Source organism: Larus michahellis, chromosome 1 (genome assembly GCF_964199755.1).
Source record: "Larus michahellis chromosome 1, bLarMic1.1, whole genome shotgun sequence".
NCBI lineage: Eukaryota > Metazoa > Chordata > Aves > Charadriiformes > Laridae > Larus > Larus michahellis.
In genome coordinates this window covers 187,030,206-187,102,294 of record NC_133896.1, presented here as the reverse complement: position 1 = coordinate 187,102,294, position 72,089 = coordinate 187,030,206, and positions in this window count along the sequence as shown.

Here is a 72,089-nt window from a genome sequence, read left to right as displayed (position 1 = left end):
CTTTAACATCCTAAATGGCTCATCTCTCCAGCATAATCTCATTCATACATTGAGACCCTTGATTCCTGGCTGTGTCCCAGGTCTCACATGTGAGACTAGAAATACTTCACAGAACCCTATGGTGGAGCTCTAGGATGTTAATCTCCTGGATTGCAGCCTGAATTTAGCCTCTAGAATGTTTTTACTACACTCCTTTATGTCATTCATGGTATGGACTGTAGATGATGACCACCGGCTGCTTTTCTGAACATATTGTGGAGTTCACTGTGTTTGCACTCAGCAGGCAAATTACCATCCGGTTTTCTCAGATATTACAAACCCATCTGGCTATATCTAATAGTAAAATCTCCCACTACCATCACCCAGTTGAAGTACTCTTCTGATGTGAGAGCACCCCCTGTGTGAAAAAAAAACAAACAAACAAACTAGTCCTAAGAGCAGAGACTGGAATATTTATGCTGTAATCAATTACAATAAACTTAGGGAATTTCTCACCATTAGTTTTCTGATCAGTGACATTTTCATGCCAAATGGCATGGCATTTAGAGTGTACACATAAGGGCGGGTAGTGTAGTAAGCCAGCACATTCTGAACACATACATTTATTAGGAAGAAACAGTAGGTCAAATACCCTAAGTCTTAAAGATATCTAAACCCCAGGCCTCTTCCTTGGTTTAACCACAACTACTAAGAATTTGTGCAAAAGGTGATCTCCGTTTTGGAGTTTCGGTGGAGGTTTGTTTTGTGGTTTTCTTAGGTAGCCGTCCACATAATGTGGAACAGAAAAAGGGTCTAGGTGCATAAAATACATAAATCCCCATGAGTTACGTACTCCTTTTGAGGCTGAGGTTAAGGGTGCTAAAGCACCTTTGGGGGATTTTAGAATCCTAAAACCAAGATTTTGACAATTACTGCTATGATTTATTATTTGTTTACAGAGATTAAAAAAAATAAAAATAAAATATCTGCCTAGCATTTCTTTGGTCTAAAGTCTTCTTATTAGTCACATAGCTGAATATAAATATTGAAAAATTGATAATTGCAGTCAAGAAATAAGTACAAATTATTTATTCAGAAAAATATTTCTTAAAAAAAAAAAAAATCCATGCTAGTTACTGCATTTTCCCCCTTGTAAAATACTGGCGCTCTTGTAGAGTTATCTCATCTATAGATGGCCATACTGGTACAAGTCAGGTAAGTAGCAGAACTTTTGGAACCCATAGGGCTATAGGAAGTCTGTGGAAGATAACACTAGATGATTGCAAGATTCAGATACAAGATTCTTTTAGTGTTCAAGCACAGTAAATCATTTGTTCTCCCTCTACAAAAGTCACACAGACTTTTGCAAATATTAGTTAAAAGGCAACTTTTAAGGCATTATTTGAAAATGTTGAATAGTCAGGTATGGCAAAAATTGCAGAAGAATCTGTACCAAAAATAAGTAACTCATGTTAATCATATGGATTTGGGGCTAATGTATTGTTGTGGGTTAACTCCAGTAGGCAGCTAAAACAGTAGCGTGTTATCAGCATTGTTTTGCTCACAAATCTAATATGCAGCACCATATGAGCTGCTATGAAGAAAATTAACTCCATCCCAGCCAAACCAGTACAGATACATACACATGTACATATGTATATCCAGAACCATATACATTAAAAATTGATCAAATTCAGAGAAATGAACAAATATTGTGATAGATGTGGGAACCCACAGAGGTTTGTTTGGACTGGAATTAAGAATTGTTTATGAACATTATATAAAAAATATCTTATGCTTATAAGAATGTTTATTAGAAGTGAAATTTTCAGAATAATGCATCTGTGCAAGGGTAAGAACTTGCCTCAATGAATTAAATTTCTTTTCCTTCTTCTATCCCAATGGACATGAAAGTTGTATTCATCAAGTCTAGAGTATATACTACATTGTCATGGATGTAGCTGAATTAAATTGTTCGAGATTACTCTCACACTAAAATATGTGCACATTATATTTTTATAACAGTATAAATTGTTCATATATTTTAAAATGAGAGCTATACGCAGGTAATTCTTTAGTAAAATGAAAGCTAAATTCATCAAATATGTTCCTGTCTCTGTGAACAATCCCCTGAGTTTTACAAAGATACAGCCACCGTTTCTTTGTACCAGATTTCTCTCTTGTTGTACCTAACTCTAAAAGGAAAGTTACAATAATGCTTATGACCTGCTTTTTAAGTCGCTTAATATAAAAGTACAGTGGCTAAGTCTCATTGCTTTGTCTGGGCCATTTACAGATGCTAATGAATTTTCATCTAGCACAAACGTGATTAGAAATGCACTAGGTAAAGGAGATTGATCTCTGCAATAGTTAATGAAACTGAGCCGAACAATACAAAAAAACCTGCTGCAGATCCAGTTTTTGCTGCCCAGAGTGTTGTTCACCCTTGGCCAGACCACTTCATTTACCACATGTATGACTGATGTAGTATCATGAACCACCTTTATCTGGGAATAAAGGTTATGAAGATCAGGATGCAATGAGACTTTGGGACGTTTTCACAACTCTTCAACATGTTTTTATTACTAACTGTAATGCAGCAATCTACCTTTTATGAATATTAACACAACAATTATATTTCCAAAATTTACCTGTAGTTTTCCTGTCAAAGCAAATTATATTCCGTCGAGCTTGGCTAATAACACAACTAAAAGCAGTATTAAAAATCAAATTGCAATACATGGAAAAACCAACAGAAAAAAAAAAGCCCCCCACTCCAAAAAAAGCAAAATCGTATGTAGCAATAATATTAATCATCTCTAATAGTGCAAACCTCTTGTACATATTCCAGAGGCAGAGGCAGAAAACAAGCAAACAAGAAAAAGTGATGTACTAGAGGGGAAAAATAATGTCTCACAAGAGTTTATTTGGCAATCAATAGAGATCATAGACCTTACCCTGTTTTAACAACTAATGAAACATTAAAGTGCCCAGAGACACAGAAATTTCAAATGCCACCACAGGTTGCCAAGAAGTAAAGGTTTCTGCATTTGTAAGGTTGTTCCTTCAAACAGAGAAGTGGTTTTAAGGCAGTAATTCATTCAAGAGGTTCAGTGGACACCATAACTCATGAAAATTTAGAAATGTCAGGTGTTTGTGAGATGAATTGCTGCCTTACAGCAATCTCTAATTATATGTTATAGATAACCTAAATGACAGAAAACCACAATTAAGAGTAAAAAAAAAGTGATTAGTGTGGATCCTGTTCTATTTATAATCCTGAATACCGTACCAATTTCATATGCACACATATCAAACAGTACAGGGAAAAGTATTTCTTTTAAACAGTCTAAAACCACTTGCTCAGAAATGTCTTTTTTAAGACTGGATTTCATTATACTTCCTCTGTGTACAGATTTGATGAAATATTTCAGTTATGGATTTAATTTTCATGTATATTTTGCAACTCCTTGGCAGCATAGAAGGCCACCCAGGTGGGGGTTAAATATATTAATTTCCCTTAAAGATTTTTTAAACTAGCAAGGCTGCTGTAAAGCAGCCTCTATGTTAATGTGAATCTGACCTAATGCACTGACCTTTGTAACTATAAGGGACCACTCGTAACTTCTCCTAAACAAAGCAGCATGAAGAGATTTTTAGTCTCAAACACTCACACTACCAGGCCCTCTGCTCAAGGAACTGATAAGGCTAACACCTGTTTATCTCCTGTGAGAAAGAAAAGTGGCACCTGAACCACGAGTTTTAAAGAAACAGAACACCCCTTTTTTTAATCCTGTGAAGGATGAGCTATTTCTCCAAAAAAGATGCTATGCCCAGTGTTGACCCTTGCTTCGTTATCCCTGAAATGCATATTAAGTTCACATCCCTGCACATGGTAATGAAGATTATTGAGATCATGATAAACATATAGGACTACAGCTCTTGTCTCCCCACCCAAATCATGCTGCATGTCACCTAGGAGGGGGGGGAAAACTTGAGATGAAACTACCCCTAGGAGTGGGTGAACATAAAAGGGGGAAGATTTTCCCTGAAGAAAAGAAGAAGAGGAATTATGACCTGGGAAGATTTTTCCCTGAAGAGACCCTGAAGAACACTTCTACAACCCATGCTGACCGGAGTAATGCTGGAACCAGGAACGGTGATCTCTCCTTCTCTCTTTCTGCTTCTCCCTTTCGATCTCTCTTTTGATCTCTCCTTCTCTGTCCTTTTGCTTCTTTCCTTTCTTTTCTTCTTTCTTTTTTCTTTCCTTTTAAAGCAGTAACGCAAGGCGTACCATACTGCTTGCTGTAATTCATTGTATATCTCTTATTAGAGTAATTAAGTACTGCTTGTCATAGTTTGCAGTATACCTGTTGCTAATTGATGCAGTGCATATCTTACCACTTGCCATAATTTGTTATATACCTAACTAATTATCATGGACCTAATTGAGACCTGGTTACTAACCTAATAAATGTTTGTATATGGACCTTGAGATTTGTCTTACCTTAGTCCGCGCTGCTGGGGATTTATGAATCTGAATCACTTAACCCCCACTCCTTTCTGAGTGGGAGGTGACAGTAACTTACCGAAAGCTTTCCACACTGAGACCAACAGATCCTTCTGGGACTCCATAACACTAAGAACATAAGGGACACAAACAATAACATGCAGAAAGAGTTTGGTTTTCAGAAGAGGGTATGAAATTAGGTGAAAAAAAAATCACAGATTTTGAAATAACTAATTTGTCTATTTGCTTTTAGCTGTTCATCACCAGAGTTTAGGGGTATAAAACTGATGTTATGTGCTTACATACCTCTGATGCACTCTGTGGGGTTGTTTCTGACTGTACCATATAAATTTCTCACTGAGTATTTATTAGGTTTTTGACTGAAAGACTTTTCAAGGAGCCTACGCATCCCCTGACACCCAAGAGGATATCTGGGAATCAGATGAAAGCCTGGCCTATCCATCTGGAGGTGTTGTTTCTCTCTGCTGGCCCTCATCCAGCAACACTGTCTTTCCTGGCAGTTTAGCTCCCAAAACTACGCTACCATAACAAGTGATTATGTTTATATTGTGTAGAACAGGGGCTGCTGACAGAGTAATACAGTTTGAATCTTTTCTTTTTTATTACTTTAAAATTTGGGCACAAGGTGGATTGTGAACAATGTATGTTCTCTATTAAAAATATCACTTTGCCTCTTTCAACATTAGCTATGCAGCGCCAAGAAACAAAGGAAATAATGTTAGAGGTCAGCATATATCCCTCACTCTTAAAAGATTATCCCCTCCTCTATTATCTATTCATGTGGATGAAATTATATTTTCCTAAATCAGGAGGATTATTTCATATCATTTATAGAACACAATAGGCGAGGAATTCCATATGTGGTCTGAAAACTATATAAAATCTTTCTTATATATATTTTTTTTTATGACTGAAGCGTACTCTTAAATGATTCTTGGTTAGTTATTTAGTCTCATTAGTTTGATAGAATCATAGAATCATAGAATCGCTGAGGTTTCGCTTTAAGATCGCTTTCGCGATGATCGCTTTAAGATCATCAAGTCCAACCATTAACCTACCCTGACAAAAAACACTTCTAAACCATGTCCCTAAGTACCACATCTACTCTTTTTTTAAACACCTCCAGGGATGGTGAATCCACCACCTCCCTGAGCAGCCTATTCCAATGTTTAATAACCCTTTCAGTGAAAAAATGTTTCCTAATATCCAGTCTAAACCTCCCCTGACATAACTTGAACCCGTTTCCTCTTGTCCTATCATTTGTCACCAGGGAGAAGAGGTCAGCCCCCACCTCTCTCCAACCTCCTTTCAAGTAGTTGTAGAGGGTGATAAGGTCTCCCCTCAGCCTCCTCTTCTCCAGGCTAAACAACCCCAGCTCCCTCAGTCGTTCTTCATAAGGTTTGACCTCCAGACCCCTCACCAGCTTTGTAGCCCTTCTCTGGACACTCTCCAACACCTCAATGTCCCTCTTGTAGCGAGGGGCCCAAAACTGAACGCAGTACTCGAGGTGGGGCCTCACCAGTGCCGAGTACAGGGGGATGATCACTTCTCTAGTCCAGCTCACCACACTATTCCTGATACAGGTTAGGATGCTGTTGGCCTTCTTGGCCACCTGGGCACACTGCTGGCTCATATTCAGCCAGCTGTCAACCAACACCCCCAGGTCCTTTTCTGCCGGGCTGCTTTCGAGCCACTCTGCCCCAAGCCTGTAGCGCTGCATGGGGTTGTTGTGACCCAAGTGCAGGACCCGGCACTTGGCCTTGTTGAACCTCATACCATTGGTCTCAGCCCATCGGTCCAGCCTGTCCAGATCCCTCTGCAGAGCCAACCTACCCTCAAGCAGATCAACACGCCCGCCCAGTTTAGCGTCATCTGCGAACTTACTGAGGGTGCATTCGATCCCTTCATCCAGATCATTGATAAAGATATTAAAGAGAACCGGCCCCAGCACCGAGCCCCGGGGGACACCACTTGTGACCGGACACCAACTGGATTTAACTCCATTTACCACCACTCTCTGGGCACGGCCATCCAGCCAGTTTTTTACCCAGTGAAGAGTACACCTGTCCAGGCCATGAGCAGCCAGTTTCTCCAGGAGAATGTTGTGGGAAACGGTGTCAAAAGCTTTGCAAAAATCCAGGTAGACAACATCCACAGCTTTTCCCTCATCCACTAAGTTGGTCACCTTATCATAGAAGGATATTAGGTTTGATAGGCATGACCTGCCCTTCACAAACCCATGCTGACTGGGCCTGATCACCCTGTTCTCCTGCATGTGCCGTGTAATGGCACTGAGGAGGATCTGTTCCATGACCTTCCCAGGCACCGAGGTCAGACTGACTGGCCTGTAGTTCCCCAGATCCTCCTTCTGGCCCTTCTTGTGGATGGGTGTCACATTTGCTAACCTCCAGTCAGCTGGGACCTCCCCGGTTGTCCAGGACTGCTCATAAATGATGCAAAGTGGCCCGGCGAGCACTTCCGCCAGCTCCTTCAGTACCCTTGGGTGGATCCCATACGGCCCCATAGATTTGTGCACCTCCAGGTGCTGAAGCAGGTCCCTCACCGTTTCCCTTTGGATTACAGGGGCTTCATTCTGCTCCCCATCCCTGTCTTCTAGCTCAGGGGGCTGGGTACTCAGAGAACAGCTGGTCCTACTGCTGAAGACTGAGGCAAAGACGGCATTAAGTACCTCAGCCTTTTTCTCATCCTTGGTCACTATGTTGCCGGCCCCATCTACCAGAGGACAGAGATTATCCTTAGTCCTCTTTTTATTGCTAATATATTTGTAGAAACTTTTTCTGTTGTCCTTGACAACAGAAGCCAGGTTTAGTTCTAGCTGGGCTTTGGCACTCCTGATTTTTTCCCTACATAGCTTCACTACCTCTTTGTAGTCCTCTTGAGTGGCCTGCCCTTCCTTCCAGAGGCCATAAATCCTCTTTTTTTCCCTAAGTGATCCACGCTATCTTTTCATTATAGGCATATTAATTAAATGTTGTTTATCCATCTCCTTTTTAAACAAACAAACAAAAAACTCTCTTGAAAATTAGTTCTGTTGGCATGGTTTGGGCTAAACAAGAAAGATACTTTCTAATCAGGAAATTCTGCATTTTCCTGTGAAAATCCTTAGTCCTCTTTTTATTGCTAATATATTTATAGGCATATTAATTAAATGATGTTTATCCATCTCGTTTTCAAACAAACAAACAAAAAATTCTCTTGAAAATTAGTTCTGTTGGCATAGCTTGGGGTAAACAAGAAAGATCCTTTCTAATCAGGAAATTCTGCATTTTCCTGTGAAAATCTGGTCATCACAGCAGATTTTTTTGTAATGTCAAAAAGAGGAAAGGAGTTAGGGATGCTTTACAGTTTGCTCATGTTGCAAGTGATTGAATGAAACATACAGGCCATTTCAATCAAAATAAATCTTGATTTCTGCGTGTGTTTTACAATGACGTCAGAAATCGCCATAGTAACTTGCATAAATAATTTAAATTTCAGTGTGATGAGGTACTTTCTCTATTTATAAAAAATAATTATTATAATGAACTGAACAGTATCAATGAACTGTTTATATCCATGCCCACAGAAATAAGATGTAGAGAAACTTTTGTAGTAACAGGTAATAACATTAGTCAGAGTGGTTACCCTAAGTGTTCTAGAAAGCCAATCAGTTGTATCCATATGCATTTATTCAATTCAAAAGTTCATCAAACACATCACAGAAACAAATAAAATTACAGTTGCTCCCCTTTGGAAAGAAGTTTACAAAGCATAGCCTGAATTTATTTCATTTAAATGTATGCTTTTGATTTAGGATCTGTGAGGCTGTTGTCTCTCCCCATCATAAGTGGGGACCTCAGGTCTCAGTTCTTCTCTGGAGGGTCATTGTAGCCTAAAGGCACTTTACTCCAAAATTTAATGCCTCGGATCTCTAAAATTTGGCTGGAGGAATCAGGACCTCGGATTTTGCAGTTGGGATTGTCAGCACCGTGACAGCACTGCACAGGATCGGGCTCTCAGCTTTACCCTGTGTGAAGTCAATGGAGCTCCATATGGTTATAACAGTTTGCCCACAGGCTGCCTATTTAAAACTGGGGCCTGAATGTTATCCTATCTCAAATCAGTGGGGCTCTGCGTTGGTTCATTAGCTCACAACGTGCTGCCAATTTGAGGATTGGGGTTTTAATTGGAACTTATTTACAAGCTAAATTGCTGCTGGAACTATATTATTATTGTTATTTTTTGTACTGGTCGGGGGACTTTAGGGAGAATTATGAGAAAGACCATAGGAGATCTGAAGAGAAGGCTGTGATGAAAAAGGGCGACTGGAGAGAAGTCAATCTTTTCTTCTCTTGTAACAGTCCTTCCCATATATCCACCTTGTCTTCTTTATCTACCTCCTTATTTGTGTTATGGAAGAAGGTGAGGCTAAAAAATTACCAGAAGAGCTACAGACAATAAAAGCAGATGTTGCAATTCAAGCTATAGCAGCTGTTTTTCCTTATACTACCTCAGCCACTAAGTCAGTTTAATTTTTCTTGATTCAAGAGTTTCAGTATCCCACATCTAAGTAGTCTACTAGCATCAGGCATATTCAGATCACTCATTAAAGTAATTTCCGTCAAGGAGCTTCTGTGTACTTAGCCATGTATCATCAATCAAATGCTGTCAGTCTGAGTCAGCCTCAGCTCCTGTGCTGAGTCACGCTACCGATACTAGATGGAGTGAAGATGCCACAAGCACGCATTGGGCACGTCAAGGAAGAGAGTTGGAGAATGAAAATATTTCCACCTTGACATTGAAAATAAAGGCAGTTGAATGGATTTGATAATATGGTAACAACCCTTTGCGTGAAGAAGACGACTATTCAGGATTATGACTTAAGCAGAAACTGTGGGAACTGTAATGAAATAAAAAGCAACTGGGAATGCAATAGTTATGGAGATGAAAGGGATATGAATAGAGGAACATGTTTCTGGCATACCTAGAAGAAAAAACTAAACTGAAACATGTTGATTTCCCTCTTTTTCATTTTATGTATAATTTAAATTTAATTACAAAAAAAGTAAAAAAAAAAAAAAAGTAAAAATGAAATCATATTCTCACCAGATTGCTACAGAGCTCAGGCGTGAATGAGAAAAAACACGGTAACTACAGAGTTAGTGTGTTATATGTCCAAATGCTTATTTGGCTTCTCATTACATGACTCACATTTTTTAACTTCAGTGGTACAGCGGGGAGAAAGATGAAGAGCTTTTTTCTCCCCTCCTCCCCAGGCCATGGATAACCTAATGGACAAAGATCTTACTAGAAAGAAAAGAGAAAGGCAATTTGGGGTTGGATGTCCTTGGGATGAGAAGACAACTGAAGTTTGGCATTTATATTGTTTACAAGAGCTTCATACCCTGTGTGGTTATAAAAGAGACAAGTTTCACGAAAAGATTGTATGGTTCAGATTTCTTGTGTTCCAGAGAAGGACTGGGTATAATTTATCCAGGAGGAGACACATTCTAACTGGCTCCTGGTTATAAATGTAACAACAATATTATTTTAACGTTCAAAATATTTTATTTTATAGTTAATATTTATAATAAACTAATTTGAAAATAAATTTGTTTAATATAATAACACTCGTTAATTATTTCAACAACAACAAAAAATAAGAACCAAAAAACGTAAGAGCATTGGCATGAGGAATTTGTAGACGTACACCAAAAGACATTCAAAAGTCATGTTCTGTTCATTCCTTCATCTCTGTCGCTTTTAGTTGCACACACTTTTTTTAGTTAGGCCTGGATTGCCTCTTGTGCTCAGGTTCTGTTCTGGCTTTGTGATTTTCTAACCAGATTAGTTTAGCCTACGATGCGCTCTAATCAATACCAAATAGCTGCACCCCCCAAAGAATTGTTTATCAAGTAGGAATAAGAGGATTGAAAAAAAATAATAATTGGGAAAATCAATTGTTATGCTTCCTATTATGATATCTTTCTGGATAAATCATCATAAAAGAGGAAAGGGCCTCTTTTCATCTCTTTTACATTGTCACAATAGTGCCTGGGAGAAAATTCAAGAATCTGTCCCCATATTTAGGTACTGTATTTATGATTTTGTAGAGCTAGTTAATAAGCTAGGCATCTTTCCCTTGAAAATCATAAATAGGGGCCAAGTTAATTAAGTGTTATGAGGCAACAAGCCAAGGGTGGCAAGTTCTGCTGAACTTAATAAGATGAATTGGATTAGGAATGCTGGCAAATCTGCTGACATGATTCTCTCATATCTACCTACTCAAATATAGAACATTTGAGGACCCATTTCCAAACAATTCCAGTGACTGAAGTTGGGCACACAAGTGTATTTTTAGGAACTTCATCCAATATGTGTATGCTTCTATATGGATCTCTGGATATTCATGTTAGGTTCCTCTGCTTTGAAATTGAGCTGTATGTGGTGTTTGGCAGTGTTTGACAGATGTATCACATTCTGTTAACTTAGTTGATTACTTTGATTATTTTATTGGACCCAATATATAGCTGTTATTTTACAACTGTCACAATTCTTTCCAAGATTGTTGCTTACAAACTTTCCTTTTGAAGTATGAAGCTGAAATTCTAATTATTATTTAGAGTTTTTTTCTTAAGGCTTTTTTTATTTGAATTATTTATAATTTACATGTTGAATGTTTTTCCAATTAAGAACAAAGCAGCAATTATTAGTTTCCATAGTTAACCACTTTGCAGTTATTTCTGACAGCATGGATACTGTATACACGCAGCAGCCAATTAAGACGACACTTAAAATACTTGCCAAGTGAAGATATTTTGCAGCAGATATTGCAGGTTAACATACTTACATGAAATATGTCTTCTGATTATGTAGCAGCTGAGAAATAAACAAGCCCATGGAACTAATCAAGGGTGGGAGACCCTGCTGGAATTTGGAAACTGAAGCTGTGCTACACCACTGCCCCTTTCTATCAAGTGACACAGACCTTTGACTAGGCTACGTGGTGACAAAAATTTACTGTTTGATATACAACAGAGGTATAAAAACTTTATTACTAAAAGTAGGTTAATTTGAATCCTATGTATTTGCTGAAGGCTGGTCACTGCAACTCCCCTTTCAGTGAGTGAAAATTAGACTCCTTCCTCCCCCTGACTAATCCATTTATGTTATGAAATTCCACGTGAAAAGTATGTCAATGAGGTAATGAGGTTTGAGGCTTTTTTTTTTTTTTTAATTTCTAATACAAACTTAGAGCTTCCATTTTAGGGTTGCATTGCTGCAGACCAAGAGCAGCTTCACTGAACTGAGTGGTCCTGATTCCCCTTTCACTGATTGAAATGAGTGTCACAGTCAGATCGTAATCATAGTCTTAGTCTGAGAGACTGTAAATTTAACTAAAATGTGCCCCTGTGACTGCCTAATCTGTCTCATCTGTCTCTTTGCTTCTAATGTGACATCCTGACATCCATCTCTCTTCCAGTAATGTGCTGTCTCTTGTCTAGCTTTTGCATTCCTCTCCAGAAAGCTGTTAGTGGAATAAAACTATTAAAAGCTGTGGGAAAACAACAAAGATGTCTCAGAACACTGTTCTACCCTTCCCACCTAACTAACAGCACTTCTTCCATTACTAGTGCATGGATTTATGTCAAAAAAAGAATTTGGTTAGCCAAAGCTAAAAATGGTTCCTCTGCTCCTTCATTTGGACAGCGAGCATCCAATTTATGTATACCATTACTTACACAGCATCACAATACATGCAAAGCATTTGGTGTTGCAGAGGTAAGTGTCCAACCTGAGATAGTCAAGAGAATAAACTGAAGGGGCAATTGACAAAATATGACAGTACATCTAGGCAGGAGCAGATATCAGCTGGCTAGTGTATGATGAAAGCTTTGTATGTCTACTTATACATGATCAAAAGGTTTTTATGTAAAATAAATGTATATATAATGTAAAGCATTCATCAAACCATAAAAACTTGTTCCTACACAGTAATAGTCACCAGTAATGCTACCATTAAAGTTCTGTCTGTTCTGCTTTTAAAACTTAGGGGTAACAAAAGCAAGTAATGATCTGTTTTTTAATGTTTTTCCCTTTTCTCAATCTCTAAAGTTAATCAGAAGTATATAAACCCCAAGAACTTAACTTTAAAGATTGTTTTTGTGCTTTTTTCTAGTAAGCCTTAAGTATCCTGGATACATGCGCATGTCTTATTTTATGTACCTGACAGAATAAGTAAAAACATAACATTTGCAGAATGATTCAGCACACAAGATGATCACCAGAAGCTTCTTAAATGTTACATATTGTGAAATACACACAGTATACTAGTAACAATACATGCACCATGACCCTTAACACATCTTAACTGAATTAAAACATTATGTATAGTATAAATTACCCAATATATTGTAAAAAATCATAAAATCATAGAATTATGGATATTGAGGATGTATGTTGGTCATTAGTCAGGTATCAGTATTTCTCTAGTCAATATTTGCCTTACTTATGTGTATTTTAGTCCATGGGATAGGAAGTACGGGAGAGGAGAGGAACTTAAAGTTTCCAATAATTTACCATAGAATCAGAGAATGGTTTGGTTTGGAAGGGATCTTTAAAGATTATCTAGTCCAAATTCCCTGCCACGGGCAGAGACGCCTTCAACTAGATCAGGTTGCTCCAAGTGCCATACAACCTGACTTTGACCCCTACCAGGGATGGGGTATCTACAACTTCTCTAGGCAACCTGTTCCAATGTCTTATCACCTGTATCGTAAAGCATTTATTACTTATATCCCATCTAAATCTACCCTTTTTCAGTTTAAAGTCATTGCCTTTTGTCCTGCCCTGGTAAAAAATTTCTCCATCTTTCTTATAAGCCCCCTTTATATACTGAAAAGACACAATAACGTCTCCCTGAGCCTTCTCTTCTCCAGGCTGAACAACCCCAACTCTATCAGCCTATCAGTCTTTCTCTATCTCTATCCCCTATCAGTCATAGGGGAGGTGCTCCAGCCCTTTGATAATTTTCGTGACTCCTCTCGACGTGCTTGAGCAGGTCCTGCCTTTCTTGTGCTGAGGGCTCCAGAGCTGGACGGAGTACTCCAGGTGAGCTCGCATGAGAATCACCTCCCTCAACCTGCTGGCCACACTTCTTTTGATGCAGCCCAGGATGTGGTTGGCTTTCTGGGCTGCAAGTGTACATGGCCAGCTCCTATCCATTTTTTCATCCACCAGTACTCCCAAGTCCTTCTCTGCAGGGCTGCTCTCAATCCATTCATCTCACAGTCTGTATTGAAACTGATGATTTCCCTAAGCCAAGCACAGGACTTTGCACTTGGCCTTGTGCATTGGCCTTGTGCATGAATTGCAATTAATGAGATTTGCATGGGCCCACTCCTCAAGCCTTTTCAAGGTCTGCTCTGGATGGCATCCCTTCCCTCCAGCATATCTACCGCACCACTCAGCTTGGTGTCATCTGCAAGCTTGCTGAGGGTGCACTCAATCACACCTATGTCATTAATGAACATATTAAACAGTATTGGTCCAAGTATGGAGCCCTGAGGGACACCACTCATTACTGGTTTCCACTTGGATATTGAGCCGTTGACTGATACATCCTGGTTAAATTGAAACTTAAGTGCAACATCCATTTCTTTAAGTCATTTTCAGTTGCTGTTAATTTTCACTTTCTTCTGGCATTGTCAGTTAAACAATTCTCTTTATTTCACTTAAGGAAGGACTGAATTAACTTGCAAATGTCTCAAAGGTACAGAAAAGAGTCATTACTACTTCAAGGGTTTTTAAAGATACAGAGAAAATGTCACAGAAATGTAAAGTATGACTGTTATTTGTGCAGTCATCCAGCCCAGTGTTTAGAAACACCTGGGAACATTTGAATATAGTTAATGCTTTCCAATGAAATCCATGGATGAGTGAGTTTACTTTGGCAGAATAACTAATCATTTCAGCATATTTTTTTTTAGTGTTAGGCTGAAATGCATTATTGTCGTATCATCATTCTGACATTCTGTTGCAAAAATCTAGATGAAACAATTTTTGACCTAACCTTGGGAACTAATACTAAATTATATTCAGGCAAATGCTTTTACGTTTCTTTTTTGTGTGCTTCAATAAAGGTGTCAAAGAGTCTATTAGAAAATATTTCTTTGAGGAGTACTGTGCACTATCTGTCTACTCACAGCAAGACCTTAAGAGAATGACTTCTAATTTTGTAGTGGTGTTTCTAGACTTAAAGATGTAAGTTATGTATAAAATAAGGTCAGTAACCATCCCTCTCTGCCAAACCACAAACTAAGCAACCAACCAAAACAAATTACATAGTGTGCAAGTATGCTTAAAAACAATGGTCTTCACAAGGATAATGATATCTTGTGGCCAAAAAGCTGAAAGTAAGTTTAAGCTTCTCTCCAATCAATTCGAGTGTAAGTTTCTCTGCCTATGAATATAGAGCATAAAACTGTTTTGTGTATTCCACCATACAATACAATTAGATTTGTTATCACTGTTAATGAACCTAAAGCAACTTTTATAGCTCATAAAGTCTCTGGACATTCTCATGGATGTGAAATACCTCATCCCATTTGTTTGGAAGCATTCAGTTATTTCTGAAACAGTCATAGCAGTTGATTACACAACCCAAAGAAATGGCCCTGTTTCAGTACCAGGTTAGAACATCCCCAGTACAGTCAATTTTAAAGAACCAGTCAATGGAAGTTAAGATTCAAATTAACCACATCTCTTACCATTAAAATGAGTGGAATTCATTTGACTTGACTTTCTTCATCTAAAGTCTAGATGTTTACTTTGAAGTCACCTATTAAGAATACTCCTCTTTTACTGTGTCACTTTTTTTTCCCCTGTGACTGAGTAGAAGTCTAAATGGTTTAAATAAGTACATAGATTTAATATGGATAAATTTGGGGAAAATTAATCTGGCTTTTTTTTTTTTTTTTATGAGTATGTAGGTTTACTTTCCAGTTTGAGAGACAACTCCAGTCTGAAAAGGAGAGAAAATTAGTGACCTAGTTAAGAGTTGTTCGTATCAGGTACTTAAATATGCCCTGAAACTTAATATATTGGATTTATGAAAGGAAAATACAATCAATACTTCTGGTTGGCTCAGGAGTCAGTCACACGACCTTAGTCAGCTTTTCAGCTTTACTGACATTTCAATGTGTCTCTCACTTTGATACAGAGAACACTGCACACTACCCAATAGACAAAAGTAGGTGAAAACTACAAATCTATAGAAACTACAAAATCTACTATATTATAAATCTTAAAGATTTTTTTTTTTACAAAGGTGAATGTTTTCTTATATTTACATCAAAAAGCAAAACTTACACAGTAAAACAACAAGGGGAAGGGGAAGGGAAAGGGGAAGGCGGGAAGGGGAAGGGGAAGGAGGGAAGGGATAAAGAGGAAAAGGGAGTGGGAAGGGAAGGGAAGGGAAGGGAAGGGAAGGGAAGGGAAGGGAAGGGAAGGGAAGGGAAGGGAAGGGAAGGGAAGGGAAGGGAAGGGAAGGGAAGGGAAGGGAAGGGAAGGGCAAAAATGGATGAACTGAAAAACTTAAAGCAGACTGCTTCTTCTCTGTCTTGGAATCCTGTGAAATACCTGTGAAATACCTAAACTGATATATTAATAACAATAGTAGTGGAGTTTTAGAACATGATTTTCCAGGCCATTCGGGTAAAGTTTATCAAAATATATGAGCGTAGTACTTAGCAGGATCCAAGAGTAGCAGCAATATCTGACAAGTGGCTTTGAGTATGACTGTGCAAAGAAGTGACTGTTTGGTTTCTTGATATAAGAGACAAACAAATAAAAATTATGTTTAAACTAAATAAAAGCCACTTTCATGATTTCTTACCAAATAGGAGAATAAGCAGTGGTAGCAATAGGGAAATAATTTTATTATTTTCATCTCATCTTATCTCATCTCATTTCCATGTATGCCGTTTAGACAGAAATTGCAAAGTCTGATTTTAACTAACATTCACAAAACAAATAACTGGGGAAAGGAGACATTTTCATCTTCTGTTTTTCCAGCTAGGACTAGTGATTAGGGCACCTCTCTAGGACATAGGAGACCCAAATTCAAGTTGTTCCTTATTTCAAATCTTAAAAGATTATAGAAATTTAAACGAACAAGCCAACAATAACAAAAAAAGAAGTCTTCTGTTTCAAATGTGAGAGAAAATGCTTTTCTTTCTCCTTTGTTTATGTCTGTAATTATATAACGATTATTATTACAGTTGGATTTTTTTGTTCTATTGTTATGACTGGGATGTTGATTTGGAATCTGGTTCTTTAAGGTTTATTTATACTATAAAAATCTGATCAGGAATTCCTTGGACACCAGTAACTAATTCTTAAAGATTATGCTGTACTAACAGATATATGTAAGGTAAGTTTTCCTCAGATAGTCAAGGGAATGCAGTTTAGTCTTGAATTCTTATAAGCTTGTGCAAATAGGAGAATAGCATTGGAAAAGCTAGTCTGTCATTGCTAGTTTTACGTATCAATACTGTGAAACATTTCCAACAAAATTTGTTTAGTGATTTGAACTTCAATTTGAAAGTGTTTTCTGGTAGAAGACTGACATATTTTTTTTCTACTGGAAAATAACCACAACCCTAATTAAAGGGGAAAAAAAAAAGGGTTGTAGAAGATTAAGAAACGAAATACAGCCGTCTGAGACACAGAGGAATTTCTACCAAATGTGTACAGGAGTAACCCACATAAGGGGCCAAAGAGAGAATTAACCGCACATCCTAAATCCTAGTCACATTTCTTAAAGCACTTCTGAAAGGTATTCAAAAACTATGCAGTTGAAGCTGGTTTGAGAAAATATGTAGAACTGCCTACATTAGATCATTAAAACTGGGCAATTAGAGAGGAGTAGCTACTTCCATCACTTTAAGGGGTACAAAGAAACCCTTTCACAGGGTTTGTCATTTAAATTGGTTCTTATTTAGCAAAGTTTACTAATTTTAATTTGATTATTTTAACTATTTAAAAAGGATTAGAGTCTACTCCAAGACGACAAATTAAAAAAAAAAAAAAAAAAAAAGGAGAACTAGAGAGGAAGAAATAAGAAAGAAGAGTAAAGAGACGAGCACTCAGGGAACCTGAAACCTGAGAGGAAAATGGAAAGCTAACGAGAAATATTGAATGTTTTTTCTCTTTTGTCTAATACAAGGGATATTTTCTCCTACTACCACACCTTGTAATGATCCTAGTAGTGACCTCCAGCTTCATGTCACATTTTTTGGTGTCTGGTAATATTATAAGGACAAAACCAATGTTCTCTCTCTTTAAAATTAAAGTTTACCCACTCTTGACTTGTGTCAAGACTTGACATAAGTTGCCTCTTTAGTTGATGGTGATCAATATGAAGAATAAAAAATAATCATGTAATTATCAAAATAGATTTGACAGAAATTCATTTTTCCAAACTTTTCTACAGGTCAGAAAATTTGTAAAAAAGCTGATAGTGGTAGTTATTAATTTAGCAGTCCACAAAGAGTCTCTTGATAATCCTACGTTAATACGAGGCTTGAAGCTTGAAGTTGTTGTATCTTCCAGAATCTTAGAAAACTTTACTGTGCGAAAACTTACATAAACTGCTCATACCTACAGATATATATAAAACCTAACAACTAACTTGGACACAACAACATAATTGTTAAAAAAACCCAAACAAACAACACCCAACCAAACAAGAAAACCCCTCAGAATGCACATTTTTGTCTGCAGCACTCAGCACTTTCCAAAGACATTCTGTCAAACAAAATTACTTTCCTATATATGATTGGAAATATACAGAGATACACTCAGAATGTGTCCTGAAGTAACCTGCAATTTTATTCTCCTTTTGAAAACTTTTGAAATCCCTCCTATTTCACACCAAAAATGTCATAGAGATCCAAAAACCCCCTACGTTAACTACAAACAAACATCTCTCAAACAGTTCATCATGCAAAAACAACACTGAGATTTTCATCAAACATAGCAGGCTTCTTGATTTTACAGTCTCAGGAAGAAAACAGTTGTCTGATTAATGTCTAAAACGGAACTTAAGTCATTGCATCTGTGACCTGGGTCAGGATTATTCTTAATAATCACAATTAATTTCTACAGAGCAGCTTGTCTACAGCAGCAACAACTGTTCCTTTAACTATCTACATTTTGGCAAGCAAGTGCAAACAGAACTGATTAATATTTGCATTACATTACATTTGAGTTACAGCACGAAAACTAGGAGCAAAGTCAGTCCTCATGAGCAGCTTTTGTGTTATTTTCCTCTATAGATGGATCTTTGCTTGAATGTATGGCTTTGTCTTTTCTCATTGAAGACCTTTCAATCTGTCAATAATAACTTGGGCCAAATAATCCTCCCAAAGGCATGAGAGTTTTCTCCTCATCTTCAAAGGGGAAACACTTTCAAACTATTTAAAGTAAGTGGAGATTATGTGGCAGGTGTTTTGTTTATTTTTTTTAAATAACAGTAGTTTCTTCATGTTTGGCCAAATCTTGCAAAATGGGTTCAATAATTAATTAGTAAATAAAATCCCATTGGAGCCAAGGTTGGAGTTCTTAAATTTAGATGCCTGCAGATTACACATCTCTATCTGAGCCAATCACTCTGAGCCCTCTTCATAGCCCATAGAGAGTAATAGGAATTTTCAGGTATAATTCACATCATCAGCAGTGAATATATGTGAATATATGTGTATGAACTGCGTCATACTGTTTCTGTCCACTGACTACAGTGGATACTGTACAGGGGCCAAGCATGACTAGCTCAGATATAATTAGTAAGTTAGGCAAGATGAATCCCATTCTGAATATTAAGAACCCTCTTCATTAGAAAATTATGTCAAATTGAATGTCATTGAATATGAAATGAACAATGAAATGGGCTGATTTCCATTCTACCTTCTGTCTAATTCTGTATAAAGCTGCCACTATTGTATTTTATTGACTTATATCAGATTCACGAAATGCAGCTGTGTCATATACTTCCAGTATGTGGATTGAGTGAACTATAGACTGTAGACAGCTAAAAATCTGATGTCTAATTCTCATCTAATAATCCTAGGCTTTGTTTATAGTTAACAAACACAAATAGCTTCCTTCAAAGAACGATTCATCAGAACTATTTCAAGGACTACAAAGGAAATGCAGAGTGACTGTCTTTTAGAAACCCAATTAAGGAAAAATAAATCCCAAGTCAGTCATATTAATGGGATAAGAAATGCATTATCAGATATTATTGAGATTCAATATAATTCTCTTTACTGAAGAACGGAGCTTTTTCCAGCTTGAATATGCATTTTCTGGCTATTTCTGAAAATGAGCATTCCCCCCTCCATTATCCAGTCTCACCAACGCTGGATCCCCCTTCGATATAGACTCTAATTGCAGCAGCAGTGTAATCACTGCTCTTCAATACAGGCAGTTCAAAGAGTCAAAGCACTTTCTTGGGCTTTTTCCTTCTGCGTGTGGTGTGACTATATACATAATAGGGTGACAAAATAATGCCTACTAAAATAGAGACATAGATAGGTAAGTAGATAGATCAATTGATTGACAGATTGACCTAAAAGGGGCTTAATTCAGTCAGATCATAGTTTAAATATCTTAAATCAGAATAAAAAAGTACAAGTTGGCAAGACAAGCTGTATCTCTAGATCTTCTTTTCCCATCCTTTCACTCAACAGTTTACCTCTGATTCCTTTGTCCAAATATCTCAGATCTTTATTCAGCATAGTTTCTCTCTGTTTTTCCTTTCATTACTTTCTTTAATACCTGTAGATTATTACAGTTGGATTACTAATCTTCCAATGTATGTTTTATGATGCAACTGTGAATTGTTACATGAGCAGTCAACAACCAAGACAAAAATGATGTTCTAACAAATAAGCTTTACTAGACATATTTACAATTTATGGAAGACTAAGCCAGGACAGTTGATCAGACATCCTGGGGCTGTTGAGAGTTTGGAGACAGTATAATGCAGGACTTCGTGTATTTTCAGCATCTTCAAGTAAAAAATACACATTGTTCACATATCCAAAGGTTTTGTCCATTCTTTGTTCTTGTCAGAGTTTTTTCAGTTTTCCAGTTCATTCTTTGAGTTTTTAATGTCTCTACCTGTTGCTTTTTAGCTGCTGTCCATAGGTAAGATTTCAGTTTTACATCTAAGGACCCTTAGGTTTTCTCACTTCCCCTCATTATATATAAGGTGTTTCAAATAAAGGAGTGGATGACTTTATTTTGTCAGCAAGGTTCAATCATGGATTATCTATGTCAATGTTGTTCATAGCAGCTATGAGCTAACTGGCCTATAGTATCCCCGAGACATTTCCTCATGTTTATAATTAATTCATGAAGCAAACAAAACTCTCTTTTTTTCCGTCTTGTCATACCAGTACATTTTATATCCTAAAAGCATTGCTTCAGTTTTGCTTTTTACTGAGTAAGTTTGACAGTTAGGAATCTGTTATGAAGTTATCAATACCAACTTTTCTTCCTGAAAATAAATACATCTTGTCGGTCTCTGTAGGCTACAGTTCAAAATAATAAAAAAAAAAAAAAAGTGATTTGAGATTTACATACATTCCATTAAAAAATACTACACAATTCTTCTCTTCATAATCACTTGCTAACATTTCTCACTGTGAAAAATATGCTTGTCTTTTGCTTCTTAAAATCTTATTAAAGTTCTCACACGCATATGTTGTTGGCATTGATCACACTAACACAGTGTCTAGTACTGGCAGATCAGATGATATTTTTGCAGCAATCATAGAAGCATGTGTATGATTGCTAGCTATCTTTGTCCTCAGTTTATTTACCAGGAACGTGCACAATTTCCAATGCTGAAGTCATCAAGAATCATGTCCTACTCTTAGGCTTTTGATGTGTAAATATTTTTTTCTTCTTACTGAAATAATTTCCATACTTTTATATTCCCATTTCTACAAAGAACTATCAGTTCATCTCCCTTTAGAGACAAAAAACCTGGTCGGGTTTATTTTACTTCAATGAGTATTAATGTGATGCACAATTTAAATCTCTTGAATGTATCTCTGTTGCTCAATAAATACAGGATTAGCATTGCTGGTAATGGGCCACAGATTTTTGTTTTACTAAGCCACAACACAGTGGTGCCTCCCAGTGAAGACATTGACATGCTGATAACTTTCATGTTTCTCACCCTCATCTGAAATCATCAACCTTAGGACCAGAGGACCCTGAAAACAATAGATACTAGAAAGTTTTTCTTGTATAATCGCTTTTACCTGTTGCATTGTCAGAGATTTGTTTTGCATTTAGACTGAGATAGTATCATTGCAACTAATAATAAAATCTCTACTGTATTTTTGTTACAGTATAAATACTCTTAATTAGACTAACAATAAAGTCTTGTTTCCCATGTACTGTGGGTTCTCCTCTTTGCCCATAAGAAGATTTTGAGAGTAACGTAAAAAACTACAAATATGTGGTTGACTTTCCACTGAAAAGTTAACTACTAGAAGTTTTAGGGAGATTTGTGTAATATGTTCAAATCCTTGCCAGAACTGAGAGTGGAAGTATCAGACTGAATGTCAGTTTTTTAGATACTGACTTTACACGAGCTTACACTCACCACTATTGGAAGGTTGGCATCCTGTCCACTTGTCAATGCCACCTGAGAAAAGGAAAGGGGAGGGAAGACCACAGGAAGAAGAGGGAACGCTAGTACTAGGGTCTGAACCTTATTTTCCCAACTTGCATGAAGCTAGCAATTTTAACACTGACATATTATTATTTGTGAGGTCTCCCACATATGAAAATACAGAATACAATACATACAAGCTGGCAGATGCTATTGCTAGACCACTCTCCATCATCTTTGAAAGGTCATGGGGAACAGGAGAGGTGCCTGAGGACTGGAGGAAGGCTGACATCACTCCAATCTTCAAAAAAGGCAAGAAGGAGGACCCAGGGAACTACAGGCCGGTTAGTCTCACCTCTGTCCCTGGGAAGGTAATGGAGCGACTCATTCTGGATGTTATCTCCAAACACGTTGAGGAACAGGAAGTTATTGGAAGTGGTCAACATGGATTTACCAACTGTAAATCATGCTTGACCAATCTGATAGCTTTCTATGATGTTATAACTGGTTGGCTGGATGAGGGGAGAGCCGTAGATGTCATCTTTAGCAAGGCTTTTGACACTGTCTCCCATAACATCCTCATTAGGAAGCTGAGGAAGTATGGGCTAGGCGAGGTGACAGTGAGGTGGATTGAGAGCTGGCTGCGTGACAGAACTCAAAGGGTTTTGATCAGCGGCACAGAGTCCAGTTGGAGGCCTGTAACCAGTGGTGTCCCCCAGGGGTCAATACTCGGTCCAATTTTGGTCAGTATATTCATTAATGACTTGGATGATGGGACAGAGTGTATCCTCAGCAAGTTCGCTGATGATACCAAACTGAGTGGGGGGGCTGACACTCCGGAGGGCCGTGCTGCCATCCAGCGTGACCTGGACAGGCTGGAGAGCTGGGCAGAGAAGAACCTAATGAGGTTCAACAAAAGCAAGTGCATGGTCCTCCACCTAGGGACGAAGAATGCTAAGCACCAGTACAGGTTAGGGGTGGACCTGCTGGGAAGTAGTTCTGAGGAGAAGAATCTGGGGGTCCTGGTAGACAGTAAATTATCCATGAGCCAACAATGTGCCCTTGTTGCCAAAAAGGCCAATGGAGTCCTAGGCTGCATAGGGAAGAGTGTGGCCAGTAGGTCGAAGGAGGTCATTCTCCCCCTCTACTCTGCACTCGTGAGGCCACAACTGGAGTACTGCATCCAGTTTTGGGCTCCCCAGTTCAAGAGGGACAGGGAACTACTGGAGAGAGTCCAGTGTAGGGCATCTAAGATGAATGAGGGACTGGAGCGTCTCCCTTATGAGGAAAGGCTGAGAGAGCTGGGACTCTTTAACCTGGAGAAGAGAAGGCTGAGGGGAGACCTTATTATGGCATACAAGTATCTAAAGGGAGGGTTGAAGGAGGATGGTGCCAGACTTTTTTCAATGGTTCCCAGTGACAGGGCGAGGGGCAACGGGCACAAGTTGGAACATAGGAATTTCCGTTCAAATACACGGAAAAACTTCTTTACGGTGAGGGTGGCCGAGCACTGGAACAGGCTGCCCAGGGAGGTTGTGGAGTCCCCTTCTCTGGAGATTTTCAAGACTCACCTAGATGCAGTCCTGAGGGATGTGCTCTAGGCAATCCTGCTTTAGCAGGGGAGTTGGACTAGATAATCTCTAGAGTTCCCTTCCAACTCTGAAGATTCTGTGATTCTGTGAAAATACAGTATTAACAAAAAATGAATGTAGAACTTGAGGTCTACTGCATATCACGTTTAAACCACTATAATAGGCTGCTGTCCAGAAGTCTCCCATAAAACAAAGTAAATCTGATAGATTGATTCCTTCGCCAAGCTCCTGACTTTCACAGATGGAAGGACTAAGTTACTTCACCTCTTTCTGGTGATCATAATTTCACTTTCTCCCTGTGTATCAGGTGCAAGTGCCCAGATGTTGGCAGCAGGGGCTGCCTCTGTGAGACACAGCCAGTTCCTGCCAGCTCCAACCAACCCACTGCTGGACACAGCTGAGCCCCTCAGCCGGGACAGTGGCACCTTGGGGAAAATGTATTTAGTAGAGGGAAGAAAATTCCAGATGGAGAGAAGAAGAGGGAAAAAGAAAGAGTGAGAAACAGCAGAGGAAACACCGAGGTGTGAGAAGGTGATGCTCCAGGGAACTGATCAGAGATTCTCCTGCAGCCGGTGGAAAAGGAGGATATTTTCTGAAGGACTTCAGCTCATGGGGAGAGCCCAGATGGGCCAGATGGGGCGTCTATGGGAGCAGACGGATGGTCTGAGGAGGAAGTAATATCAAAGCAGAACCCTTGTCTACTGATTACTGCCCCAATCCCTCCTGTGCCCCTTAATGGTGGAGGTTGGAGGAGTTGGGAGTGAAGGAATGAAGTTGAATTTGGGAAAGGGAGGAGGAAGGGTGGGGTTTTAATGTTTGTCTTTTTGTTTCTTACTACCCAAATTGATTTTAATTGATAATAAATTAAATTATTTTTCCCCAAGTTGAGTGTTGCTCCTAATGGTAGCTGGTAACTGATCTTCCTGTCCTTATCTCATCCTATTTTCTCACCCTTTTCTACTGAGGCTGTTCTGAGCCTGGCCCTCCTCCAAAGCTAATCCACTACACCCTGTTCTCAAGGGAGACAGGACAAGGCATAAAAACATATATAAACATATAGAAGAGGGGAAAATGGTCCAGTTGCCTTTTATTGCTCTCAGGGGAGGTACGAAGGCCCTGAAAGTGTGCACAGTAGCTCCAGTTCTGTAGCTAGCTGCACAGAAGGTGACCAAATGGCATCTATGATGTTTCCTTCAACTTCACAACAAGATGGTTGAGTACCCATTTACAAATGGGTCAGCCAGGGGCATTCCTCAACAAGATAAAAGAGTGACAGTGAAACCCAGACTTCTGGATGTGTAACAAGAGGCATTAAACACCTTATCATATGTTTCCACAAGCTAAATCTAGATATTATCATTGCTGTTCCCATAGTAGATGTTGTAATGATCATAACTGAAAAATACAGAGTTATTCTGTAGAAGTTTTTGTAATGTTGTAAGATAAACTTTACCTAAGCTGTTTTGCTGATTTAGCAGATCTCATTATCCCTTCTGGCAGGCAACCAAGATAATTTAGCTAGGGTTCCTTCCCTTGTACATCTCCAAAGATTGTGCATTCTACTAGGTCTGGCTGGAATGGAGTTAACTTTTTTTCATAGCAGCTAAATCACAACAGTGTTTCGGCTACTGCTTAACAGCCCTTGCACAGCATCAAGAATTTCCTCGCCCTCCGCCATTTCCCTGACGAAAGCTAATAGGCTGGGGGTAGGCAAGAGGTTGGCAAAGGACACAGGAGGGACAGCTGATGCAAACTGACTAAAGGGATATTCCGTATCATATGATGTTCTGCAATAAAAGCTTAGAGAAAGGAAGTGGGAACGGAAACACTCATGGTTTTGACATTTGTCTTCTCAAGTAACCATTACACATGCTGAGGTCCAGTTCCCAGGAAGTGGTTGGACATCTGCCTGCTGATGGGAAGCAGTGAATTAATTTCTCTGTTTGCTTTGCTTTCCCTGTTACACTGTCGTCATCTCAATCCTCAGGTCTCCTCGCCTTCCTTCTATTTTCTTCCTGTGCTGCGGGAGAGGGGAGGGAGCAAAATGCAAGGTGGGTGTTTGGCTGCTGGCTGGGGTCAACCTACCTCATGTGTATACAGTAGATAGACCCATATGTAGTAGGCCCAACATTTCCCAGAAGCACTAGGTTTTTTGCACAGCAAGAACATATAAAGTTAATCTCTTCTTACTGTTTCTGAGTACCTGAGATAAGGTCTCTAATTAATTGAACAATTCATCTAGAACTCTACTCAATGTTTGAATTACTCCAAGCGCCTTTTGGAAAGGTCAGATGAATTATCTTGGATGTCAAGATGTGGCTATAGTTCTGGTTTTCAAAAAGTACTGTATACTTTACAAGATAAAGTGTACTATTGTAATCCATTGTCTAACATCACTTTTTATAGTTTATGCATTAAACTTCAGGAATGTGAGGCAAATCAGCTTTCAAGATAAAGTCAGTAATACTCAAACAATACTGAAGTTTAAATGGAAAGACACAGGAATTAAAATCCTACTTTTTCACAACTTGTAGGAGTGTAAGAGGGTTGACTGGTCCTCAAAGGTATAGCTTTCAAAATATTATCTTTAGTTCTTTATTAGTTATTCTTTGCTTTAAACTTGTGAACGTTTATGACCACAATCTATGTGATCTGCAGATTTCTGCTGGGAGTCCTTCCAGGACACTTGTCTTTCCCCCTAGTCCCACAGAGAACTTAGTTTACTAGTACTGTATTCTGAGGTTCAGAAAATGTGGGCGTAATTTATTTGCCTGATGTGAACAAATTGAATCTTACTCTAAATATGTGGGTATTTACATACAATTAATAAAGCTATACTGGAACATAATTAATAAAAATCTTTTAAAGAATTCTTTTTAGGGAATTATGAGTTAAATATGTCTAAATGATTAATCTCGAAACACACCTGTGTGCATCCTATGATAAAGCTGACACAACCTACTTCAAAGACGGTGGAGAGTGAAAGGAGAGGGGAGAAAAAAAGAGGAATAATTTTGTAGAGATAAAAAGACAAGTATGTGCAATGACTAGTCAACTGAGACAATGCTGACATTTTAGGAGGACAGCTTCTGAGGCCTTGAGCCAGATATTCAGAGGAGCGAAACATCCACAATTTCAAATTATATCATTAGGAAATGAAGGTATGTCACTGTGAAAAAGTCCAGACGAAGGAACCAGGACTTTGCAGTCCTTGAGATGATCAACCAAACTGTGCCATACTAGAGCTGCATTTTCATTAGAAAAACAAAACAAAATACACATTTGGCTTGTATGAAAGTGTAGTACAGCAATTATACAGGCTGACAATTCAGCAATGACCACTGCATTAATGTTTTATAGGCAGATGTCAAGGCATTCTAATTTTGAAGGAAAGATGATACCATCTAGGAGTCAAAATGAGTGCAGTGAAAAGGGAAAACAGGTGCTAGAGATAGCCAAGCATGTGTTAAGGTTGGTTTGTTAAAGCAAACAAGCAAACAAACAAAAAGTGGAAAGAAAAAAAATAATAAAATAAGGGTTTAAAAGCATCCTGTGGGAAAACATAAGGATGTGTATTGCTTTTGTATAATAAGAGTAGTGACCTGCAAACTAGGTCAGGGTCTAACAAATGTTACATCAGTGGAGAACACTTGGACGAAAATAACATTTGGATGTTTCTGAACAAACAGCAAATAGCTGATGAAGAAATTCAAGCAACCTCATCATCAGCTCTCTGTGGACTTGACCTTGGAAACAGATCCATTGGCCCCCTATGACCTCATCTTCTTATTTATCTTCTGTGACAGTTTGGAAATCAAAAAATGAGCCTTTACCTTGAATCCTTTTACTAAATGCTCTTTTATCCAGCTTGTGTCAAAATGCTTTATTGCATTCTATTTTTTTAGTTCCTTGTCATAAGTTCTTCTCTGTACAGTCAGTGGTTATCAAATGGAAGGTTTTTACAAAGATTGGTTCTCAGCATGAAGCCAAAGATGTGAAGGAGACAACATTGTGTGTAGCTGTATTTCTTCAAAAGATAACATACACACAGAATATTCTGAAACAGCATATTCTGGTCAAGCGATGGAGCGCTATTGATGCTAGTACAGCTCTGTGAAAGGAATGAGTAGTGAATACAAATCTTTAGCAATGAAATAATTTCTATTCATTCCAGTTCACTTTAGGTGCTCACATTGTAGATATCTACATATGAGCAAATTGTCTAGATGCTCTTCACAGTCAATAGGGAAAGAAGTACATCTAGACTATAATTCATCTGTCCTCCTCAGTTGTACAGTGTCCCTTCCTTTCTCAACAGCAGTTTATTTGAACTGTTCATATTGAAGGAACGAGCCTAAATGGTTGGGCTGTACTTCTGTGCACAATACTGCTTTCACAACTGCACTTCTTTCTGCCATCTAAGTGACAAAGAACAAAGAATAATCCTTGCTTATGCTTTCCTGCAAACAGAATTGACTGACCAACCTTATTTAATAATACGGATAATGTCTGCCTCCTTTTGTTCCTTTGTAAATCAGCAGCACTTAGTTGAAATGCTATAGCTTTCAGGATTTTAAAGCAAAAAAAGAAAAAAAGAACCAAACCCCTACCTTTAAATTCTATAGCTCAGTGACATCTCTTGGACTTGCTAATAGAAAAAATATTGCAGATGGGAAAAATTAATTTTCCAAACATTATCAATGCTTTGAAAGAGTTAAGTGAGTTATTTTCAAAGTCCATAAGAGAGATATCAGCTCTTCTGTTTTATACAAAAGCTTTTCATGTCACTTTCTGCTTACTGGTCTTTGATAAGCTTCTCTAGTTGACTTTGGCAGTTCACAGTCCTTTACAAGCAAAGAACAATACACCTTCTGTAAAGCAGCCAGTGGCCTTCACAGCAGCTCTTGCACTATCAGATTCAAGATAAACACCAGCAGCAGTTCTTTAAAGCAAGGAAAATGTCTCAATGTATAACACATCTGTGGTTCAGTCCTGCAAAGTTGGTTTTATGTGACTAACACCACTTAAACTGAAGGGGTATTTCCATGGCACGAGCTCTAAACTGAAAGTGGAATCAGGCTGCATTGACCAAATCCATATACCAGTAAATTGTCACAAAGTCACTGGCCATGTCAATGACTTTAGTTTATCACAAACAAACAGAATAAAAAATGTTAAGGAAGAGATTAATAAAAGGAGGAGAGTGCTGTTTTTTTTCTTGCATACTCATCTTGTTATTTCTTTTAGTTTTCCTTCTCCCTATCATGTTCCTGCTATGTCTCTATAGATTGTGGATGAAGTCACATTGGTTTGGTTTATGAAGTTGCGAGTTGCCAGCTGCTGTGTAGGAACTGCCTGTGTATGTGCTGTAAACCTGTAACAAATGCAATGTAATTCGGCTTGCTGTAGCACATAATTGAAGCAGTATAAAAGGCATGAAAATGTATTAAGTTTTTCAAGGACTAAAAATGTTCACACACAAAGAACTGTCATGGCTTATGTGATGTGTGGTAGCTTGTTTACCTGTAGTAGTTTGACAATGTGCCTGAACTCCAGTACTGCCTTATTCTGAATTTTTTGAGTTAACTTCCCTAGTATTTACTTCCCCACAAAAATTGTTAGTAGACTGTCATCGTCAATACTTGATTTAGTGAGTTTCCTTTCAAAAGCTGTAGGCTACTTCTGCATGTCCTTGCTGGAACTGGATCTGTGTGTTGCTTACAACCTTTCAGCTTCCTTTGGAATTCTTTGAAATTGCTGAGGTGTTTCCATTGTTTGTTAATGCAGAATGTGCATGTTGTTTCATACGTCCCACTTTCATCTATCCTTGCCAACCACAAAATTACTCTCCTTTCTTTCCACGCTTAGGCTATAATTTCAACTAATTCACCAGCATTAATTTCTTCATGGAACAGAAAAACCATCAGAAATCTAATTATTTTCAGGGGTGAAGAAAAGCTTTTGAACTTTGTAACATTAAGACATATAGTACATGTCTTATTTGTCCTGTCATATGCACTACATGTCGTCTTTTTTTTTTTTTTTTCTGGTACATATTTCCTATTTTTACTCACCTTAAATATACTGTAAACCCTTATGTTGAACAGATGAGTAAAGACATAATTAGATGAGATCTTCCATTCAAATTTGAATAGTTTGTGAAATTAATAACTCATTCACAATTCACCACTTTCCCAGTGGAGCCTGGGTGCTTCTGTAGTTCTCTAGTGTAAAGCAGGCTAGATCAGGTAAATTATTTTAACTTGTACTAAAATGCCTCACAGAGCTCATTTGTTCAAATATCACAACACAATGGGAGAATGGTGACTTCTAGTCAGTGTAAGTGGTCACTCAAATTGAATCAGAAGAGCATCTCTTGCCACACCAAACTAGTCAATGTGAAATGGTGAGGTTGATACTGCTTGAGATGTCATTATGTGAAATTTTGTGACAGATATACAACAGGAAAACACCTAGTTTTTGTTAAAGTCACGAAGTAAACTAAAACAGGCCTCCCTTGTATCACCGTTCATGAGTGTTCACATCTAAGGAGGAACTGTCAACTCCATTGAGCCTGACTTCTTTCTAGAGATTACTGCAAAAGTATTTAAAGTATTTCAGAAAGTGGCAGCTGAATGACAAGAAGACTGTGGCCTGATTGAAAGGCACTGAAAAGGATTTTTTAAACTTCTTTCATTTGGGGAGCTGAAGAAAACATAAGACCCATCTATTATCTTGAGGTAGGAAAGGGCAGCAAGAAAAAAGCTGTTCCATTGAAACATATTTTGTTAGGACAAGTAATAGATTGTTTTCTCCTTAGTAGTCCATCTCCTGCAGAACCAGGATTTTCCACTGCTGAAGTCTCAAGTTAAATCCATATTGGACCAAAAATCTTTTCCAGCATTTTAACCCACGATCTGAGTTAAAGCTGTTCAAGTGTCAGTTTTTTCTAGCTTGTGTGATGTTGTGTGCTTCGCGTAACTCATATTTTGTTGTGTACCTAGAAAGGCATAATACCATCACTGTAGTATAAATCATGCTGGTGACACAGAATAGGACAAAGCTACTCAGCATTATCAGTCACTATCAAACAAACAAACAAACAAGTTTTTCTGACAAACATAGTTATTTAACATTTATTTTCCTACTTCAAAAACATGAGCGGGATATGTATTTGGGGGGAGCTTTCCAAAACTCTAACACTGATTTTTAGCTCCAAATTGCCACTGAAAATAAAAAGGTGTGTTTGACTTCCCCTGTGCCACTGAAGATTTCCTCTAACATGCTTCATGTAGTTCATTCTTAATCCAATGAAAAAGGTATAGCTCACTCACAGATATTTCCTTTTTTTGTACCAAAATAGAGGTGGGAGAACACTGTAAAGCATTTACATGAATATTAAATCCTGTTCTTAAGTGGGTTCACTTCAACTGTTTTCATACCTACTTTGTGCTTGCTTTCTGTCAATATTGTCAAACTTTACTAGTGATGAAATTCTTGAAAGGTACTTTCAGCTTGAATGCCTATTTGCCAAAAGCAAAATCTGAATTGCATAACACATCATTGGTGCGAATTTCAAATATCTAAGTCAATATTGCACTTCAAAAATGTACCTCAGTGTGTGATTTAACATTCTTACAGAATGAGATTTAGTTCTTCAGTGTGGAGAAAGAGAAAGCCAATCCATTGGTTGTAAATAAAAGTTAAATGTAGATCAAGCAAAAACAGTACTCTGAAAGTTATAATATAGATGTTAAAAGGCATTTGGTTATTTAAAGATGCAGATCAGGTTTACAGTTTACATCATCAAATTCAGTGATTACTTCTATTGCTTTCACAGTACGTTTAGACATCAAATCAGTTTACAAATTTGAAAAATTCTACTAAATATCTACCTCCATCTTCATGCACTCAAGATGGGATTAATCACAGAATAATTTCTAGTCAGTGGAGAGCTTGCTATCATCAAAGAGAAATTTACCCTGTCTCTTTAAGGCATCTGGGTTAGATGCGGTGAATCCTCTTAGTGCATTGACTATATGTCATGACTGGCCTAGACTAGACATCTCAAGGCAAAAGTTATATTTTACAAATCCTCTCATATATTTTGTTAGGATCATAAGATGAAGTAGCCTGAAAAAAACACAAAACCTCGTAGTCCTACTAGTTACAGAATGAAAACGCAAATACATCTTTTTGTAGTGAAAATTCTTGATGTTTTCTTGAGCTAAACCCAAACAGTACTTTAAGCAGAGGAAACTGTAAAGTATGCTTTCCTATTTATATGTGAAGATTGAGATAGTGTGAATGTTGATATCTATGTATATCTTCATGCTGTGTTTTTTCAGCAAGATCACTCTTAAAGATCTTCCCTTTCCTGTATTTCCTTGCTGATTTTCACTTAGCTTCTTTTAAACACTGATCATTGCATTTTTTGGTTGAAATGCCAAACTGCTGAAAAGATTCTGTATTGGGACAAATTGGATGATAATACAAGACTGCCGTCCTTAGGAAACTAAACATAGAATCATAGAATCACAGAATCATAGAATGGTTTAGATTGGAAGGGACCTTAAAGATCATCTAGTTCCAACCCCTCTGCCATGGGCAGGGACACCTCCCACTAGACCAGGCTGCTCAAAGCCCCATCCAGCCTGGCCTTGAACACTTCCAGGGATGGGGCATCCACAACTTCTCTGGGCAACCTGTTCCAGTGTCTCCCCAGCCTCATAGTGAAAAATTTCATCCTGATATCTAATCTGAATCTACTCTCTTTCAGTTTAACATCAAGATGACCCCTGATGCTATTTCTGTGTATCTTGCATTGTTTCTCCTGAAGAATCATAGCAGAAAATCAGATTAAAATTTAATCCTTCTGTGTAATCACCATCTGGGTTCTGCAAACGCTGGCAAAGATCCCAAACAAAATGTCATAATCTAGAATGGTCAGGGTGAAAACCCGGCTACATTGAAGTCAACAGTAAAGTTTTTATTTATTTCCATGCACCGAGGCACTCATTGCAATTATAAGCATAAATAATGAACAACATATCATTACATTTTTTTAATGTGTAAAATGACTAAAGTATATAGACAGATTTTCTTTCTCTTTATACATTACCTTTAGCTATTATATGTCCTCCTATGACCTCAAATTTGAGCTCCTGAGCAGTTCTAATTATTCAGAGCATACTTACTGTAGAAATGGGTTACACATCTGTCATATTTCCCTAAAAGGCAGATTTAAAGCCTATACTGTATTTATTATGCTAATTCACTTCGAAATCTATGGTGAAGGTGCCTCATGCCTTTCAAACTGAGTTTGCATAGTAAATTTAGCATGGGTTGCAGTGGCCCACAAACTTTATCCCTGAAGCAGCTTTAACAATTGGTGCCCTAAGAAAGTGTGTAGCACACACACTGGGAAACACACATGCAGTGAGAAAAAACGGGAGGGGGGGGGGGGGAAATTACTTCCTTTTTGTGCTCTATGCTTTAGTTCTGGGTTTGGGTTTCTTTATTTAATATCTTTGGTTGTTGTAATCATGCTTTTAGAAGCAAAAGCACTTAGCAATTGTGCTGCTAATGTGGTCTTTCCATAAAATGGCTAGCTTTTATCAGAATTAACCTTTTCCAGGCTTAAGTGTTAAAAGATGTTTTTGTTGTTGCCAAACAGGTTATTTTCTTCTGAAGAAAAATCACACCACCACCCACCATCAGTGACACAAAAAAAACCAAAATAGGTGTTTAGGTCAGTATTCTTGTCTTTTTAACCACCATTGGTAGTGGTGTCTTTTAGAACTAACAGGCCCTAAAAATTCAGAGGTTTTTTTAATAACTGTTAAGTAAAATGTTATAGTCAGCTTGAAAAATGACTATGCCTCCCCAGTGTATGCAAAGTGCTATTACAGTTATTCTTCTGGCTAAAATAATACAACAAAACGAAGTTCAGGTTTTCTGTACATTCACTACCTAAGAGTGAAAATACTGGCGGAATTCAGCAATTATCCCTCCCCACCAATCATTACAAGCCATATAATTTTAAAGTTAAATTTAAGAGAAATATAAATGTGTTTAAGTACACAAATGAACAATTATGGAAGACAAACAACACTAATGCTGCTCCATAGTGGCAGTTCTGGCAATAGCATAGCGGTTTGTTGTCCCAGGTTAGATTAAAGTGATTTTAAAAATTTGCATTTCTTTCACTTTTTTCCTAAATGAGTCATTAGAAGGTGGGTTTGAAGTTGTTCTGTTGCCTTAAATGCATTTCAACATCAATATCACAGATTTCTTGTATACATAAGAACTCACAAAAACTGCTTTGCTGGTCTGATTTGTGATCGTCATTGAGTCATTTCCTTGCTTCACTCCAGATGTCTTCTTTAAACTTCTAGGGGATGCACTATGTTAATGAACACTAATACAGTTTTTATAGTCCCTGGGTTCCACTGTTTGCACAGTGTCTCTTAAGTAGCAAGAAGACCATCAGATATTATGAGACAATTAATGAGTACTTTAAAAAAAAGAGGAAAGGATGCATCCTTTAGAAGTCCTTTTATATATGTTTTTCTGCGAAACATTCATGAACATTTCACATAGCTATAAAAATCTGTACCCTTTACACATGCGGTGAAAGCATTTGTATAAAAAGGCTATAATATAAAATGAAGAAAATAGATATCAGAAAAGCCAGACAGGAACTGCAAACAAAAAAGTGTCCAGAAAACTAAAAACAAAGTGTGAAAATAGTTTTCTACAATCATCACATGGGTTCTACATCTGAGCCAGTGAGGTGTAAGATACTTAACATACATGTATTTTCAAGTCAATATTTCTCTCATTCTCTACCTTTAAGCTGAAAACAAGGTGAAAATTATGCCCTTTATCTTGCATTCCTAATGGTTTTCTTAGCTGTCATACATGAAAACATGGAGTAAGTATTTCTTTTCTATTACAGTGGAAATTATCACATTTAAAATACAGGTGGAAAGCACCAAGTCTAAGTTGAGGTATACTATTTAAATTTAGCTTCTCTACTGTTTTACATTAGGGGAAGTGAAAAGAAAATGAGCTGTGTTTAGCTTAGGTTTTCATCTCTTACAATGTAGCAATTAAAGTGTATTCTGGAAAATGTTATTTCAATCATCAAGGAAGATCATCACAATGACAAATTCTATGACATTTGTACATTAAGTTATGGTTAGAAATCCTGATATTCTTGCACTATAAAAAGGATGATGTGAAGGAAAAATATTTCATCTGGGACACTGAAAGTACATAAAGAAAAGATCTGACATATTTGATACATTATTTTTGCCTGTTTTCATTTCCATTTTTCTATATACATGTGTATGGATCTGTATGTGTATATACATATGTATGTAAGTGTGTTTGTGGGCATGTGTCAACAAAAAAAATGAATAGAATTACTCATCTAAGAATGAACATAAAACAATAATTTCATTGTTAAAAGTGCCTTTCCTTAAATTACAGTCAGTCCTGCAAAAAATTAGTAGTTTGCCATAAGCATTATTTATATCAAGTTGTAACTGAAAATATATATATAAAATGAAAACCATTAAAATACAATAAAAGGAGTCAGAAGTCTTGACAATGTACAAAACACATTGTTTTATTATAACTTCTGTAAAGCTCTTACATCGTCAGAAAATGGAATTTTTTAAATGTAAATTTACTAAAAGAAAAATGAAAGGCTTGCTAATCAGGAATACAAAGACACCGGTGATTCTGCCTTGAAAACCATAGAATAAATGCAGGCAAGGGTGACAGGCTTTGTGGCCTGTACGAAGGCAAGGAATTTAAGGACACCGCTTCTGTAGGGACGTACTGCTGATCACATTGCCTCCTTGCCACCTCATCAGCGAGGCGACTGCATGTATCTGAAGAAGAAAGCCGGCAACTCAGCTTCCACCATGTTTTACTTTTGCTACCTACGAACTTTCTGGTCTAAAAGTAGAAAAAAATTGCCTGATCTTCAAAGGGATTTAGTATTCATGACTTGAAAGATCTTCACTCCCAGTTCTGCATTCAAGTTTACCCTGAGAAACAAGATTCCTCTGTTGTTTACATGAACTCTGCCCTATGTTGGGAAATACCATTGAGACCCTTTAGGTCTCAGACATCCCAGTAAATTTGTTTCTGGACACAGCAGAGTTGAGTGATATTCAGAGACCTGCCTCTGAGGCCGGTCTGAGAGAAAATCACATTGCTTATGTTTTTGGAGTTATTTTGACTAGTTATACAAAATATCCTTCATAAAAGAATATGCACATATCCTGAGTATTGTATCACAACATGAATAATGAGATGCTTTATATTAGACCTTTAAATATGAATTTTTAAGAAGCCCATTTTAGGCAGAATATGTTGGAAAACTGAGCATGTCTCTAAATTAGTTCTCTAAGAACAGAGTATTTTTCAGGTAAATGCAAACATTCTAGATGATGGCACAATTTCTGTAAGAATCTGAAATGTATTGACATATCAAAATTACCTCAAAGTCCAATATCATCTTGCAGAGGACACAAATGAAAACAGTGCTTCTGCTAGTACTGCATTCTTCACAATTTTTTTACAAGGAGATGGCCTATTTCATATCAAAAAAAACCATGTCTGCTTAGACTATATATCTTAAGCAAAGAAAAATAAGATTAACATGAGCCCAAATTCAGTCTTTAAACTTCCTAGGGGGCAAAAAGATTTCTTTAATACCTTATATAATATATAAAATATAATTCTATATGTAGTTATTATATTTTATCATTATTTTAACATATAATTACAAATACATAAAGCTGTATATATAATTATTATATTACAGAATTATTTGTTTACAACTAATCAAATCTGATAATATTCACAGTTCATATATTCATTATAAAATGGTAGAAATACATCTGGACCTAAGTTAAACCTAAAAAAGTTCTATTGCTTTAGGGAATTAGCTTTTTGAAATTTTCCTCTGTGGCAAAGATAATTTTAAACTACCAGTTCAAAATGCTGCAATGGTGCAATTCAAAATTAAAATTCCGTAAATACTGCAGTTCCATAAAACCTACCACTTGTACCTATTCCAACTATATTTTTTTAAACAAATTTTATATGAAAACTATGACAGCAGTAGTTTCCTTTCTACAAAACAAAAAATACAGAAATATAACCAAAGTGGTTATCTCAGGTTTCAGGTGAATATGTTCTTACAATTTTATCTATTTATTTTGCCTATAAACTGTGGATTTTAAAGCATATTTTTAATGAGGAATTCACATTTATTTTTGCAAACAGAGGGACAGATATGGTTTATATAGTGTAATTTTGCAGTGGTTTCCTGAGTGCAAAAATGAAAGACAAGGCAAAGTTCCTTTAGACATCTTATGACATTAGAATATAAAAACCACTCTGCTAAATTAGTTAGCAGTTACATTTTTATCCTAAACTAAAACCCAGATAAAGTATAATCTCTCTCTGGCATACCTTCTCAGCTTCCAACAATCATCTGCTAAGGACTACATACCTTGGAAATTGTATCCAAATTGTTGTTTTAAAAGACATTGATTGTCCTATGCCTCACTAATTTGTATAATCCCTTTTAAAATTCATTTATACTTTCAGTCTCCACAAACTCTACTGATGACACATAAGTACTGAGGGATACAATATTTATATTTGATTTTTCTGACATAGTAAGAGTTTCCTCTAGAATCTCCCACTTCCAAAGTACTTCCCAATTCTCTAATCTATCTGTATCTTTTTCATTTCTCGTGCTTTGTCTTCACGCTCCCTCGCACCACATCATTTCTGTCTGCTCCAGGAATGCATCATTATCACATCCCTAAAATGTCTGCATCAGATTCTCAAACAGCGCTGACCAAACTCTCTCTGTTATCTTTGACAACTTATGCATTCCAGTGGCAAACAAGTAGCATTAAAATTATGTGAGCCTTCATCTCCTTTTCGTAACTATTACATTTCTTTTACATGTGTGGAATTTGTTCTGCCTTCTAACAAACTAGTCAGTAAGTGTTGTGAAGTCCAGATGTAACTTTTCAGTCAGAAATAATTTTTTCCTCATGCAAATTTTATATCATCGGCAAAACTTGTTACCTCACTATTCCTACCTTTTAGAATATTCTGAACAACACAAATAATAGCACAGATACCTGAGACTGGCTGTCACCCTTCATTGATGAAATAACAGTTTATTCTTATAATTTATTTTCTGTCTCTTAACCATTACTTAATGTATGAGAGGATTTTTTCCTTCTATTTTGAGACAGCTTAATTTCTTTAAAAGCCTATTATAAAAGATCTCTTGAAAGCTTTTGAAAATCCAAGTACACTAAATCCACATGAATAACCTCATCATGCTTCTTGAGTACTTTAGAATAATTCTAATAAATTTGTGAAACATAATTTCCTCCTGAAAGATATCTCTTTTGTTCACTCCTCCTCATGTTCATACTTCTCCCTTATTTTGTATTTCTCTACTAATTCTACTACTAACTATAATTTCTACATATTTGACATATATTGAGGTTAAATGGACTTACCTGAAATTTACCAGATTATCTTTTGATGATTTTCTTTTTTTTTTAAGAGTTCTTTTTTTTTTTTAACAAGTGAAATAGCAGACATTCGGGAGTTTTATACTGCAGTTCCTTCAGAATTCAGTGGCAAGCAACTGCTTTCCTAATGTCACTAAAACTACAGCACAGATTGTAATTACAGAGAAGTGAGTCACAGGTCCTGCTTTCAGAGAGGTGATGCTCTCTGATCTCCAGAAATTGTATAAGCCTTTTTCTTCATTGCAGTGTTTGTTTGTGTCTGTCTGAGAATTGTCACAGCAGAGCTGCCTTTATTCATGAACCCATTAGTCTCGTTCATTCAAAGTGAAAGACAGCCACCACTCGTCCTGATATTGCGCTGACATGGGGAGGGACATGAGAGGGAAGGATCCTCCACCCTCAAGAAGACGACTTTGCGACTAAATATGATATCTTGAATTAATTGCAAAGGGAGAAGAAGGGTTTTGCCAAAACTCATTAGTCTGAGGAAATCAGAACATTAGACAATGATCAAACAGTTAAAACCAGAGTACATTTACATTTATATTATACATGTATGTTTACAAGCAGTTCCTGCCAAGTAAATTTCCAGTGTTTCCCATCAGTTTACCAACTCCATCAAAACTCCGGCTTGCAAGTTAGCCTGACCGATAGGCTATTCACATGAAGCCCACAGAAATTCTTGTAAATATTGTCCTGTTGTTGGTGTTTCCAGGACTTGCACCCCTGAAACATAAGAACTGTTATGTCCCAACCATCAGGATCACAGGGATTACCATATCCATGTTTCCAAGGCTAACAACCAATCAACCTAATACAGTCATTACCCTTTAATAGTAGATTTCAACATTTTCCTGTTTCAATTTCTAGTGAGAGGAAAACTAAATATCAAGCTCCTGAATTGTTTTACCAGCCAAAACTTCTTCTTTCTGTAGGACCCTCATAACATAAAATGAGGTCAGGTCTCCACAGTCATGTCTCAGATTTTTTCCTCCCAGATCTCCTTAGAGAGTTCATGTGAGCCTTTAAAATTAGTACTAAATTTATCAAAACCTTTGTATAGTGTGGAGTTCAGACTCATAGTCATTGTGGATGACAAAATCATATAAAAATTTCCTACTGAAATCATATTGCCTGGGACTTTTGATTTTGTATACTGTGGGGTTTTTTCTTTGGTGGGGGGAGTCATTTCAATGGTGAAGATTGCAATGGTCTAGTCAACTTCATTTGTCTGAGGCTGGGATACAGAGAGGAACACGATATTCTTCAAATTTTCAAAGCTCCATAAATGTTACATGGCAGTGATTGCACAGCTAACATATGTAGAAAATGTCTCTACTTTCTCTACTCTTCTTTACTGTCTTTCACTATCACAGGATTCCACTATTTTTTCAGACATTAATGTATTCAGTCAGTTACAAAAACATGCTTTAATTATAGTACTACACATAATTACTGGACCCTTTGAACATGTAACAAGACACATCAAACCAGAACAACTTACTTCACTTTCCTCCTTTCTTTTTAAATGATGTTCTCAAACAATATTTATTAAAATTTCATATTGTTGGTCCCAATAGAATTCCTTTCTTTTTGTCTTAGATAAAAATAATGATATAAGATGATGCATGACCAGGAATATGATGCTGTCAATAAGAAGCATTAATTAACAAATTAATTAGATACAATTTGTTTCTTTCCCTCATGAGAGAAGAAAAGAGTTATTCTATCTTGCTGGAAAGCATACTAAATAATGAGAAACATGCATATATTGGTCCCCTAAATGCTGCAGACTTAATAAACTTCCTCTAGGGTTTCTTTCTCCAGGGTAGATACAACTTGTTTTCTTAAACTGGCTCACCCATCCCTAATCCGCAGTTTGCCAACATAATTTGCTTCTGCTTTTCGTGATGTCTTAGCAACTGCAGCAATAAGATAGCCCCTCATGGCCCTCACTCACATCTAAACCAAAACCACTTTAATGCATGGGAATTATTTATGTTTAGGTACATTTCCTCAGGCCAGTAGAGTATATTAGATGCTCTGACCTCTGTGCTGGAAGTGTTTTTCCATTTTAAACAAACAATGGAAATGCCTAATTCTTTACTTTTTCAACCTCGGTCTCAAGGTTAAGTGTATGTAGGTGTCATAGGGGAAAAAAGCATATAAGCAAATAAAAAAAATAGCATAATTAAGAATATAGCTTAAGACTTCCCCCCCTCCCCCTGTTAACGAATGCATTTCCTCTCTTCTCTTTTATTTCTTTATTTCTCTCATTAGTTTGTCAATATTTTTTTGAAGGAGTCATGTCTTCAGTAAAATTGATGAACGAGAATGCTGGCAGGAGCTTCTTTAGTCATTGTAAAAAGCCTCTAGGACACAACAACTAATCCCATCACGAAACAGACATTGTAAAACACTTAAGGTAAAGGGATGAATTGCCCTCTAGAGATGCCTATTTATCGCCGACTATCAAGAAGCCCTAGATAACTAACTTAGCCTAGGCACTGGCTTCTTCTCAGCTAAAGTGGGATGACATGAATCTCAACTGAAAAGTTATTTTCTGGAACTTTCTCTGTCCTAAAATAAGAAATACACTTCTGATTCTAAATATAAGGTTGTTTTGTTTTTTTTAATAGATAATGAATAACAAATTTTGTTTGACTTGAGGAAGAAAATACTTGATTTTAAAGTTGAAAGGCTATGACAAAATATTAAGGAGAAATAAATAGAGGATTTTAAAAAAAAAATCCTAAAGTGAAGAGACCAGGATGGAAGAAACAGCTGTTTCTAAAACACCACAGAGCTTTGCCACTTTGTCTTTGCAATATCTAAATCATCATTAAAAATGACAATGGAAAAGAATGTGGCTGATAACAGTTGAACTGTCAGTGTCAGAACAAATCATGCTGCCAATTATTTTATAACTGTCTCTTAATAAATCACTGAATTTCTACAGATTTATCCTATGCTTTTTGTCTTTGTGTTTCCCTGCTTACTTCTGATTTTCTTTTAATTGAGCCTGACTGTAAGAACCATAAACAACGCCAGAATATTGCAAAAAATATAGCTCTGAAGATAAGGTAGCAAAAGAACAATTAAAGAAAGAATTAAAAACTAATAATGTGAAAGTTAAAGTAAGCTAGTAAATGCATTAATTTATACCTTAAAAACAGAAAAGATATGTACCTTTCTCCCTACATAATTAGCCTCACCAAGGGAAGACCAAGTCATTTGCTCCTACCTGAAAGATGCTTTTTAATTACTGTATGTGGTAACTGGATAGTCACTAATGAAAACAGGAAACAACATGAAGCCAGAATTAGAAAAACAATATAATCAAGATATGCAAAAATAGCTAAAAAAAATACTCAAATCTTCTTGAAAATTTACATATGAAGCCAGGGTTATTTGTCTTTTAGTTTGGTGGTTTTTTTTTTTTTAAGTCCAAAATGTTCCTTCTAGCTTTTTCATAAGTCTGTATGATGTCAGGATGTGATATATATCATGATATGTTTTCACATGATAGTGGTAAATAATCATCATCATCTTCAAAGCCAAGAGCTGGATTTTTCAACTCAGAATGTAATGTATTTTTTGTCTAAAATAGAAACTTGACTCAGTAAAGTTTGACCATAGAAGTAAAATAGTATCCACTTATATAACCCTGATAGCTGTCAGGTGATAAGCCAAGATGAAAAGTTCATTCTCTAACAGCTTTCCCATGTATCACAGCCTTGCCAGCTAGGTAAGCAGCATGCCACTGCTGTATTTACTGTAATCAAATTTCTCTAGAACAGCAAGTTGTTAGGGCTATTAAATGTCTCAACTGGAAACCTCCCATATGGCTAAATTGAAAGGTGGCAGCTAAACAGGCTGAATGAACATGTGCTCATTTAAGTAGCGTGCTCCAAATGCTTCCATCAGCAAACATACAGTTTTCAAGATCACTTGTTTACTGAGATTTATTTTGAGCGACCACCAGATTTCTCTTAAGGTTTCTGTCATTAGCTGGTTTCTCCTTATGCTGAATGCTGCAAAAATGTCACTGCACCAGCCATCATCAAGATGTTCAGGTTCAAGCAATCTTCAGCTGGGTCACAGACCCAATTATGCCCTGAAGTCCAAAGTTGGGCTTCCTTTTCACAAGCAACATTGCTTCACTCAATGGCACTGTACTGAATCTGCCCTCATCTAATACAACTTAATGGGAAGAACAGATGCCCTAATCAACCATTCCTTAAAAATGAAACAGAAGCAATATTTTATTTGCTAAAATAAAATCTCTTCATATAAGGAAAAAAAAGATATGTATATTTTCTATGGTTTCTTTAGTTTTGAACTCTCCATTGGCAAGTTCTTATAACCTGTCCTTTACCCTTATAGAAAGAATTTTGTACAAGAAGTTATGTATTTTTTGTGAACTTACATGTCTCTTTATGAAGAATATCACTGGTTGCATTTGGATTTTGGGGATTTTTTCAAATTACAAATAAGCCTCCCCATAAGCAGGTAAGTTCTTTCCTTTATATTAATTAAATGTGATGGTTCAGAACCTGTACTTTTACTGCAGCATGAAATGAGACACAAAACGTCAAAATTTTGGGATGTTTTGTAGAGAATAAATTGTTAAAAAAACACTTGATATGGCTCATATGACAGTTGCTGACACATAATGTCCTAACAAAACTGATTAAGTTAGAGATATTTTAAAAAAATTAAAATTGCCTTTTTACAGTTGAAGTATACACCAACTGAAATTTTAAATATCTACTTAAATGCAAGTAAAATGATTTTTTTTGGGGGGGGTTATGTTTGTTTGTTTGTTTGTTTGTTTTATTATTACTAAAAGTGTTCATATAGCAACTGTTTTGAATAGATTCCAGATAACCTTAAGTTTGTATTCACATCATGGTCTAGTTAAGGAGAAGGATTACTCTTGTCCTCCTCTGACATCCTGAGATGACCTCTTGCCTTCTTTTCTCTCTGCCTTTTGTTGTATCTGGGGACTTGAGGTTAAAAACTGGGTCTCATGCATAGGCTAGCTTGCATCTAGTTCTCTAATGTGTTGGTAATCCCCCCTGTTTCAGGCTGTGATGTTTCTTTCTAATGATTGTGTGTTTTGGTTTTCAGTTTTTTTCATTCTAGATAATGGAGCATTAAAATCATTAGCTCTTGTTTGCTGTTAATGATCACACTCCTTTTGCTGATGATCTTTGCTTTTAAATTTGACCTTTTCTTGCTGTCTGCTAAAATTTAGAGAATTGTGACGAATTCACAATAGCTACTTAAGCATGTACACTACACAAGAGAGTTGGTTTTAACCTGCACAAAGCTTTTAGCTTTTTTTTTTCCTCTAGTATTTTATCTGATTCTGCTTGTATATATCTATGTGACAGTGGACTGAAGACTCGTCAGATAAGTCATGCATTAATCTTTATCATTACTTTAGAGCAATTAAACTAATATAATTTAGGTTTTATTTAAATGAAAAAAATACAGAAAAGAAACTAATAACAGGTAAGACCGAACCTCTGTACCTTCTCGAAGTCTAATACACATCAACAGGATATTTTAATTTGAACAGAGAGTAGATATAAAAGATGAAGATTGGCCTTTTTGAAGTAAATAGCAAACCTCCCACTGACTTCACTGAGGCCAAGATTTCATTTCCAGATCAGCTTGCAAAAGTTTGTGAATAAAAAAAGAAGTCTAAATTGACAACTAATATTACTCAGAATGAATAATTCAACCAAGTCTGTTGTCCAGGAAAGATTTACACCATTCATTTTAAAAGAAAGAAACAGAAAATTGTAATAAATGGGGTGGTGACTTTTCTGAGCTATGGCTATATAAAAATATTTCCCTCTGGATAGAGGTGTTACTTTTATTGTGCAATAATAGTCTTCAATCTTGGGCTTCGGGCATTTTATCAGGATCTCAGTAAATGGTCTACCTTTAGGACAATATTTTATCATGATTGCCCTTAAAAATAGTTACTATTTATATGACAGAGCATTTATAGTTTTGATGGTTTGGCTCATTGGACATAGTCATGCTACTGAACAGACAGTTCTTACATCAAACTACTAAAAGAAAAAGCTGTTTTAAATGTAAGAAATTGAGTGTTTGGCAGGAATGCTAAACCAGTTCAGCATGCTGTTCCCTGAATCTCTAGAATATCCCATATTCCAAACTCCAATTTGAAAAACAGACAATGGGAAAACCAGGCAATGGAGAAAATACTCCCATTACATTATTTTGATTCCTCAGAGAATGTGGGTAGGAAATAGAAGTCCTATGTAAATAAACCCAAAGAAAAAAAATTGTAATATTCACTTCTCTACAGAACAACTTGCCACTCTTAATGAATCTTTTCAGAAGCCAAAGATCAGCCAGTATAAAATACTATAAAGTGTTCTGAACAGTTGATATTGAAGATATATGAAAAAGGAACATGATGTTGTGGCAAACTGAAATGTATTCTACTCACACGTCAGTGTCCATTTAATATGTAGAGGAAAAATATCAGCCACAAACATGTAGCTGTGCCATTGTACTGCTACTTCTCTGATATTATGTAAACAGTTTTATAACTGTAGTGAATCAATAATGTTCACTAAATCCTGGTTTTTGTGTCATTAACTTCTTGACTACAGACTTCTGGTAGTGACAGAGATTATGCTGATTACTCCTTTGTGAATACAGCATTTAAAAATACTAGAATTTTAATAATTTTCCTCTGTTTCCACCCAGCGCAACTCCCCTTTTCTTACTGCTACAGTGTTGTTTGGAGTGATAAAAAAGAAAAACCAGAGAACCAATAAGGACAAATTTTGTTAGGGCATTCATTTAATTAAACTAAATGAAACTGAAGGGAGGAACCTGAAAGAATTCCTTCAGAGAAATTTTATCCACAACCAAGGTTTTAAAGACACTCTAAATACTGTATGGCATGTATGACATAATCAGAAATTGCTTGCATCTCTTAATATATTTAGGAGAATCACAGTTTCTGCATAGAGAATATGTGCCAGAAGATTCAAGCAGAAGGACTCATTTAAGCTAGCTTTAGGCCACTACTATAGAGCTGCCAACATCTGAACTAGCCATCCTATAGCTGCACTGGTAGTCAGTGAAAAAAACAGGGCCCTTTAGAGCACTTTTGGCTTAATTTACCTGAATGAGGATGAGATGAGGGTTTCATAGAGGTACTCACATCATCTAGACAGAGGTGAGAATGATTAGCTTAAGCGAGTGCCGAACTGTCTCTTGATCAAGCTTCAAGCTGACCAGACACTATGTGAAAACACTGTAACAGAGCCTGAGCTAACAACTGTACAGCAGTGGTGTCTCAATTTTTTTATTGCACACCCCTGCCAGGAAAAAAAATTTTGAGTATGCACCTCCAGTATATGTATATTTATCTATAAATTACATACATGTGTCTTGGGTTTACAGTGTAAGGTTTTGGTAGCAGGAAGGTGGGGTACAGGGATGGCCTCTTTGAGGTGAGACATAGGGGCTGCCCCCCTGTCAGACATAGCTATCTCCAGCTGTCTCCAAAATGGACTCACCACTGGCCTTGTACTGATATATTATGTACCTTATGAAACATTTGAAAAAATATAAATTAAAAAAAAAGATAAGATAAAGATGCAAAGGATGAAATAAAAATTATTTTTAAAATTTTATTTCATTTGACTTATTAAAGGTACAAAAAATACTCTCTTCCTGCACCCCAATGGATTGCCTTAGAAAGCAGTCTCACTTTGGAGTCAACTGCCCTAGAGAGTAGTCCTCAAGTTTTACAACCTGATTTAGTCTTCAGTTCGGTTTGCGCTAGTAACAGAACAGTATAAGAATATCAGTAGTGAGATACCTTTCCACTTGGTTTTACCCACTGATTTAATAGGTTTATCTGTGTATGTTCTGATTGGATGTGAATTTGGCCCTTCCAAAATCTCTCAGGTTCTCACAATGAAACCAAATCCTTTTAAATTTTGTTTTGAGCATATATCTCTGTTAATCCTTCTAGAAGTTTGAAAAGCTTTCTTTCTGACTCATGAGGAAACCCAAGAATATCAAAATTCACTCACATACTGTTTTCAATACTTTTTAATAACTTATACAGGAAATGGGATTTCACTTTTCATATGTTTCCAAATGTGGAAAGTTTTGTGTTAATTTAATCATTATACTGACATTCATTTCTTTCTTTTTGATTAAAGAAATTATGCTGAATGAAGAAAGAGAGATTTTATCATTAGAGAGAACAGGAATTAGAGGAGTGTGGACTTGCTGAAATGGGATCAGAAAATTGTTTCAGCTTCAAGGTTTATTGTGGAAAAAGGGCACAGAAAGGAAAAGAGGAGGAACATTTGAGAAATCTTGAGAGCACTCTTCCCATAGTGAAAGTCATAAGAGAAGCAGTGAGAGATGTAGACCATAGCAATGCTATGGAGATTACCAGGAGGAAAAGGCCTAGGTCTTGAGAGCATTTCAACTTCCTTTACAGAGGTCACCATCTTCTATCGACTCCGTAGGAAGTCTTGGGGACTAACATCCTCAGTCAGCTGCAGGACACATGAATGCCCTGTAAATGTTTAATGGTGTGGTCAGAGGAGAAGCAATGGAAGTTCTTTCTTTATTCTGTCTCATTAAAAACAACATCACTCACTTTCAAACTTGAAATACCTTTGCCACAAAAAACCTTGTTTCTCTACTGCTTATTGCTTTGAATTATTGATATTATTTGTCACATTTTACAAAGGCCAGCATCACACAGTTGGGCCCTGGCAAGATGAACATAGTTCTTGCAGAGGGAGTAACAGTGCATAATGTAAATTTGAACTCAGGAACAGACAAGCTCATCTTTTTATACAAAGTTTTCACTCTTGATGTTTTATTTGTTTCCTTGAAGTAGATAATTATAAGTTCAAAGAACAAACTGTATAAAATATCCTGCCACTTAATTTTGATAACGTACACATGAAGATTATGTGAAGGAAAAATTAAAATTAAAAGTTAAAAGATGGTTTAAAATGTACCTTAAAAGAAAATACAGCTTTGTTTCTCTAAGGCATAAAACTCCACCTCTACTGTCCAGAACTAGGGTGTGCTATCCCTTGCTTTATCTGTAGATTACAGCTTCATCAGTACATCTGATTTCGTTTGTGAGGTTTTTTTCTAGTCTTAAAAAGGTATTACCCATATTGCTGTGTCCCATTGATTTGCCAAGCTTGCAATTTTTCATAAACACATAATCGTTTATATCATCTGTTGGAGAAGTAAGAAAATTTCCCTGCTGAGCTACGATATCTATCACTATGTTTGTCATTTCTTGTCACCAGTGATGCTCTTCTACATACTTGTTCACACATTTCGAAGGATCAGTGATATGGTACTCTCCACTTTGGTATTTAGTGTCATTCGAAAGAACATTTGCCATTAACTCATCCTATGCAATGTAATGTAAACAGAACATTAAATAAGGCTCATTTTAATGAATAGACATTTTAAGACAGCTTAAGGGAGAAACAGTGGATCTAGTTCCATTTATGAACTACACAACTAAAACCAGCTGCTAATATCACTGTAATTCTATTTTTCCACTGCCACATTAAAGGTCATACTAGAGCAGGAACATTTTTATATGGTGTTATTGTAACAGACCTTAGTTTGTTAACCGAATTTTCCAGCACAGATATCTCTGTCAGAACTTACGGTGACAAGACACTGGTGAATGCAATATAGGTACAGAAAAATTAACTGTCTGTTACTGTGTCCATTTGCATATCAGATGTGATCAGGATCTCAGTCCTGCTTATATTAATTTCCAGCAGTACTGTGGTATCCAAGGAAGAACAAAAATGCAAGGAGACATTTTTGCTAAACTGTTTTGTTACTTTGCCTTTCCACCTCCATTCAGTTCATTTTTTTTTCCTTGTCAACTTTTGACATATAACATAAAATTTTCAGAAGTGCCTAAGGGCCATATTAAAAAAAAGGACTGGGATGTCTGAAGTGGGACTTACTCTGCAGATACCTACAGTGAAGAGTGTGATCCTGAAAAGCCCTGTACAACCTCTGCAGGCATCTTATGATTCAAATGTAAAGTTTTCTGGGCACTATAAATATATACCCAGAAGTTCCTAAATCCTCACACAGTTAAATTCAGCATTTCAGTTCTCTCGGGATACAGAAATTAGGTATTCCCCTGCCTAAATCCCTCTAGAGTTGGCTCTGGGACTCAGAGTATGCATAATACAAGAGACACAGAACTGACATCTTGCAAACTGACTTAGTATTTGCCGCACTCCTTTGAAGCTCTGGTGGAAGAGAAAGAACCCTTTACCTTTTATATCCTGATCAGAAATTTCACCAGGCTGTTTTGTTCCCTATTGTCCCTGAAAGACTTTGTATTTCTATTTCTCAGTGAAGCAGACTTATACCACTAGATAGCACACCAGGTGGGGAGATCACCTTATCTTCTTCTTTGTAGAAGCTGTGCCACAATTCAGACGGAGATTCATCTGGCCAGAAAGAGGGAATAAAAGAATCTATAGGCTAGCAGTTACTGCAAGTATGAATCCTTGCTTTCAAGGACTGTTTATCATTTTACATAAGACTTTCCTGGCCTCCCAGTTGATTTCTCTGAAGAAACAAGCTTATTTTTGCTCTCTCTCAAGCATTGAAGTGACATATTTTTTTTTGATTTTAATGATTTATGGGGGAATTGGTTTCAAAAATCACTTAGGGACTTCTGAGTGTTTGCTTCTACACTGTAAACTATGGGATAGGTACTTCTTTCTACATACTATCCCTTATCAAATGATATGCTCTTATACTGAATGTAGTAATAATAACGATCATTATTTATAATGTATATAATAAGTGTATAATAAAATATTGGATTTCTTTTTTAATCTTAATGACCATTTATTGTAGATCATTTAGGTTTTCTTTCCTCTCTCATTTTGCTATATTGCCCTGCTAATGGCACAAGAGCATCAGAGAGTGAAACCCAGACGGCCCGATGCTGCAGAGGCAGCAGCAGGAGCTCCTAACCGTTCCTTTTCAGAGAAGATGCGCAACAGCCAAATTACTCATCTTGATCACAGAACTGGCAACGTCTGCTGCCTGAGCATGTTGGCTCCAGGTGGAAAGGAAGAACAGACTGATATATTGCATGTGTGTGTGTGGTGGGGGATGTAAGGGAGAAGAGAACAGGGAAGGGGACATATAGGAACTGCAGTGTATAAGCTGTTGTGCTAGCAGTAAGCTTTTGAGCAACTCGCCTGTTCCAACAGAACTGGTCCTACCGCTGAGTCACTGATGAGGCTTTTACAACACTGAAGAGATCATTCACACAGGTATGTTTTTTCACTCTAGTAATAAACGTGCAGAATCACGGTAGTTGGAGAGCTTTCCTTTACATGAAGCTCTGGTAGCTAAAAGCAGTGACTCAAGGGTGCGTATCATTCCTTAGTGGCCTGAATAAAGGGATGGGACCTCCTTTGGCAAAACTGGTATAAAGCCTATCCTTTAACTTTTCTTATATTTATATATTATTTATTTATTTATTTTTAATATTCAAAACTGTATTTACTTCCTAGTAATGAATGAGAGCTAAAAAGTTCTCCAGTAACACAGTAGCAAGTGATGCAAAGTGGAAACCTTTTGCTAGGACAGAGGCTTTGATTTCAAAGAAAACGTCTATTCTTTAATACTGTCCATGTAAGTGGGGGCTATCCATTACTGACAGGGAAGTACTGCAAGAAGCTTGTATCCTGTGTGCAATCATTGTAAATAATAATAATAAAAAAAAACAACTACTTTGAAATCAAAGACGTGCTGCATTTGTACTTTTTGATAGGAGATTTCAGCGTGAACCCCTCAGGATTCACATGAGCAAGACCAATATAAGATTACTGCTGAGATTTGACTGCTCAATGGCTTCAATACAGCAGGGAACCAATTTGAGAGGAAAAATGATTTTAACAAAAAAAAAAAAAGCAATGAAGTCAGGGAGTTTGAGAACGAAATTTACAAAATGATTTCTCATACAGTTCACCCCTGTGTCACTCCCTCCCTTGAGTGTCAAACAATGTTATAAAAGATGTTGCTATAACAACAGTAATTAATTATAGTGGGATTTCATGTGTGGCAGTAAAAAGTCAAGCCACAGTAGTCTTATTTTATGTCATAGCCAGTGGTGTAAGACAAGAGGCATATGATACTGAGATCAAACAGTGCAGTAATTACCAAGAAAGGCCAGCGTGTGTTAAAGCAATGCATACATATCTACCCTTATATTTTGGATACATGAATGACCCTCAAAAATATTGACACTTTTCACACTGTATATCAGAAAGTAAATCGAAACAGTGTGTGAGATTTGTGAAAAATAGTAAAGACATTGCAAAGTTTTCTCACTTCAAAAATCACACTTGTCATACACCCAGACTTGTGCAGAATCTAAACCGTAAGGTTTAGGGGCATCAGGAGTTCTGAGGTGACTATGAAATCTACCTTGTGATCTCTACAAGCTTGAAACAACTAATATGAAATATTACATATCAGTGAAAAAATACCTGGGAATAATAATACCTTGATAAGATTTGGCTATGCTAACATATTACTGTAATTATGAAAAGGAATAAATCTTCAGGGAAAGGTGATGCTCCCTTTCCATGATTGTTAACAATGTATGTTTTTATTTTCCTTTTTTTTCCTCCTCAAAAGCTTGTGATAGGAGAGCTTCAATTTAGATAAGCATTGCTCATTACAAAGATTAATGTTTATTGAAGAAATGGTAATTTTTAGTTATTAAAAAAGACTCCATATTTTTAGGAGAGATGGTTGACATCAATGTGTACACTTTAAAACTTCCAGAACTGTCCAGAAAACACTTACATGCCTGTGGCCTGCGCACTGAAAGGTGGATAAGAAGGATTATGTGAAAACTGCTATGTTAGATTGATAAAGTATATCTGATAAAGTGTAAATATCTAGCTCTTAAGGATACTTAATTTTTAATTTATTTGATTTTTATTTCTTCTTTAGAATGAATGTCTAGGTTGATCTTCCCAATTATAGGAACCTACGTTTTCACTTGTTCAAAGTAAGAAAAGCTGTATCCTATTCTTTTTTCATGATAGCATGAGTCACAGTTGCTCTGGAACATAAATAAGAAAAACACCCATATGCCTATTTCTGTGTTTCCTGCAATTTCATTAGACAGTCTTAGGAACATTTTTAGATGCAACCTTTGCATCATTACAGCCTAAGTTTTCATTCACACTAGTGTAAGAGGAAGAAGCTAACCAAAACTGATTAAGCAAAAATAAGGCAGAAGCCTGTAGAACAATATTCTCAGTTTTATTAATTTTTGGTTCTTGTTGGGCATTATTATGGGTTTGAGTCATTTTCACAAGTGCTGCATACCACACTATTTTGATCAATGCTAGCTTTGAATCATTTTGTAAGTTCTTAACATTGAAGAGAAAAAAAACAAAAAACCTAATGGGTATAGAAAGACACCGGCTAAATGGAAAGAAACCCTCTGAGGATCACTTAAGAAATCTAGAGTAGACCTCCAATAAATCACCAAACCTGTAATTTTTTATTGTCATTGACAATTCCTGTAATGAACTGTGTTTTTCATTGAAGTGGCATCTTCCAACTTTTGTAAAGTCATACAGCTCCTGGGTGTTCTGACTAAGTTTGCAAAAGCCTTTATGGGTTAACTCACAAGAGCAAACGCTCCCAATGCTGGTCCAATCATAAGTTTACGTGAACAATTAAAGTAGCTCCAATGCTGCTTCAGGATATTGGGAACCATCATACAAAGAGTAATCGTTGGCTTTTACATCTAGAACTGTTGCTCTTCTCATCATTAACGACAAAGTATGATACTTCATCTCACCATGTGATTAATTTCACCTATCTTTAGACAGTTTCTCCAGCTGATGACACAACATACAGATCATTTTATTATATGTTTGCATTAGATTTCAGATCCTGAACATCAGAAACCCTAACAGATCTAGGAAAAAAATTATATCCGGGATGATCAAAGGGCAAGTTTCCAAAGGTCAGTTAGATATCTAAGATTTTAATTTTGCTAGGAGAAAAACCTCTGTAATTCATTAATACATTGACCAATACCAATATATTTGGATGCTTTAAGCTACCACAATGCATCGTTCTCCAGTGAATATGATTAGTAACACTGACCAGCCTGAAAATTACACTGGTTTTCAGTAAAGGTTTACTTTCTGAGAACAAATTTTGGAATAAGCTCCTTTTGATGAATATTACTTTCAGCAAAACTTAACAGATGAATCAAATTTCTGGACTACACAAATGCTTATGACATGCCAAAGGACTCTAGTCTTTTGATCAAAACACCTGGACTTTTTTTTCCAGTGCGGAGGGTATGAAACAGGCTCATGGATATGACAAATGAATGGTCTTTGTGCTGTCACATGTTATCCAACCTGTGCATCTCAGAGTCTTTGTTCATTTATTCAAATGACATCTGTCTCAGTCTCCATGCTTGGCCATTCTCAGAATTAAACACACGTTGAATACCAATGCTTGAGGTGGTTTCATCTTCAGCCAAGGACAAGGAAAATAATATCTAATGTGTTTCTCTTGCCTAATGTTTCCATTGTTATTCAGCTTTAAATGCAATTGAATCGTAGGATACCTCTGTATTTTGCTAATTTTGCAAATGCTTAAAAAAAACTTGCTGCCAATCAATTGACAGTGAACTTCGGAATAAACTAGCTGGCTAAGCATGAAATAAATATGCTTGCACGCCCCAGATGTTCTTACTTGTCACTGATCTTTCAACTCCAGAATATCATGATCTGGTGTGGTACCTTTGATACACAACAGGAAGTAACATTGCTACAAGGAAAGGGCTCTGTTTATTTTTTGCTGTTGTTGTTGATTTGCTTGGTTTATTGTTTTGTTTTGGGGTTTTTTGTTTGTTGTTTGTTTGTTTGTTTTTTCTTTCCTGTAAGTGTGTTTTTTGTTGTCTGTCTTCCTGTATACTCTCCTGTTTTTGACCTTCCACACTGTCAGTGATTCATGATGAACAACTCGTGGGTTAGAATCCGTTTTCACAAAAAAGGGAAATAAGACAACCTGCCCTGCAGCTTGGACAAGAAAAAGCCATGAAGAAGCACTTTGTAGGGAAGTGCCCTCTATGGAGTTTCAGTAGCATCCGGTTGACATTGAACACCGCCAGTAAAACACCTGCCACTTGGCTCGAGAAGTCCTGCGTTCACTAAGTACACAGATAAACCTGGATGCAATTTTATGGTATAGATGGTATTTTCCAGTCTGCAATATATCAAATGCCAAGCTGCAAACTGATTTGTTTAATTCTGTTTAAATTATCAACATTTTTTTTTTTTTCCATTCTCATGTAAAAGGAATTGCTTTATTTTCTGAAAATTGCATATTCTGGCATGGATTGATGACTCTGATACAGACAAGCAAGAAGCCCTAGGTGACCCATTTACCCTTCCCCAGTAGGGTACCAGCTGCCAATTGCCCCCACTCTGCGATGGCTTGTCCTTCTTCTCACCTTGTCATCAAGCCAAGACTGCACGCTGTAGGAGCACAGGTAAGCATCTGCCTCTCTAATCACTGCCAACAACTCTCCATTATCAGCTGCCAGGGGTGCTTCGAAGAACTGTGCACAACTTCCTCCAGATGCATATACCGAGTGTTTTTATGTCTGCAACAAATCCTGCCTTTGCAACACAGGGAAATCTCAAATGTCAAATCTGTTTCCAAAGTTGCATTTCATCTCACCATGAAACATAATACATGTTAGTGCACTTTTTTTTTTTCCCCACCATAACTGGCAGACATTCCCAGCTGGACTAAGTACACAAACTTCATCTCAATAATAGAAATATCTTTTCTGATGAGATGATCTTCTGCAACAAAAAATTAAAGGGATAAGGTCCTTCAGTCTTGTTTCTTACCAAATGACAAACCAGATGATCAGTACAGTCTGAATCAAAATGTTTTGCACTTCTGGCCAGGAAACCTTCAGATACTCATTTTTATATATTCAAGATGATTGTTAGCATTTGATGAGAAGTTCTAGCACTGAAATTGTCAAAATTTGAGGCACAAGAACAAATGCAAGAAAGATTTTCCTTGTAGGAGTTTTAAGATGTGTCTACACTGCAGAATGAGCAGGAAGTTGTGAGATTTTGGCTTCTTTGATCTCCACTTTGCGAAGAGCTCACCTTTCTGAAACACTTGATGAAACCTGTACCTTTCCTTCTGGTATTTTTCTTTGCCACATTTGGTGGCCTTGGGCTTGACACAGTGACTGCTGTGAATGCCTGTTTAACTACTCATTTGAAGTACAGAGGCTATCAGTAATGCACTACCAGTGAATTTCACTCTCAGAGATTGCCACAGACTTTCATTATCACCAAATTAAGGATTGTAGAACATAAGGTCCTTAATTGATTGGTCAAACATTAAGCTCTGTGGGGTGCTATCAGTGGTCAATATGCAAGCAGTTTTACACTGTGCCAGGCTATGGTGCAATGTAAATATTGGGCATACATAATATCCATATCATTCCATCAAAGTGTTGGAAATATGCTTTATGGACTACCTAAGATGGTTAAAAATTGCTTCGTGTTTTCTTGCTTTCCATAACTTGCAGGGACAAAAGGATATTTTCTTTTTTTTTTTTTTTTCAAATTTAACCTCCTTTAAATAAATCTCTTTTTTATAATTGTGAATATGCAGTCAAATTCGTAGGATATTTAGAATAGTTCTGCAATTTTTTTTTACTATACTTATTTTTTATTTTCTGTTTGTTTAGAAAATTTTAATTATTTTCATTTTAAAAAACAACCCTCCCTAAACTCTTATAAATCATGAATAAAAGCTGCCTTATTAGAAATTATCAAAGCTTTTATCTGTAACTTGATTTTATTTCCTGTGTGCATACATTAGTATGGATAGGTAAGCAGGGGTAGTATCTCTGTTATAGATATTGATAGATGATATACATTTCTCAACTTCCAGCTTTTCTAATAGGAGGCAAGTGGAGCTTGGGAACAGCTGGTGTCTCTTCTGTTATTTCTGTATTCCCTAGAAAAGAAGAGTTTTTTCCCTCACTTCTGTATTTCTAAGTGGAAAGGTTAAGTTGCCATACTATCTGCCTACTTCAAAAATTTTAATATTATGTTAATCCTTTTAGTTAAAACCAGCTAGTTCTATAGGAACTTAGTATCACTGCTTTGGTGTTTTCACTCTGCTCTGGAAGCACAAGTAAAGTGTGAGCAGCACAAGATAGTCTTCTTTGCTTACCAGACACGAGTGAAAAGACCATTAAATATTAACATGAATTACAGTAACTCAGTAAAAAATGTAAAATTATGATAGCATAGTCCACTATTCATTTATCTTTAATTCGTGCAGAAACAATACTTGACAGGAATCTATCTATGAGACATATGGCTTCCCCGATGGATGCAGTGGTTTTCATTGGTGTTGTTTGACTCATAAGAATTATCCTAAGGGTTGATAAATTATTCTTATTTTTAGAAGTCTCACAAAATAAAAAATAGAATATGTCTAGTTCTTTTATAGTTTGGCTTGTTTGTTGTTTGTTTTTTTTGTTTGTTTTAAATTTGTTGTTTTTATAAGGTGATAGTCAAATGAACCAAAAGGCAGTAACTAAATGTAGTGTAGCAAATGTAATAGTGTATTCTGATCTTTATTGCTCATACTGCGTTGTTGTCAGCCTGCTTCAAAGTAGACATATGAACATTACGTGAGGGAGTATAACCAAGTAACATTACATCATATCGGCAAAGGTTGAGAGTTCGGTCAGTGGCACTCGGCAGGATGGAGACCAGTGACTGCGGACAAAAAATAATGTGTGTCAAAAGAGCAGAAAGGCAGAAGGTCAGTGTTCAGACAAAGCCTGGAGAAAGAAGACGTCTCCGTGGATAGGCAATGAATTACTTGAGCAAGGCTCAGGTTAATGCAGGGTTTTTTTGGCTTACATACACATTTCGGGATGCAAGTGCCTTAACAAAGCTGTTGTTTAAAAATGTAATTCAAAAAAGTAAAACATGTAGAAATTTAAAATCAAAGGTAGGAATTCTCTTATGTCAAGAGCTAGACGAAATGTTTTTCTTTTCCAGTATCTTCTCTGGTCTTTGTTTTGGTAATAAAATACTCAGGTTGGGATTCATTTATTTGCTTCCTTGCCAGCCCCTCTTATTTGCTTCAATACTTTATTCGTTCATTATTTATATGACTTAATGCCCAAAGGTTCCCATATGGCTGAAGGGGATGAGCACTAATAGTGGGAACTTTGTTAGGTGGTGTAGGTGAGTTTGTTCCTGCACACATGCAACCAAGCAAAACTATGAGGAATGATTATGTGACACTTTAGGTCTTCAAACACAACATTGCTACTGGCTTTGTAACCCCTCTGCCAGCTCTATAATAATCAAGTACTTGAAAAGAAATGATTAATTTTCTTTTTTTTTCTTGGAAAATAGCTCACCATTTCTCAAGCATGAATTATCAATGGCCCTGCTGTTTTCATGCATTCATCTCAGAGATATCTTAATGAGACCTCCTACACAGTATCTTTTCTTATGCTGTACTCTGATTCTACTCATATTTTTCTTCTGTGGATGTGGTTATTAAAGTATTTATGCATTGTCAATTTAAATTTTGTAAAGACAATAAATGTTTGCTATCACTTTTTTAAGCAATAGCTATGTCATTACACAGATGATCAAAATAAGAATCACTCTCTCAGGAAAACATTTACTTTCTCAAAAATGATTCTAATTGCTGTTGTTTTTCTTTTTCCTTACTTGATTAATATTTTGAATACATATTTCCAAATAATAATGTGGAAGAAAAACAAAAGTCCTAATTATATCAGGTCAGAGATGGAGGTCTTTTAGTGACTGTTTATACAATTAAATGTTCAACTGAACAAAAGTGTAGGTATGTTTTGAGTGTACCCTCAGCAAAACTAGGGGGATGTGGTCTCTACAAAATACAGAAATGTATCTCATGGATGAGGATTACCTATCACCACTTTCAAGAAAATATCAGAGGTAAATCACAATGAGCCATAGCTCTGTGGCTACCTACATGAGGTTGTGTTGGGTTTTTTTTAATTTAATATATGACTTTCTAGCTCACATTGCATCCTATCCCTCATTTGCTTCTCTGATCTGTTCTCTGGTGCAATAAGATCTGAATACAGTACTATGTCTTTTGTCCAGGGAATCACAATTCATCTAAATAAAGACATTCACAGCAGAGGGGCAATAGCTGATTTTTTTATTTTTTTTGGGTTTTTTTTTTATAAGCAGTGCCTGAAACAATTATCAGCTCAGCACTTTGGTCACTGATTTGGGCCAAATAATATCGATAATATTAAATACGTAAATAATAATAAAAGTAATAGAACAGCAACAACAACAATAATAATTAATGCAAGTGATGAAAAAATAATATTAACAATAATAGCAATAACAATAACTGAATACATATCTCGTACAGGTTGAGAAGTTTGCAACAGGAATCATGAAATCAGCACAGAGTCCCTTCATCATTTCAGCAAACATCAACACAGTAATTTCCACTTAAACAAAAGTAGGCTGTGTAATTTACATAGATCCTTTTTTGTTCTGTGGCAGCATTTAAAATCTGTGATCCTATACCATGTCGATAATGAGCAAGACACTGAATATACAGGAATGGGAAAAGGCAGTCCATATACATAAGGACTAAGGTTTAAGAGGGGAAATCAGCAAAACAAAACAACTGAACAAAAAACTCAGGTATGTAGAACCAGATAAAGGAATATATGATGATAAACAAGTGGCATTGGTCAGTATGATAAATTCTCCACACAATCTGCGATTTTACCGAGTGATTTTTGTTCAGGCTAATGTTCATTCTTCCCTTGTTACACTTTCTTTTGAAATTGCAGCTCTTGCATTTGTTATTGAGGCAGCAAATATCTCATTTGGAGACTTCAGAGACTTTGTAAACACAACCTGAGTTTTCTAGCCTTTCTGCTTTTCATTAAAATTGTTACTGTCACATTTGTTTCCAGAGCAGTTTATTCTAAATTGCTACTCTGAACATTTCCAAATCTGTCTTCCTGCAATCTGGTCAAAGACAACTGAAATCTGATTTTCATGAAGTGCTGCGGCAGGTCACTTTGAGGTATTAGTCTTTTCAGCCTCTGAAACAGAAAGAAATATTCTGTATTCTTAATTTTTTTTTCAGTCTTTGCTCATCATGAATCACAAAAAGCAACTTGAAGGAAAAGGTGTATTGAATTTGAGTATAAGGCACAGTCCAATTATTTCTGCAAGCGCACATCCTTGAGACATTGTGTCAATGAAAGACTGAAAGAATGATGGCACAAGGGATTGGTAATGACATCTAAAATCTCTGTTCAGGTTAACATTTTCAGCCCACCAGAGTTTAGCAGTGGCAAAAGTTGTTAATTACTGCAGGTACTTTCATTTGCAGAAAGATCTCTGAACCTGCCTCTGAAGATAAATGGCCTCATCACAAAAATATAATCCCCATCTTTAAAGGTAGTGTTAGTAGAGGGCATGGGGTGGATGGATGTCCACAGTGTGGGACTCCAGGGCTGTCCCAGCTCCCAAGTTCAGCTGCCTGTACCAGCAATGTGATGACTGAACATCTCAGGGACAGCTTGGGACCACACTGTCTCCTGAGCCTTGCTTTCTGCTGTGTGGGGTGGGCGGAGGACAGTGGTATTCCTGTGTGCTCCAGTCTGCTCCCTTCTCCAGGTGACTGAGAAAGCGTGCTGCAGCATGCATCGCACACAGCTGCGGAGAAGTCTGAGCTTTACTCACTCGAAGTCGAATTGTGAGAGTGAGGCTTATCTTCATGGGAACTAAGCTTGTCTTGCCAGGATGGCGGCGTGCTGAAGGTTCATGCTGGGGTATCCATTGCTGCATAGAATTGAAATGTTGGAAAGAATAAAAGAGGACTTCAGCACTTTCTGTTTCAGACTGCACAATTCCTTATTGCCTTCCTGTGGTATTCCCGCATTTTGGGCAGAGCTGTATTCGCACCCCGCAAGGCAGCATATTGGCCCTTCTGCACTACAAGGGTTTTATAAGTAGATCTGATCAATATTTATGTGCTTATTTAAAACCTTTTTTTCCATTTAAAATGGCCTTTGTCTTCAGGGTCAACCTTTCTATGAGGAAGGCTTTTAAGATTTGTCTGTGTATATATATGTTTTTCCAAGCTTTTGCTGAAAAAAGTAAAATAGCACGCAGTGCTTTTCAGCAAGGATTCAGTCCTTTCAAAGGAAGGCAGCTTTAGGTGGACTAAACAAGGGAAAAATTAGAAGAAATGGAAAATATAAATTTTGAATGTCTGCATTTTTTTCCACAAGAGGTTATCTGAGGTTTGGAAAGAATACAGTAGAACAGACATAGAGCTATGACACTTTTAGATTTTATTTTTTTTTTCCACAAATCACCCCTCTCCTTCCCCCAGATGTTTGGACTAGTTGTGTTTGTACCTCTTAAAATGCAGAACTGTGTGTAGGTACTTATCTGAGAATATATATAGAGAGATATATAGGAAGGCTATATTATAAGTTCAATGCAAAATCATAACCACTAACCATCTTCAGGTTCACAGTCCTTTCAAAGCTTCAGTTTGAAATCCTGGCCCTGAGAAAGCCCATGGGAGCTTTATCATTGACTTCAACAAAGTCAAGATTTTTATCTTAAGTATTTTGGACAGAACATTTGTTTTCAGTTGAATTTTCAACAATGGTTGGTACTACATCATCACAGTCCAGATGCCTATGGAGATTTTGGGCAGGTTTTTATGAGGCATTTGAATTTCAAATTGGAATTTTTACAGGCTGGAATTTCAACAACTGAAATTTAATTAACTGTGCTGCCTCCTTCTCCCTTTGAACAAGAAATTCACTTTTTGTTTTTTTCTTTAAAGGAACTACTTTCAGTAATATGCCTTCTTCAAATCTGTTAGAAAAGCCCATATTTTCTGTTTTATTTCCTTCTTCCCCTGTTACCGTAACACTGCGGTTGCCCTTACTGCCTTCTGAAAAGACATGATTTTGCTGTAGCTTCAGTGAGTGGTTTTGTGGGTTGTTATCTTTTTTTTTTTCTGCTCTTGCAGGACAGAAATCTCTAATCCAGACCAAAGACCACCTATGCAGGTCTAGAAGCTAGGGCAAGCCATTGTTTCATTTGAGATCCCGTGGGACTGATGACCAGGACACTGATCCCATTTTCTTTCATTTCAGGAAACAACTTCAGAAAGCACTGATGTGGGAGCGGTAATACGTCATTAAGCTTGCATGAGATGAAGGTCTATTTGCTGACAGAGAATAGTGTGCTTCAGTCTCCTAGTCTTTCTCATCACTATTTTTACGTGATTTGTTATGTTGAACTTGAAATACTGCCAGAAGCTATATTCAGATTTGTTATGGTGAAGCCAGTTACTATGTGTTTTTGTCTGTAGCTTGGTTATTGCAATGTTGAGGATTGCATGCTTAGTTTTTAATTTTGTATATTCTCTACAGAGTCTCAGAAGCTGAAATATTATAGGGGATGAGCAGATGCTGAAATATTATAGGGGATGAGTGGATGTTATTTCAGCACAGATTTCACAGCTGAGCTAAAGAAATTCATGCTTCTGAGTTGAAAGAATACAAGATACACACAAGCATCAAAATAGGAGAGAGATGAGAGAGAAATAGGCAGAATAAATCCTTGAAGACAAGAATAAGGATTTAGAGAGTGATTGTGAAAGGAAGTCAGAAGCCAGTGTGGGACTCAGGAAATAGAGTGACATCATGGGAGAGGACATGAAGAAACAGCTTCCAGCTATGAAGCGTTTGGAGGACTTAAGGGAGGGAAAGATATGAGAGTTAAGAAAGAATAAGTCTGCAGGGGGAGAAACAACTCAGATGTCGACCAAAGATTAGCAATACGGGAGGTGAGCTAAAGATGGACTTTGATTGTAATTGAGAAAAAGAATTTACAATAATCTTTTTTACTTTGCTTGCTCTGTCTCTTATGCTTTTTTGCTTACCCCAAGCAGAGTTTTGCCTTGAAAGGATATGAGAGATTTTGTGTGGCCTGTGAGCTTCCATTATTGAAATTATTTGGAAAACACTCAAACATTAGAGTGACGATCTTCACTACAGATGTACTAAATATCTACATTGTCTCAAGAAAGTAATGAAATTAAGAAGCAGGCTGAAATAAGGAGCAAATTGGAAAGGAGAGTGCCTCCATAAAATGGACAACTTAGACAACTCTAGCAGATTTAACATCTTTCAGACCTTAAAGAGCTATGTAAGACTCCCCAGTTTAAAACTCTCCGGGCATCTCCCTGACTTAGGCGGGGGGAAAAAGGGAGAGGCAAAATTTATGAGCTAATCAACAGATTTTATGTGCTGGTTTTGTGAGTAATTTCATTTACGTAGACATGCGCAGACTCATTTGCAAAAGCAGTGGCCAGATGCTTGTCAGGCTCATTTAATTGCCTGAGTGTCAAGCCTTCAGCCAGGGAGTCATATACAACCGCACACACTATTTCATATCTCTGGCAAGAGCATGGATTAAAATCTACCAGTTTCCATTAATCATGCTGTAATTCACAAACAGTTCACCACAGCCATCAATCAGATCTATATATGCGGTGCAATTTGCAAAGGGTAAATTCATGTACCTTGTTTGATTAGTCATGCTAAGTGTGATGATACCAGATCTCCATTTTTTTCTCTTTGTAAACACTTTTCTTCAGAGCAAATATGTCCATGGAATCACGTGGTCATCAGGTTCTTAGAGAAAAGCACATATTTCTTTTTCTGATGGAAAAAGGGAAAAATGATAATACAGAAGGCCAATTCTTGAGGGGCTGTCTACTTTTTATATTCTAATGTCTCTTGTGCTGTGAAATTTGTATATCTATGCAAGGTTTCAGTTTAAGGGTCACTGGCCAAGGAAAGATGTTCAGTTCCAGGTAAGCAGTTTTGATTAAAGGTTCTAAATCTTTCAGTTGTTGTTGTTTTTTCCTTCCTCATTATTTTTTGCTGTAATAGAACTCCTCCCATTAAATTCTAATGTATAAGGTAGGCCAGTATGCCAGCAGACAGCCAAGTAGTTTGTGATGAACAGTTCCTTGAAACTGGAGATTGATCTGTGCAGAGCCACTCACCATACTGTAACTTAATACAAACCTTCAATGGACTTTTACGGATGAGTGAAATGGTGTGGAGAGGAAAATTTTATCAGGGTTACATTTGTCATAATGCTATGGGATTTAGCTGGACTGCAAATGAAGTTGCTTTAAAAGGCAATATGGAAAGTAATAGTTTATTTTAATAGTTAATAGTCACCAGCCTGATCTACTGGAACCTTGGAAGCAAGCCCTGTACTGGTGCTCTGAGAAAGATTTCTTAAAAAAATATTTTTATTTATATTGTCTCTCAACCTGTGGTTTCTTTATTTCAAAAAATAATGGTGTTAGTTAAATTTATTTTTAATCTAGCTTTTTAAATTCTAAACCTTCTCAGTAGTTTTGACATGCTAACCTCAGAGGAAAAGCTCAAACAGATCCATTTTCATGCTGTCTGGTTTTGGGTCTTTTTCACATTCACCTACTAGCAATGCATTTGAGAGTCTGCACAAGTGGAGTTTTCAAACCTTCAGAAAGACAAACTACAAGTAGGGCTATATTAACCTTCTTGGCAGAGCAGACATAAGAGATGCAGCATATTTAATGTCTTTTTTTTATAACAACATCTGTCAGATACTTATGAAAGAGAAAAACTGGTAACCTGTCTCACCCATTCAATTTACCCCTTCAACAAGTTTGTAGAAATAGGTTCCCAGTGAGCAGTTTTATAAGTGTGAAATTTCCTGAATCTTCAGAAAAGAACCTGAAAAGAAAGTTATATGGTAACATATTGAATCAAACTAGATTACACTTAATCACCATAAGTGACAACCACATCCTTACTTCTTAAAAGGAATTTACTTGGATCACATCAAAGTAACAATCCCAAATGAAGATTGATCTGTGTAACTGTGATACCTGTACTTTTCTGCTTGTCATGCTTTAATCCCATAAGCTATGAAGGTGCAAGAAACAGATCAGCTGCCTGGTTACATTTTACCTGGTTATTCTTACTCATATGATCAGAATTTCTACTTGACAGCAGGTAGTCTATAATTTTATCAAGGATAAGAATATATAACAAGTAAAACCAGGAGATGGGGGCTAAGTTCTTATAAATAGAATGACCTCTTTATTTCTCATCATGCATTCCTTTGCTTCTATTTAAATAGCTTACTACCCTTCAAGTTAGGAAATTAAGTGGTCGACAGATGAATCATGCCACTTGCAGGTACCTCACTTGAGATGTGAGGTTATTAAAATGTCTGCATGCTACTTATTCCTCTGAAAAGAGAAAAAAAAATCTGCTCAAGTACATTGGTGGTTTTAGGAAAGCCCAGATTAATTAATAAAGACTAATCATTTACTGTATATGCTAAATAGTAAAACCTAGGTTTGAATTTTTATATACTGCTTTTATTTCCTCAGTAAAACACCAGTTCCACCAGTGTTCACAGGTGGACTCTCTTGGAGGTTCCAAAAGATGATGGATGTATACTCTAGAGATGTCAGGTTATTAAAACCGTGGCAAAGTGATGAGCCTGAAGCCATGGCCATTGCGATTGCCTGGTATGGCTTCATGGGCCTTTGGACTTTACTTCTCTCAGTTGTACCTCTGCTGTTCCTCCCATTTGTACATCTTCGCAGGCAGTTGCCTTGGAACTTTTCATTTTCTCCTGCTCTACAGTCTTTTCCCCCTTGTATATGCTTCTCTGATCTTTTTTTTTTCTTTTTTTTCCCCTTTCTCTCCGTGTTTTAACCTTTTGCACACTTTAATGTTGGAAAAGCAAAACCTTGAAATTATATTCTCCTACACACCTACATTCATGACTAATGAAACAAAAGGAAAAAGGAATGTTTTTCCTCTCGTTTGTTATTTTTCTATGAACACTGAAGGTGAAGTGTAAATTAGACCTTAATTGGTTTTGATTTGGTTTGGTTTTTTTCCCCACAAGTTTTCTCCCTTATTCTTTAATAGGTGTCTGCACAGTTGCCTTGAGATCTGAGATTTCTGCTTAGGGAAAGCCAATACAGAAGAGTTGATCTTCGGCTGAGCAAATTTCAAAAAGTTTAGAGAATTTTGACAAAAGCCGAAATACGCAATCCTCTACAGAAAAGGAAAAGGAGCAGCTAAAACAAATAGTGTTACTCCTATATATAATTCATTCTTTTTTAACCATCCTTCATTACTGTCTGAGTTCTGCTTACATCTCAAGGCAGAAGAATGGAAGATATATGTTTTACCTAACTAGGATATTCTTAGGCTTTAAGTAGGTCTCTATCAAATGGACGAATTCCTCTTGTGACGTAGTTGTTTTATTGCCCTCCTTTCCACTGCATAGTCTCCTAAATCAAGTATTTTATTCATATCTAAACTACTTAACCATCATGTTAGAAGTTTCCATTGGTGCCTACGTAGAGCTAGTAGATGCTACAAAGAGCCCAGAAAAAGATGCAGCAGAGGTATGATGCTGCGACTAGGATAAAGTCTTGGATCAAGCAAAATAGTAATTCTATTCTACCTGCAGGACTATGACAATATATTTGAACAGCATGGCACTGTCATATGAGCAGCAGTGGCTTAGATCAGCATAAAGCTGAGTATTTTCGCAGCAAGGTCAGATACATAGGCCTGTGAATGCAACGTTAATGTACAGTCACTGCAGACGCTTTCACTTCACTAACTGCTGACAAGATCCTTTTTTGTGCTCTTTTTCACTGAGGTTAAGGTCTGGAGTTGTCCCACCTAAGAACTATTCTTTCATGCTGTCTTTTTCTCTCCATTTACTACAGAGGGAGTTAACTGCTTTTCTAATGTAGAAACCTTAGGTGAGTCCTTATCAGTGGCAGTCTCATTGCTTTTTAGCAAATTTCAACTTTTTTTAGGAAGGTTTTAGTAGGATTATGCATGTGCATGTGTCTGTGTATATATGCACTCATGGAGTTTAAAAGTACAGTATCATACAAAACAATACGGGATAATCATCATCAAGAAAATATTAGCAAGATAAGAATATTTACATCTTACATGTTGCAGAAATGGCTATCCTTGTAAAGCATCTTTTAACTCTATCCTACGTATCCCCTTTTGTGGTCAGCCCAAATTGCCAGTTGCCCAGTGCTGGGAGCTTGATGGTATTCAGGGAAATCCTGCCACTGTGCAGGTACAATATGCTGCTTCTTCATTCTTCCTGGGGCTGTTGCTGTGCTGGGACTGGTGCTAGTTTAAAAAAGGAAGGAAATAAGACTCAGAAAGATTCTGCCGATGGTTATAAATTTCTGGTGGGAATGGATCCCACTCACCCCTAAGTGAGAGCCCCACAGACTCCTTACCAAGTGTCATGGTTTCATCTGGGATGGAGTTAAATTTTTTTTGCTAGCAGCTGGTATAGTGCTATGTTTTGGATTTAGGACGAGAAGTAGTTTTGATGTCGCACTGGTGTTCTTAGTTGCTGCTAGGCAGTCAAAGCCTTTTCTGCTTCTCATATCGCCCTGTCAACGAGTAGGCTGGGGGTACACAAGAAATTGGGAGGGGACACAGCCAGGACAGCTGACCCCAACTGAACAAAGGAATATTCCATATCGTGTGACCCCATGCTCATTACATAAAGCTGTGGGAAGAAGAAGGAAAGGGGGGATGTTCAGAGTGATGGTGTTTGTCTTACCAAGTAACTTACATATGGCGGAGCTCTGCTTTCCTGGAGAGGGCTGAACACCTTCCTGATGATGGGAAGCAGTGAATTAATTCCTTGTTTTGCCTTGCTTGTGCAGGCAGCTTTTGCTTTACCTATTAAATTGTCTTTATCTCAACCCACGAGTTTTCTCACTTTTACTCTTCTGATTCTCTTCCCCATCCCATCTGGGGGAAGTGCATGGTTCTAGCTGCTCGCTGGGGTTAAACGGTGACACAAAGCCAGTGGTATCCTTTTTGTGTAATTATAATCCATGTAAGTCATGGAGGTAAAAGAGAGTGGAAGCTTATTTCATAGGGCATGAAGCCTGATGTAGGCAAATTTAGCCTTCTACTAGCTACAGTGACAGATAAAATACACTGCCCGTATATCTATGTATGTCTCCTATAAAGAAAACAAAAGACTATTTATCAGCTTCCCAGACTGCAGAGCTGTCCAATCTACTGTTAAAAACCATAACTGCACTAAAACAATTAATATTTTTGTTTCCAGTGTGAAAAACTATTTGTTCTGGATGTTAAGTAGTTGTCAACAATAACAAGCATTTTTGCAGTTCAGCCAGAAAGCATGCATCTTCTCAGAAGTGATGGCTGATGCAGCTATTGTGCTATAGTCATGACAATGACTGAAAAAAGGCCTTGTGATTCTGGAAGGCAGACAAAAGAGTGTGAAAAATTTCCCGAAAGACCTAATCTCAGAACAAAAATACCTGAGTCAGGCATGTCTATCCTCAGACTTTTCTGATCCTAGAGTATATTGATATTGATTCTTTGGATCACATAAGCTTCCAAAACTTCAGTTGGAAATGTATAAAAATAATAGTTATCAAAATCTCAGCTGCTTTTAGAACTCCTCTCAGTTGAAGTCAGAGTTTCCCACTTGACTACACAACAGCAGATGGTTTAGTCTCCGTGAAGTTCTCTGACCTCATCTGGGATTTGCTATGTTGCACAGATTCATGTCCTTAGGGCCATTTGTAGCGGTTTATGCAACCAAATCAAGACTTTTCTGTCCCTCCCTGTTTCTTTTTTCTTTTGTTCTTTCTTTTCCTTTCTCTTTTCCTTTCTCCTTTTTTTTTTCTTTATTTTCTCTTTTTTCTTTCTTTTTTCTCTCCCTGCCAGAACCCTAGGAAAAAAAGTATGCACTCAGATAAGTGACCACAATGTGACTTAGGTTCATGTTTATTTTCTCAATTAGATCAACTCACACCAAACCTCAGAATTACTCTTTAAAGACTTAAAATATATTCACCTGTCAAGTGGTGGAAGTACTACGTTTACATGATACATCTGGAGCTCATATTGTGGTCATATAACAGATCTATTCTGGTCTATTAATGACTAAAAACCAGTGTAATGGTACATTGGAGCTGTTCAGCTGCCAGGGATCCCTCAACACGCAGCTGCTCTAGTGCGAATTGGAAAAAGCTTCTCTGTTCACTCTGAGTTTACTAGTAGCCATATGCTCCTAACTGGGAAAATTTATTGCCCAAATTAATATCTCTGAGCTCCTAGTAGCTCACCTCTATACTACACCGAGTAGCATATCTCCCATTTGCTTTAAATACAGGTCATTATTGCTTTCCCTTACAATTCACATGAAGATAAAAATTGTCTTAAAGTCCTCGTAGCATTTTCCAATTGTAACTAAAGAAGTAAATTTGAACAGAGGTAAGTCTCAGTGACAAAAATGCGCACTTCTTTTCTCTTTTAATGCAGTTGATCTGTGATTATTATTAGCTGAAGGTATAGAGCTTTTTCAGTACATGGAGGAAGGCTTTGTGCTGTAACAACAAAGTGAGACTGATGGCCCATGAGAGACACTTTTGCACTTCTCTCGACTTATCCTTATTCAACTTACCCTCATGAGAGAGAAGGAGACACACACACACAAATTCAAAATTGGGCACACAATATTTTTAATAGCTTGTGCTTCACTTGCTTTTTATTTTTGGTAGGATTAATTTGTTTATTTTTTCCACGTGACATTTTTCATTTGAAATATACAGTGGATTTTAGTTTATGAAGGCTCATTGAAAATTTAGTGCAATACGGTATTTTGGTACCTGCATTCCCAACGGTTCTCTAATATTCTCAAACAGGCAGCAGGATGTCTGGCTGTCTGCAATATGAATGGCTGAACATTTCTTGTAAAGAATGGAATGCACTACGTTGCTGGAATCGCATAAAAAAAGTCTTTAGTGATATGGAAAAAGGCTCTGGGACCTTGGATGTCAGCTCTAGGAGAGATGAATTTATAGGTAGAGCAATCTCTCTCCTAGAACTGACATCCGAGGTCCCAGAGGCTTTCACCGTAATACTGTGGATTTTCTTTTTTCATGCATTTTCAACAATATAATGTACAGTGCATGTAGTATTTTGAACAATTTCACACTCGTTGCAATAATGACAAACTTGGGCTTAGGAACTGCCCACCTCCACCCCAAATATAACCGAATAAATCCTGGTGCTAACAGTGATTTCCTTAAGAAAGTGGGAAGCAGCTCTTTGCAATGAAGGGCAGAGGAGAACAGAGTTCAAAATCAAATGGTCACATTTGCTTTTTATTGAAACCTCTTCTATGTGTTCAAAATGGGTAAATGAGCCAGTCTTGAAAACTAAGCCACAGAGTCTACACACATCTAAATTAAACATTTTATTTTCCCAGTACATCACCATTTTTATGTCTTCTTTTCATTTCACTTATTACAGTAGTTCTCTTATCATTACCTACACTTCTTGAAGAAATTGCCCAAGTCTGTGCCTTTTTCCTTAAAAAATACTGTGAATTTGCTGAGTTCCCTTTCTTAAATACAACCATCAATATGAGTCTACAGGAGTTTGCCATTGATTTGAACGAAAACTTGGCTTGGTCTCACTGATTTGCAATAACCTTATTATCTCAGATCAACCAATGCTGATTGTTTCACTTAAACAAAGAGGAAAGACCACACAATAATCTCTTCTCTTTCCTCCATAGATACTATGGGACTCTAATATGTAGCGCCTTATACATTTTTCATTGCAGAAGTACATGCCTTAAGGAGGTTTATTATTAGACAATTAGATTCTGAACACATTTGCAGATGGAAAGGTAAAAGTTAATTTTATACAGAAATTCTCAGAATTTGCAAATCAGTCCAGCTCAATTCTCATAAAATCCTTAACTACTAAAAAGCACTGATGTTGTAATGTCCCTCTTCCAGTGTTTAACTCTAAAAGGTACATCTTTCAGTATTATAAGAGAGTAATAAAATAGGTGACTTCACAGATTATTTAGAGAAGTCACCCTGAGTGACATCTATAAGAATTCAATTAGTTATTAGAAAACAGAGTTTAGATTATATGAAAGCATTTGAACTCGATTAGTATAAACAACAATACATAGGCATCCTACTTTTTTCAGATTAATAAAAAAAAAATCTTTTGGCACTTATTTGCCATATATAAACTAGTGTTTTTAAAGTTGGTGGAATAAATAACATAAAAAGGAAAACCCTGCCTCCCATTTGAAGGAAATAATTAGCTAGTAAAAAGCTGAGAAAAAATATTTGACAAGAGGCTACTTTCCACAATTTAATCAGCCTATTTCTTTCTTTTATTTTGGATTTTCCTGCCAAGCTGAAATATTTTTATAATATGTCATGCATTGTATAGTCAAATCAGCCAGTGTTTGCAATGAATACAGAGACTTTAAAAAATCACATGTGGATACATACCGATGTACTATTAAAATATATTAAGATATTCTATTCATCATCATCATTCTGTCTCTGTGCAAATGAATATGTGAATTAATTATTTCAGATCAGTCGTCAAATGAGCGCAAAGAATATTTTCAGGTCATCACAAAACAGTGCTGCAAGTGTCAGTCAAAGTGGCATTTTTCTCAGGGAAGTGACAAAGCAAAAGTTTGTTCCAGGTATAGAGGCATATTTCGGTAGGCTAAAAATAAAAAGATTTTATTTATTTTTATTATTTTTAAAGCTTTTTGATGCTGTTCATACTGTTGTTATTTTATACTTCATTAAAATGAACAATTAAATTGTCAAAACATCCAGGCTTTCTTCACACTTAAGTGGTTTTTTTTTGTTGAAATTGTTCAGAGGTTTTTATATAATTTCAGAAATAATTTGAATCCTACCTTTCCCTCATACTGATATAAATTTATTTTTGGGGAAAAAAATATTCCGTGAAAAAAATGCTAATAAAGACTTTCTTTCTAGCAGTTGAAAGCTGATCACGTCTGTCCCTAACAGAGTGGTAGACGGCAGTAAGAGTAAAACCTCCTTTATATACATAATGTTGCTGGAGTATCAATGTACTTTAAGTTCAAATGCTAAAGTCATCCTTCACATAATGCTTTTGAAGTCACTTAAACCATGATCAGGTTTTAGCCATGGTGGTTACGGAGGCAGTTGCGCTTTGATCTTGCGGCTTTTCATTACTTGGAAGTTCACAGTGTTCAGCGTGCCCATAGCGTGATATGAGATAGAAAGTACCACTCTCCCACCCAGCACATTCAAAAGTTTTGTCTTTTGTACTGGGGCAGCTCTATCAACTTCGGTGAGACTGGCGTAACTAAAAAAAGAAACTAGACTAGGAATCACCCTGTTGCTCATACCTATCCTGCTTGTGTATATTTATCTGTGTCTGTAAAACGTATCGTATAAAAACGTACAGCCTGCCAAACAGTGATATATAGTGTCAGTTTAAGGCAATGCTTGGCACTTTGTATTCCTCCCCCCGAATCCTATTTAGGTGGCAATCACTAGACTTGGATTCAAGATAAGGAAGAGATTTTACTGGCAGAGATGCCCGTTTTTCAGCAGACTCCGTGAGTAATTGTGTGGGCAGCTTTCGAGTTGCCTGTGGGTCACTCTCATGATTAGACTGCTGATGAGAAATCTGAGCTACCTTCTCCCCTTACATGTCATTTCCTTTTAATTCACTTTGATTTAGGGATTTTTTTTTTTTTTTAATCTAGCTATGAATAAAAATAAGCTCCTGTAAATCCAGTTACCGAAAGTGTACAGAAACAGGCCTGTTGTAAGACAGTACAAGAATATGTGCTTAACACTACAAATGTACAGGTTTTATTAAGTTTAAGATATCCCCTACTTTTTATGTATCTCCCCGCACTTTGATGTGTACAGCAGTGGTAAAATGCACACACTTTTTCCTTTGATCATACAAAGACACACATTTATTTTAGATTAATAAGATTTAAATTATTTTCTTTTTGAAAAGGCCTTGCATTATGGTGTAAAAGCTGTAATTTGGAAAGGTCACAATCCTATATTTGGAATCACTGAAATGTTAGTGGATAAAGCTCATTTTTCATCCCTGAAGTTTTCATTTGTTGCTTTCAATAATAATATTTGCATTTCCATTTCGGTGGAAAAAAACTTGTCTCAGTAAAATGGACAGATAGGAAGCCAGATAATTGCTATGTGCTTGTACCTAACAAAGAGGGACAATAACAAAATGAAATCTTTTTGAACCAAAACCAAAATTATTTGTGTGGAATATCGTTGTCAGGAGGAGCACGCAGGATGATTTCTGTATTTGCTTTTGACACCATCAGTTTTCAGGGCAGAACACGGTGCTGTTTGTAAAACAGCAGAGGTCTCTGCCTGGAGCACACAGGGGTTCTGAGTGAGCTTAGTAGCCCTTGATGTCTGGTTTATAAATAGAAAAATTCTTTAAAAGACTGTGCCAATGTCAACACTGATTTCTGTGGTGTCTCATGGTGCTGCTGAGGATT